This window comes from Coffea eugenioides, chromosome 1 (assembly GCF_003713205.1).
Source record: "Coffea eugenioides isolate CCC68of chromosome 1, Ceug_1.0, whole genome shotgun sequence".
Lineage (NCBI taxonomy): Eukaryota > Viridiplantae > Streptophyta > Magnoliopsida > Gentianales > Rubiaceae > Coffea > Coffea eugenioides.
Window position 1 is genome coordinate 26,020,603 of NC_040035.1, and position 72,089 is coordinate 26,092,691.

General features: G+C 37.6%; 5 protein-coding genes across 5 annotated transcripts; 2 read left to right on the top strand and 3 right to left on the bottom strand.

The window, feature by feature from the left end:
* The first annotated feature begins 19,845 nt into the window (after positions 1 to 19,845).
* Positions 19,846 to 20,589, top strand: LOC113769388. Its single transcript, XM_027313842.1, has one exon. It carries the CDS (start codon positions 19,846 to 19,848, stop codon positions 20,587 to 20,589), a length of 744 nt encoding a protein of 247 aa, XP_027169643.1.
* Positions 20,590 to 37,906: 17,317 nt separating this feature from the next.
* LOC113769395 lies at positions 37,907 to 38,987 on the top strand. Its single transcript, XM_027313850.1, has 2 exons — positions 37,907 to 38,392; positions 38,505 to 38,987. The coding sequence occupies exons 1-2, from the start codon at positions 37,907 to 37,909 to the stop codon at positions 38,985 to 38,987; spliced, it is 969 nt and encodes a 322-aa protein (XP_027169651.1).
* Positions 38,988 to 48,650: 9,663 nt separating this feature from the next.
* LOC113769404 lies at positions 48,651 to 50,941 on the bottom strand. Its single transcript, XM_027313855.1, has 8 exons — positions 50,839 to 50,941; positions 50,456 to 50,715; positions 50,164 to 50,367; positions 49,995 to 50,087; positions 49,812 to 49,913; positions 49,285 to 49,662; positions 48,774 to 49,010; positions 48,651 to 48,671 (listed from the first exon to the last, which is right to left on the bottom strand). Exons 1-8 carry the CDS (start codon positions 50,939 to 50,941, stop codon positions 48,651 to 48,653), a joined length of 1,398 nt encoding a protein of 465 aa, XP_027169656.1.
* Positions 50,942 to 51,243: 302 nt separating this feature from the next.
* LOC113769413 lies at positions 51,244 to 54,779 on the bottom strand. Its single transcript, XM_027313864.1, has 7 exons — positions 54,026 to 54,779; positions 53,742 to 53,935; positions 52,743 to 53,503; positions 52,539 to 52,592; positions 52,368 to 52,433; positions 51,959 to 52,058; positions 51,244 to 51,870 (listed from the first exon to the last, which is right to left on the bottom strand). Exons 1-7 carry the CDS (start codon positions 54,777 to 54,779, stop codon positions 51,244 to 51,246), a joined length of 2,556 nt encoding a protein of 851 aa, XP_027169665.1.
* An 8,409-nt stretch (positions 54,780 to 63,188) lies between these two features.
* On the bottom strand, positions 63,189 to 64,160 carry LOC113769431. Its single transcript, XM_027313880.1, has 2 exons — positions 63,839 to 64,160; positions 63,189 to 63,736 (listed from the first exon to the last, which is right to left on the bottom strand). The coding sequence occupies exons 1-2, from the start codon at positions 64,158 to 64,160 to the stop codon at positions 63,189 to 63,191; spliced, it is 870 nt and encodes a 289-aa protein (XP_027169681.1).
* Positions 64,161 to 72,089: the final 7,929 nt, after the last annotated feature.

A 72,089-nucleotide genomic window follows, 5' to 3' on the forward strand; every position in this document is an offset into this window, starting at 1 on the left:
TACTAAAAGTTCCTAGAAGACACTTTTCCAAGATTCTAAACGGAAAGCATTCATTTTTCAACTCAAAGTTTCAGTTCCAATAGGACAGGTTTAAACCAGTCTTGGTTTTGCAGTCATCTTTGGAAATTCGGTGTAATTCACAGAAAATGAATCAGCCCTTGAAATTCTTAACACAATAAGATCTCTAACCAAGGTTTCAACACAACAAACGGAACTAAATTTGAAGTTTTGAGCATCGAGATATAATAGTATAAAATCAGCTGAATTTGTTCACTGTACATAAATTTTCCAGATTTGAAGAGCCAACTTTGGGGCGTTATTTGGGTATCAAAATGGTATTGAATTTCCACCAAATATGGTACACTTAAACCTCTAAACATGGACTACCCTTGTATCAAATTTTATACAAAAACTTACGTGGGAAGGCAGTTAACAAAATGACTAAATTTGGTAAAATGTTTCAAGGCTAATCTGCCTTCTTGCTTTTATTTCTTTTCCAATCATTTTGCACAATGAAATCAGTCCAAATTCGATCCATTTTTGAAACCAAGGTCCTAGAAACCTTTAATAAACATTATGGTTGATTGACATCAAAATTTTCAAATTAAAACATCCCAACTAGACCAGTCGGCCAGCAAGAAGGAAAAGCTTTCCAATTTTCCAGATTTATTGCACTTTCGAAATCAGACCACATTTCACTCAATACAAATTAAAATTAAGAATTATTGGTGGAATTGGAAACTAGGTTCAAAATGCTTCAATTCATCAGAAGAAAACATTTCCAAAATCAGTTCACAAGTAGTTCAAATTCAAGCCACAAGTTGCAGCTTCTCATTTCCTCTCGGACAGATATGCATAACAGGGCAGCAAACTTTGCCGACTCACTACGGATGACTCAAAATGGACTAGTGGGTGATTTTTATACTGTTAGAAATCTACGGATGTCTATTTTCATATGCCACAAACGGCATTCGATTCCGACTTTTGAACAAAGAGTTATGTTCGATCAAAGGAGCACTGTTCGGCTGCCCTGAACCCATTTCCAGATTTCTTTTAATTTCAAAAACTCAAGTTTTGCTTGACCAAATCAAATGATTTTTGGACGACACTTTGTACACTCAACATACAACATATAACCATCAATTTCACAACAAAATAAGTACCAAAAATTTGAAATAATCACTGATCAACAAGGACAGATTTTCTGCCAGCTCTAGTGCACCACTTTCCTTCGATTTTTCCTTCACTTTCTAACCGTATTCATCCCATATAACACATAAACAACATTAATAAAGCATTTAATCCTCAAGGCTGTTACCTACAATCCACCTCCAGGCCACTATCTTAGAGATTAAATTAAGAAAAATAGATTTCCTGAAGTCCTCTACCTATTTCTTGCTTAGGTTTGTAAACCCATGCAATCTAACTACTAAACTTTGATTAAATGGGATGATCTAAGGAGGATGACGGTTACCTCTTTAACCCTTGAAGAAATCAGAAATTTCTCACCACAAAACCTCCAAGAACTCCACTAGATGATGTCTTCCTCCAAGCTAAAGTTAATCTCCAAGTAGTTTTGAAGTTGGGTGCAAGCTTGGAAGTGAAATGGAAGCAAGAATGGTGCAAGATGAAGAGAACTTTCTTCTCTTCTTTTCCCTTTGCTGTTCGGCCGACTCCAAGAGAGAGAAGAGAGAGTGTTTTGTGTGTTGATGGTTGGTGGATGAAGTGTGTTAAGGAAGCTAGGTTAATGGTGCAAAAGTCAACTCGCAATAGTGCGCGAATAGTGAGGTGCAATACCACTTTTCTCTCTTATTTGTTGCACTAGTGCACTAAACCTCAAAGGTAATTCCTTTAACACTATAATTATTCACTCTTAGTAGTCTAATATGAATTTTTTAAATCTCCACTTAGTCAATTCGACGTGAAATACGCGAACTTCCGATTCGCGCGCAATAAAAAAAAATTTAAAAGAAATTCATGTAACGATAGTATAATTAACTAATACTAGGGTAAATAATTATAAAAATAATTATTTTAAGAATAAAAATATGAGCCCTCACAGATTTGACCGGTTGAACCAAAAATAGAATATGTGTCTGGTCCGAGTGGATGTAAAAAATTGGGTGGATGTCCAAACAGAATAGGTTGCTTTAACATTGATTAAGCCTAGATTCCAATTAAAAATGATTTTAGGTTCCTTCACTTTTGGAACATCCTGCAAATCTTTAAAAAAGTAGTATAAAGATTTTCATCTAGAATAGACATGAGTGAATTGATAGTATTTTTTCACAATTTAGACAATTCTTAACTCTCTATGCAAACTTTTTATCAATGTCATAAAAGTACAAGTGAATAACAATACTAACCACCTTACTACCTTATTTCAGGTATAAATCACAGAAAACCACATCTATTTTACAGTTTACGACAATCATGTTCGAGTCGAGTCGCATCCCTCGGGGAGGAAGCTCTCCCAATACTTTTTTTTCCATTCCCATGAGTTTCAAACACAAGATCTCAAGGTTAAGGGATACAAGCCCTTTCCACTTGCACCAAACCTTACTACCTTTTTATGTTAAAAAAAGTGCTATTGATACGTCTTCCCCCAATTACTACCAATAGTCACATGATTTGCAATACAATATGAACCCGTTCTTCCAGTACCTCCATACATTGTTGTAGAGTCAGAAGAAAAAGGAGATTGGTTTTCTTTTTTCTTGATATTGTTGCACTAAAGAAGGAAAGCAAGATAGTACTTGTTGTCATATTATGAATATGAAATATGCAATAACGTAATAGTGCTATGTATAGGTAATATATAGGATTTGAGTAATGGTTTAATCATAGTTATTAAACTTGGGCCCGACTTGGCAGTTGAACCAGTCGGCTCGGTGACCCGAGCATCAAATTAAGTCGGGTCTCTAGTTTGATCGGAAAAAGAATTGACTTGATCAAATCCAAACAAACCCGTTTGACCCAGTGGTTCAACTAGAAACTCATCCAATTTTTTAATTGACCCGATTTACTTTTTTTAACAATTATGGGTCTTTATTTTTGAAACAAGCAGCTCAGATAGTTACATTAACTATAGATTGGCCCAACCACTCAATATACTGTATTATAATATCACTTTTTTTTTAGTATTAATGGCCGATGGTAGTAAGATGACAAGTCATCTGTCCGAGAGTAAAATAGAGAGTCTAGCAACACCTATTCTGCTATGATCTCAAAATTATGGACATCGGCATATAGGATGTTATATTGGGTGTCAATTGAATGACTTGTTACAATCCTATTACATTTAATTGATGATCTTGATCCCTGTCTTTTGATGTTTACAAAACAATTGGATAATACTAATATCTTTTCAATAAGAAAGCTTTTGAGCTCTGAAGCAATTTGATTCAAAGAACAATTAAAAGAAAATAAAGGAAGATGAAAGCTATCGGACACTCACAAAGACAATACCGAACGTCTGATAGACAGTGCAGATCATATCGGATGCAAAACATCTTCACCGGACGTCCGATAGAATTGATATGATCCTTCAAACTCTCTGTCTGCTATCGGACGCAAGCAACGGTAGTACCGGACGTCCGATACTTCCAACGGCTAGTTGACGCTTCATCTACCTTCTATCCGTTGGAAGCATTAATGAAGCACTTTCTTGGTCTCATATAAATAAAACATGGTCAGAAACTTCAAATAACTTTTGCACACTGAGAATACAAGAAATCAAGAGTAGTTTTAGTGAGAAAATACTCTCCGAGGAACATTTGTACTCTTTGTGGTGTAAATTTGTGTAAACTTTTCATTTGTGAGGAAATACTTCAATAGTGTAGGTTTGTGAGGGTTATCATGAGTGATTGTAAAACTTCCTAACTTGACCGAGTGAAACTTGGGGCAAGGAGGAAGTGAGCCTTCCTTTGTACACAAGATTGGTTGTATTTCAATAACTTGAAGAAGCTTGTTTTTGTGAATTGATCTTCGAGCTCAAGAGGAGCTTGGTAGACAATTGGTTTGCATTTCTTATTTTTTTATTTATCTATTATCTTGTGATCCTTAAATTGCATATTTCTTCTATTTCTTTCAAGTGATATTTCTTTTTTATTGATTGATTCATTGTGTGATCAATTAAAAAAGAAGGTAAATTTCGTATTGAGCAAAAAGTGCCCATAATCTGATTAATTTTTTAATCAACCTAACTCACCCCCCTCTTAGGTTGTTTTCGAGCCTAACAATTGGTAACAGAGCATGGTCTCCTAGAGATTAAACTCAAGTGGCTTAGGAGTAAAGATAACAACCAACAATGCCATGTTTTTTGAGGGACAATCTGTAACTAGACTTTCAATGTTTAATGGGTCAAATTCTGTGAGTTGGAAGGAAAGAATGATTATCTTCTTGCAATCGATTGATATTGAATGGTGGTTCATTGTTAATGAAGGTCCATATGATGCCTCTATAGTAGATGAAAATACTCATAGATTTAGACCAAAAACAAGAAATGAATTGACTGCAGATGATAGAGCTCACCTCACCTTAAATGCAAAAGTTATAAATGTGTTATATAGTGCTTTAGATTCAAATGAATCTGTTAGGGTCAAAAGCTGTAAGTCGACTAAAGAAATTTGGGACAAATTCAGAAAAATTCATGAAGGTAGTGAAAATGTAAGAGAACAAAAGAAATCTATCTTGGTTACTAAATATGAGTCGTTTAAGATGGAACCTCATGAAGATATTGATAAAATGTATTGTAGATTCAATGATCTTATTAAGGATTTAGAGGTTCTAGAAAAGAAATACTCCTTAGGAGAGAAAAACAAAAAAATCTTGAATGTTTTATCTAAAGATTGTGAGAGTAAGGTGACTGCTATTGAAGAGGCAAAAGATTTGAATTTAATGCCTATTGAATCTCTTATAAACTCTCTAACATCTTATGAGTTGAAACTTAAGACCAAGGTACAAGAAGAAGAAGATGCAAAAGTAAAAAGAAGCATTGCTCTAAAAGCATCTCAAGATGAAGATGACTCAGTTTCATTGGATGGTGAAGATATTGATGTTGATGACAATGATCTAACTCTCATCACAAAAGTTTCAAGAGAATCCTCAATACAAGGAGATTCAGAAAAAAAAAGGACCTAGCAATTCAAATTCCAATCAATTTTACAATGCAAGAAACAAAGGAAGCAAAAGGCCAACAAAAACAAGGCGACAAATGCTATGAATGCGGCCAACTTGGACACTGTATGAGTAAGTGTCCAATGAAGAAGAAGAAAGAATGAATAAAACTAAGATTCAACAACTTTCAATTCACATGGAATGAGTGTAACTCCGATGGTGAAATAGAAGAGGAAGAAGAATCTACTCAAATGGCTTTTATGGCCATTGAAAATAATGAGGTAACAACTTGTAAACCTCAACTTGAAAGTGATGATGAAACTAATGATGATCTTGAATCTTTCATTGAAAAATTGTGTGATACCCCGACTTTTAGGATATTACGGTTTCTATATTTTATTTTTTGTTTTAAGACATTGTTTTGTTTTAAAGATTAGAAACCCTACTTATAATAAAAAACCCTAGTTTACTTGTGACTAACCAGTTTTCTTAAATCTCTCATATTTTAATCGAAACCTTAATTGTAATCAATGGAATTGTAAAATCCCTCATATTTTTCTTAAAATTCCTTTTATTTGGCATTTATTCCTTTCTAATAGCTTTACTACTCATTCACACCCTCAGTAATTGCAATCAGCCATAGAATCAAGGGTTTTCCCTGTAGGTTCTTTGAGACGGCCCCACCTATCCCTAGGGCGTACCCCAGGGTTCGGCGGGTCACCTGCTCAACTCTCGCCGGGACTCAATCAAACACCTCAAGGAATTGAAGATAAAATTTACAAAAGAAACGAATACCGATCCCAAACTGAAAATATAAACTTATATACATTCCTATCTCTAAAGGAATTACAAAATTCAAATATACAAAGGTTTCCAATTCCTCATACATCCAACCCTTGCCCAGTGCTAGGGCGAGAACCCTTACAAAAGAATCAAAAGAACTAGACTAAGCTAGTCTATACAGAGCGCTCGTCCTTGCTCGCGTCCCCTGTTAAGGAAAACAAAACTAACGAAATGAGTTAAAAGCTCAGTGAGGTTCCAAACACATAAACAAACAATAAGGCAATGCATTAACCATAGATAACCAATAATTCAAGAAACATTTACAATGCGATAATAACACCTTCATTAAAAGGATACGTGCTCACAAGGAGCCATTCATTCATTCGTTCATTCATTCTCCTTTCATTCCCTTATTCCTCCAATCGTTTGAAAATGCATTTTTGTAAGTAAAATCCCTCATTTGCATTGACATTCGTTCATTCATTTCATTCACCCCCTCCTGGACGTTGGCCAGGCTCCACCAGACTACAAGGTAATACTCGAGTATACCAAACGTTCACCCAGGGTCACTAAATCGCCCGACCGAGTCCGCTTCTGGCTCGAGTCGATTAGTAACGAAGGGCAGGGCCCAGTTCAGCCAAGAGGCTTACATTCATGCATATATAATCATTCAATCATTGAAAATTTCATATTCATTTAGGTCGAGTGTGATAAAGTACACACTCACCTAGAAAGCCCATTTTAAACAATCAGTGAAAGCATTTAACATGTTATCATCATTCATACCAAGTCATATAATCAAGAACAAGCTACATAGTCAATGAAAATACAGCCAACAAGGAACACTCACCTATTTACGCAAAATAACGTCCAAAGTGCTCTTCCGGTTATTACCCTTAATCACCAAGGAATCCTAATATAATCAAAAGAACACATTATGTTTCAACCATCAAAGATGTAAGTGATTCAAAGAAAATTCGAATGCGTACTAGTACAAAGTATAAATATGATTTTGGTAGTGAAAAAAGAACATTTAAACCAAAGGACATAAGTAAAATATTTGTAAAACTTATGCTCACTTGTAAAACTTTAAAATCGCTATTTGAGTCGAAGTGGCAAAGAAAACGTATTTCTATTAGTCGTAAATTTCATTTTTCCAAGGGTACAAGTTTCGGCCGAATTCTAACTTATATACTTCGATAAAAGAAGATGTAAATACCCTAGATGGTTCACGTGGTATTCGCTCTCAAGCCTTACTCAAGTCGCAAGTATATCGACCTAGTTTTCGAGCGTAAATTTGGGCAACACGCCCTTTGTATTTACCTATTTTCCAGCCATTTATGGCTTCATTCTTTTCCTCAATCAATCCCAAAGTCATACACAAAACCATCTCATTTCAATAGCCATTCCATAGGCTCTGAGTCATACAAGTACAAAATCAAGCTAGGAGCATGTGCGGAAATGAAGGTTGAGTCAAGAAACAAAAGACAGATTTGACGTTGTTTTGCGTAACGGACACAACCAAAGCTACACTTATCGGATTGGAGTGAAATTTATACCTTTTCGAAGCTAAGACAAAGGCTTAAAACTTTGATGAAGACCACTCAATCCAGTTTGTAGTGTATCTAAGTCAAAATGGCCACTTACAGAACCAGAATCTCACATTCGGGCTAGTTAACCGCACTATGCATAAACAACCATAACTCAGGCTACCGAAGTCCAAACGAGGTGATTTCAGGGGTGTTAGAAATCTAAGAAATATCACTAAAACTTTTGTGTTTTGGCTAAATGCTAGTTCAGTATGTATCAAGGTGAAAAGACACGATCAGATTGATGAAATGTCAAAACTGTCCATTGGACTAAACCTATGGTAGTCAGGGGTATTTTTGTCTTTGCATACGTTACGTTACTCAGATTGAGTTGAAAAGTCACAGGTACCTATAAAACATCATTCCCTACAACTTTCATGTTTTATGCTAAGCCTAATTCAGCCTCTAACATGATGAACTAGAACCAGGCAGAACAGGGTGCATACTAACTTTAATTCTGGAAATTTGCTACAATCAAGATATAAATCTCATTTTTAGCTTGAAACCATCACTACCACCTCTTATACCAACATATATACATCATACACCATCCATACAATAAGTATGAGGAGGGTATCATTCAAACCCTAACTCAATTGCATCATTCCAATCATCCAAAATCACTTGATATAAGCATTATTATAACCACAAATACAAGCTACTAAACAACTCCAACATGATTAAAGGACAAAGAAAAGTGTGGGCAGCCATATTACGTCAAAACAAAGTTTGCTAGAGTTATCCTCCACTTCCCCTTGAAATTTTTGGTTCCTTAAGCTTCCCAAACTCCCAAACTAGTGATTAATCGGTTTAGTTTTTCTTGTTTTCACTCAAATGGTTCAAACTCAAGATGGATTGAAGTTGTTTCTCTTGCTCTCTCTCTCTCTCCCTTAAGCTCGGCCAAACCAGGGAAAAAATGGTGAAGAAATGGAGCCAATGTGAAGATAAGAAGCAAAGAAAATTGGCTTGGTCAAAGGTCTTGGATTGGTGCCACTTGTCACCACTAATTTCCATCTCAAATTTTTTTTCTTTTCTCTTGTTTTCTTGGTCAATAAATTCGGCCAACAAGCTCAGATTTTGGCTGATATTTAGGCTCTAATAATAAGGAGATTAACTTGATAAAATGGTGGTCAAATGGTGTGTTCAATTGGTAGCCAATCGGTAGCGAACATTACCCGTCGGTTCTAGCCGTTTTTCCTTAAATCGAGTATACTGGGATTTTAACTTACAATTCACTAACTTATTATTATCACCTCTAATCCCACACTTAATATCATCTAAAACTCACTTTTAATCACCACATTTATCGCACTAGCGGGTCCCACATCGATAATGCGTTTCAAATTTAACGTACACTAACCCATACTAGGAAAATGAATTTAAAACTGTACTTGCTTGTAAAAATGCATAGAAATTTTAATATTTCCAAGAAAAGCATAAAATGTAGGCAAAGAAATAAAATAATGCTGAGAAAATGTGAAAATTTTTAGGTTCTCACATTCTTAGTTCGGGTAAATTAGGGCTTTCTGCGTATTTTGACCGTGTGATCACTTGGTGAGATGTGTGCACTAAATTCGGTGATTAAGGATGAGTTTAGATGATATTAAGTATGCGAATAGAAGTAAGAATTATAAGTTAAAACCCTAGTATACGCGATTTAAGAAAAAACGGGTTGAACAGACGGGTACCGTTTGTTACCGACTGAGTGCATCACTTGAACACTACTTTATTACCTTAATCTCCTTGCTATTAATTGATTAAAATCAGCCCCAAAATATCCTCAAGGAAGCCGAAATATTGGACCAAAAATAAGAGAGAAAAGAACAAAATTTGACTTCCAATCAAAGTGTGACACTTGTCACCTTTGACCCAAATTCATTTCTATCATTTTAACCTTGTTGAAGCTTCATTTGAGCCTTCATTTTCAGCCTTCTAGCTGTGAGAGTGAGAGGAGAAAAGGGAGAAGAGAACTTCAATTCCATCTTGGGTTTTGCTTGATTTAGTGAGAAAACAAGAAAACTAAACCGATTAACTTGCAAATTGAGAGTTTGGGAAGCTTAGAGAGCTAAATTTCACAATGAGAGGTGAAGGATAACTCTTGCAAGCCCTTTTATTGAGGTATTATGGCTGACCATCCTTTCCTTTTTCCTTACTCTTGTTTGAGTTATGTAGTAACTTGAATTCATGCTTGGTGATACCTAATCTAAGTGATTTTGATGATTGTAGTGATGAATTTTGAGTTAGAGTTTTGAATGGTTCACTTGTAATTTTTGTTGTTTGGATCATATATGGTGTATGTAGGCTTGTATAAGAGGTAGTAGTAGTGGTTTTAAGCTAGAAATGTGAAGTTACACCTTGAATACCTTAAATTTCAGAATTGAGATTCTTCATTGCTCTGTTCTGACTGGTTTTGTTTGACCATGATGGGGGCCGAATTAGGCTTAGCACAAAACATAAAAGTTATAGGGAATGATTTTTTATAGTTTCCTGTAAAATTTCAGCTCAATCTGAGCACTGTAGCACATGAAAAGATAAAAATACTCCTGACTACCATAGGTAGAGCTCTGTGGACAGTTTTGACATTTCACCCTGATCCATACTGAATTAGCATTTGACCAAAACATGGAAGTTGTAGTACTATATTTTAGCTTTCTAATGCCTCTGAAAATATCACAATCGGACTTTGGTAGCCTGAGTTATTGTCATTTGAATATAGTACAGTTAACTAGCCTGTTGGTGAGATTCTGGTTCTGTAATTTGAAAATTTGACCTAGATATACTACGAACTGGACTGAGTGGTCTTCATTAAAGTTATAGCCCTTTATCTTAGCTTTGAAATGGTATAAATTTCATCCAAATCTGATAAGCGTAACTTTGGTTGTGTCCGATACGCTAAGCGACGTCAAATCTGTCTTTTGTTTTATGACTTAAACTTCATTTCCGGACATTTTCCTAGCCGATTTTGTACTTGTACAACATTGAGACTATTGAACGGCTATTGAAATGAGATTATTTTGTGTGACTTTGGGACTGATTGAGGAAAAGAATGAAGTCATAAATGGCTGGAAAATAGGCAAACACAAGGGGCATGCCGCCCAAATTTTCACTAGAGATATAAACCGGTCTTTGGAGTTCTGGTTCGGTAATCTGCAAATTTGACTTGGATACACTGAAAACTGGGTTGAGGTGTCTTCATGAAAGTTGGAACCCTTTGTCTAAGTTTCGAGACACTACCTAGTACATTTTGATCCGATAACTACAACTCCAGTTATGGTCAAAATCGTGTAACCCGTTTTGTACCATTTTCATTTCCGCACACGCGCGCATGCATTCCTTTGCCGTTTTGCCGCTTTGATCGTTTTAGTCCTTATTTTCATTTGTGATGGCCGATTCACTGATAGTTGAGTATAATCTTCTGTCACAGGCAGTGACGAACTGGATGGAGTCAGTGGACCCGTATAAAGTGCCTTGATTTACAAACTAACTCTTTTGAGTGAGTAATTGGGTTGTTTATTGATGTGAAATTGTCAAAGTGCTTTGTATATGTTAAATGGGTACTTAGGCGAGGGTGTACTTTATCTCACTCGACCTAAGCCCATCCTTTGTTTTGATTTCATATGTGAGAATACATGCCTTATGTTGAGTATCACCCTTTTGCTGTGTGCTGATAGGATTGATTACATGACTTGAGTTGAACCCTTTTTTGCTGTGTGTTGTTGGGGTAAGTACTTTGTTGTGTACTTTGTTGGGAGATATCATCTATTGAGAGATTGGATATCTCAGAGCTTGGTTCCAACCCGGTTCCAAAGGTAGACGAACTATTCGAGCCAGTCGGGACTTGGTCGAAGTTAGTTCCATGCTAACCTTGGGATTTCGTTCTTTGTTAAAGCTTTGTTTAAAGCTAAGTGATTTATTTTGCTCGAGCTGCTGTGTGCTGTTGACTGGCCAGTGGGGGTTGATAAGGTGAACGGGGAAAGTAAGTGTAGTCTACGGACCATGAGTATTTTGGTTGACGGAGTGTCAACAGGCGTTCAAGCTCGGGGAATTGAACTGGCTTTGAAGCCACCCGTATCCTACCATTGTAATGTTACATTTCTATCTATTGATGTGAAATATCTTGGTTTACATGTTTATTTGGATGTGATTTTACGTTTTTACCCCCGATTATTCACTAAACATATACCTTACCCCATTCCATTTATTTTCCTTAGCAGGGGGTATGAGCTGTGACGCCCCCACTTCTCCCTAAGGCGAACCAAAGGGTATCCGCGGGACGCCTACCCAGCTCTCGCTAGGACTCAAGCAATTCCATTCAAGCTTATTACCAGACTACACGTCACAAGTAAAACTTAAATACAGTAAATGCGGAAGCGTTCAAGCATAACAATCATTATCCATTATCCAACCCGCATATCGGGTGTTCAAAGTACATCTTAAATCCCAACTATACATCACGCCCCAAAAGTTACATTTCAATTCCAAAAGTACAATCCAAAACCAAGGCATAGCCAAAACATAATAGAAACCCTAAACAAAAGTACATCAGGAGGGTTTCTCCAATACATTTCCGAGTTCAATCCTGTTAAGGAAAACAAATCTAATGGGGTGAGCAAAAACGCTCGTGAGGCCAAGAACACACATGCAGGCACGTTATTCAAGTAACACTCCCAATTTAACAAGTCGAGCAATAATATTTCAATAACAATAATAATTCACGTTAGAAAAGTAAACAGAAACAATTCAAGGATATAGGAGCTCTCAGGAGCTATTTTCCACTTGCACGATCACGAACCTCCACGCGTTGACACTCCGTCAACCGAGTAGGTTTAATCCGTAGAAACATCACTTACACTTCCCCTTCTCAACCTTACATACCACACCGGGCCCGCAATACATTTATGTGGCGATACTTTAGCGAGTATGCCGAGCAAGACCTCTCACTAGGTCCAACTCATGAAATCTCATGGTTCACTGAGAAGCTCGACCAAGCCCATACTGGCTCGAGTCCAAAGCTAGCCAATAAGAAAGTTTGGGCGTCCCCCACTATTACACTTTTGTATCGAGGAGATTCACTCCATCGACTTATGCATTCACAGCATAAATAATCACTTAAACATTCACATATATTCACTTAACAAGTTACTCAAGCAAGTAAACACTTCACTTCACGAACTCAAGTTCACTTTGTTGAAATGAGGATGAGTGCGATAAAGGCCTTCATTTTGAACATCAAATCCGGCTCTTACAAGACACTCATTGTCAGCTTTTAGTTGTTTATTTTGTTGAAAAAGACTTGCATTTTCTTGAATGAGAAAGACAATTTTCTGTTTTAGCTGCTTGTTTTTATCACAAGATTCCTTCAAGGCATTATGCAATTTTTCAACAAAGGATTCAAGATCATCATCATTTTCATCATCACTATCAGATTGAGAGTGTATGGAAGTTACCTCATTATCTCCAATAGCCATGAAGGCCATTTGAGCTGATTCTTCTTCTTCTTCAACTTCGCCTTCGGAGTTACATTCATTCCATGTAATCTGGAAGTTGTTGAACCTTGGCTTTCGATCAGCTTTTCCATCTTTCTTTTTCTTCAGGGAGCATTCGTTTGCGTAGTGTCCAGGCTGTCCACTTTCGTAGCATTTGTCCAATTGTTTCTTGTTGAATTCTTATTTTCCTTTGTTCCTTGTGTTTGAAGGCTGATTCTGGAATTGATTGCTAGGTCCTCCCCTTCTAAACTTCCTTTTATTCAAGATTCTCTTGAAGCTTTTTGTGATGAGAGCAAGACCGTTGTCATCACCATCCGAGTCTTCATCATCCAACTGAGTTGGATCATCTTCACCTTGAGCTACTTTTAGAGCTATGTTTCTCTTTGCTCTCGCGTCCTCTTCCTCCTGCACTTTAGTTTTCAACTTCAACTCATAGGAGGTTAGTGAGTTAATGAGAGATTCAATAGGCACAGAATTCAAATCCTTAGCCTCCTCTATTGCAGTCACTTTACTTTCCCATTCTTTGCCCAACGCATTGAGAATTTTCCTGTTTTTCTCTCCCAAGGTGTACTCTTTGCCCAACACCTCGAGATTTTTGATCAAGTCATTGAACCTGCAATACATTTTGTCAATATCCTCAAGGGGTTCTATTTTAAATGATTCATACTTTGTGACCAAGATAGACTTTTTCTGTTCTCTCACGTTGTCACTACCCTCATGAATTTCTCTTAGCTTATCCCACATTTCTTTAGCAGATTTATGTCCTTTTACTCTAATTGATTCATTTGAGTCTAAGGCATTATAAAAAATATTCATGACTTTGGCATTCAAAGTGAGATTTGTTCTATCTTGAGCATTCAACTCAGCTCTTGTTTTAGGCCGAAACAAACCTGTATCTGCATCAAGAATGTTAGCATCATGCGGTCCTTCATTCAAAATAAACCATAACTCAATATCAATGGATTGTAAAAAGATAATCATTCTTTCTTTCCAACTAACATAATTAGAACCATTAAACATGGAAGGCCTAGTGACAGATTGCCCCTCAACAAACATGGCATGATTAGTTGTCATCTTTACTCCAAGCCGCTTGAGCTTAATCTCTAGGAGACCAAACTCTGATACCAATTGTAAGGCCCAAAGACAACCTAAGAGGGGGGGTGAATTAGGTTGATTAAAAACTTAATTGAGTTTATGCACTTTTTACTTAATAAAAATTTACCTTCTTTTCTAGTAGAGATCAATCAAGTAAATTTAAAGAATAGAACAATGTTGATCAGAAATAAGGATATATATAAGCAATGAGAATTTTATTAAACAAAAAGAATAAGATAGAGTATCAAACCGATTGTCTACCAAGCTTTCCTCAAACTTGAAGACCAATCACAAAGATGAGCACCTTCTCTTTGATGAACAATAATCAACTCAATGTACTATGGAGGGATCACTTCCTCCTTGCCCCAAGCCTCTCTTAGTCAAGCTAGAAAGTTTTACTATCACTCAGATAACCCTCAACAAAGCTACACTTTTGAAAATCCCAAACACAAGAGAAGTGCTTACAAGAACTTCACACAACTAGGAGAACAAATCTTGATTGGGAGATTATTTTCTAGCTAAAATATCTCATTAGATCTTGTAAACAAAGTGTGCAAAAGTTACTTTCTCGTTCAGAATCGTTTGTATTTGAAGGGGACCAAAAATGGGCTTCATTAATGTTTCCAACGGATAGAAGGCAGATGAAGAGTCAACTAGCCGTTGGGGCTGTCGGACATCCGACAAATTAATCATCGTCCGATCCCATCGTCCGAAACTCACCAAGTTGTCGTTTGGACGTCCGATGGGATTTTATCGTCCGAAAGCATCTGCGTCCGAATGTCGTCCAGAGAGTCATCAAAACTTTGCGAAATTTTTCGGACGTCCAACGCGATCGATATGCGTCCGAAGAGTGCGTCCGATCCTCCCGGACGTCCGATGCTTCCTCACGAGCGTCCGAAGGAGTTTCCTTCTTGATGTTCTTCATCCTTTCGGACGTCCGACAGCTTCCTTTCGGACGTCCGACATGAGTGCCCTGTTTTTGCTTCTTCTTTTGGTTGATTTTCTTTCCTTGACACTTTTGTACCTGATTCTCTAAAGAGCAAAACACTTATATTTGAAGAGAATTAGATAAACATTTCAAAGTGCTTTTGTGATCATCAAAATCAAGAATAACAATATCCCTCAATCAAAGCTAATTAGAAGCTTAAGAGCCACCATTAGAAAAACCCCCAATTAAACCCTAGAAACCGGAATTCATTCCCTCAAGCGTAAATTTCGCAACGATCGTAATTAACGTATAAAAGTTCCGTTTAACACCTTTCGATACAATATCCATAACTGAAGCTACCCTTATCGGATTGAAACGAATCTTAAGGGTTTCGAAACCAAGACATAAACCTACATTTCTTATGAAGACCTCCAAAGCCAAATCATGCAATTTCATGCTCAAAAATGGGAAACTCCACGAAAACAGAAATCTGGGCCGAAACAGGGTTCATGGACAGTCAAGGGTATATCGGTCATTTCACATGCTACAATGCTTGGATTGAGCTGAAACTTTGTAGGTAGCTAGTTAACACCATTTGCTACAACTTTTATGTTTTAACCTAAGCCTGATTCGGCTTCTAACATGCTCAAATAAATCCGGCCAGAACAGGGCAAATGTAAACCCTAAACCTGAAATTTCCGCACAAAACTGAAATTTTCCGCAAATAACCGCAATTAACGCACAAGAGAGCTATTTAACACCATTTAGAACCATCAATTCAAGGCTAACCATATCCATCATAGGAAAACATAAAAATCCCAAAAAAAAATAGAAATTTGACTAACTTCACTTTAATCCATGAAATCTTCCATAAAATCACCTCTTAAGCCAACACAAGTCACTAATAAACCATTGTTAAGAACAAAGAATGGATTGCTAGACATGATACCTTGAAATCTCAAGAAAGGTGATTGCTTAGAGTTCTTCTTCTCAAATTAGCTCCACAAACACCTTGGAATCTCCTTAGTAAACAACTTTTATGGAGTAATTTACAATTCTATCGGTTAGAACTCAAGATTGGAGTAAGAAATTGGAGTGAAAGATGAAGATTTTTCTCTCTCTATTGCTCTCAAAATTTCTGCCATAAGAAGGAGAAATTGGCTTGATTTTTTGTCAAATTTTGGTTTTAGTAAAGTTGAGGTAAGATGGTCAAAAGTCCAACTTGAATCACAAAGTGACACTTGTCACCTTTTAGGTTAAAGCTTATCTCTTTGTCTCTCTAATACTAATCCATGTAGGTAATTTCTAATTATCTCCTAGCACCTTGTAAAACACTATCACTTAATACAAAACTCCAACAAGTTGTCAAAAATATATTGCATTTACCGCACTAGCGGTTCCCACGTCCATAATGCACTTCAAACTCAACGTGGACTAACTTGAATCAAGGAAATGATTTGAAAACTATATTCCCTTATAAAAATGTATAGGAAATTAATATCTTGAAGAAAGGTACAAAATTATAAATAAGGAAACAAAATAATGTCTAGAAAATATATAAAAATTTTCAGGTTTCTCACACTCATTCTTTCGGGGCGTCACAAACTCCCCTCCTTAAAAGAATGTCGTCCTCGACATTCCATCTTGTACCAATCAAGTCAAGACATCCCGCAAGAATCACTCAAGCATTCCAAGCAAACACTTAGAGTCAAATAACACCTACTTGTCCGCCTTTCAGTCCTACAAGAATCACTGATATTTCAAATCAAACCCACAGTCCGGTATCCTAAACTTCAAACCTAGGATACACTACAGGGATCTGAAGCCTAAGCTCTGATACCAACTGTGACAGCCCCACCTCACCCTAAGGCGAACCAAAGGGCTCGGCGGGCCGCCTGCCCAACTCTCACCGGGACTCAGTCGTTCACTACAGTCCTCAATTAAATTACAAGATATATCTCAAATTTACATCACATTCTCCAAGAATTACATATCACAAACGCAGCGGAAACTAATTCCCAAGCGTGGAATGTACACGTACATCCATTCAAGTCCAAACATTCATACAAACCCAACTATTACACAAGAGAAAACTAAAACTCAAACTATACAGGAGATAATCCATCCAACCACATGAATAAGTACTACAAGCCTTCCTTCGCCACGAGCCCTGTGGAGGGGAATAAAATATTTTTGGGGTGAGCTAGAAGCTCAGTGAGTAACCAATAAAATCAGTAATCAAATATATTTCACAATAATGCATTTCGATGATGTCATGATTCCAAGATCAAATATACGTATTGTTACTCTCGTGAGCCAGTGAAATCATTGCACTTAAACAACCAAGGCTCAAATAGATCACTTAGCATTAAACAATAAGGGGGAGCAACGTTGGTGCTCCAGATCATGTCATGAACAATAAACAAGGTGGAGACGTTGGTGTTCAGCACAAGACTCCCCAAGAACTCATTAAAGCCAAATCATGTCATGAACTCACATGCAAGCACGCATGATATGCAGTCGAGTAAATAATACAAGAAACATTTCAAAAGTACTTGGGAAATAGTTGAGGGTCACTCACCTCCACGGCTCAGAAACCATCCATCATATATCATTACCTTGCCCGAGTCCAAGCCCAAAATCACAAACTCAAAGCAATCATACATTCTCAAAGTTCGGACCGCATTTCCCCATAAATGCTTTATTTCCAACCTACAATATATCACCAACCACACATAGGGTTAATAAGCAATAAAATGCATCCAATTAGGCCACAATATCCCTCAATCAAAGCTAATTAGAAGCTTAAGAACCACCATTAGCAAAACCCCCAATTAAACCCTAGAAACCGGAATTCATTCCCTCAAGCGTAAATTTCGCAACGATCGCAATTAACGTATAAAAGTTCCGTTTAACACCTTTCGGTACAATATCCATAACTGAAGCTACCCTTATCGGATTGAAACGAATCTTATGGGGTTTCGAATCCAAGACATAAACCTACATTTCTTATGAAGACCTCCAAAGCCAAATCATGCAATTTCATGCTCAGAAATGGGAAACTCCACGAAAACAGAAATCTGGGCGCGAAACAGGGTTCATGGACAGTCAAGGTTATATCGGTCATTTCACATGATACAGTGCTTGGATTGAGCTGAAACTTTGTAGGCAGCTATTTAACACCATTTGCTACAACTTTTATGTTTTAACCTAGCCTGATTCGGCTTCTAACATGCTCAAATAAATCCGACCAGAACAGGGCAAATGTAAACCCTAAACCTGGAATTTCCGCACAAAACTGAAATTTTCCGCAAATAACCGCAATTAACGCACAAGAGAGCTATTTAACACCATTTAGAACCATCAATTCAAGGCTAACCATATCCATCATAGGAAAACAGAAAAATCCCAAAAAAAAAATAGAAATTTGACTAACTTCACTTTAATCCAAGAAATCTTCCATAAAATCACCTCTTAAGCCAACACAAGTCACTAATAAACCATTGTTAAGAACAAAGAATGGATTGCTAGACATGATACCTTGAAATCTCAAGAAAGGTGATGGCTTAGAGTTCTTCTTCCCAAATTAGCTCCACAAACACCTTGGAATCTCCTTAGTAAACAACTTTTATGGAGTAATTTACAATTCTATCGGTTAGAACTCAAGATTGGAGTAAGAAATTGGAGTGAAAGATGAAGATTTTTCTCTCTCTATTGCTCTCAAAGTTTCTGCCATAAGAAGGAGAAAATGGCTTGATTTTTGGTCAAATTTTGGTTTTAGTAAAGTTGAGGTAAGATGGTCAAAAGTCCAACTTGAATCACAAAGTGACACTTGTCACCTTTTAGCTTAAAGCTTATCTCTTTGTCTCTCTAATACTAATCCATGTAGGTAACTTCTAATTATCTCTTAGCACCTTGTAAAATAATATCACTTAATACAAAACTCCAACAAGTTGTCAAAAATATATTGCATTTACCGCACTAGCGGGTCCCACGTCCATAATACACTTCAAACTCAACGTGGACTAACTTGAATCAAGGAAATGATTTGAAAATTATATTCCCTTATAAAAATGTATAGGAAATTAATATCTTGAAGAAAGGTACAAAGTTATAAACTAGGAAACAAAATAATGTCTAGAAAATATATAAAAATTTTTGGGTTCTCACACTCATTCTTTCGGGACATCACAGACGCACCTAGCTCTAGCCATGGGGGAGAGTCTGTTAGCTCGATTAAGAACTAGGTTACTGCTCCTTTGAGCCATGTTTTGAACCCGTGCGAGGGATAGTTAGGGAAAGTCCTGAGTTAGCTGATTTTGTACTTTTTGCCTAGTTGTACATAGTACTTTTGACGATCCCGCTACTTTAATGGACTTACCTTTGTTTGTATTTGACTGCTACTATGTATGTGATATATATATGCTAAAGTTGTATTATATAGTTAACCTTTGACTTGTTTACATTTCCTGTGGATTGTCTATGCCTCTATATATATCACTTTAATACTATATTCGCAATTCGACCTTAGATTGAGAAAAAAAATGAATGGAGGGTAGACATAGTGGACGAGGTCGTGGGCGGACGTAGGCAACCCTCGAATGAAATGAGTAATCAAGAACCAAAACCTGAACCGAATCCTGAACCTAGAATGGATCCTAATGCCCAAGTAACCACTGCTATCTAGCGCATGATCGATTTGTTGGCCCATGTAGTGGAACGCCAGGGCCAAAATCTTATTTCTCAACCTGGAAACCCTGGTAACCATGTAGAGGGTAAGGATAGAGCCCTTGAATGATTTCAGAAGTTCTCCCCACCAAAATTTATTGAAGGACCAGACCCAAACATGGCTGAGAGGTGGTTGGAGAAGATGATCGATATTTTTGCTGCTCTGCATTATACGAAGGAGAGACAGGTGACATTTGCTGTCTTCCAACTAGAGGGAGTAGCTCGATCTTGGTGGAACGTGGTAAGACTAAAATGGGAAAGAGAACAAACACCGAGGATGTGGGTAAACTTCATGAGGGAGTTCAACGCAAAGTATTTCCTACCACTAATTCAGGAGAAGAAGGAGGATGAGTTCATAAGGTTTCGCCAGGGAACCCAGACTATAGCCGAATATGAGAGCCAGTTCACCCGATTACCAAAGTTTGCTCCTGAACTAATCATGACCGAGCAAAGGCAGATAAGGCGTTTTGTTCGGGGATTGAATATTGAGATCCAGAAGGACCTAGCCGTGGCTCAACTCAGTGCCTTTAGCAATGCAGTGGAGAAAGCCCAACGAGTTGAAAGTACGAGGCTACAAGTCAGAAACTTCCAAGCGAAGAAAAGGGCTATTCCTGAAAGTAGAGTAGAGCAAGAGGATAAGAGTATACCTCCCAAGTTTGGAAGGGGAACTGGAGGAGTACGAATTCCGGGGATATCAAGAGTTACCTCACAGGGAGGCTCGGCCTCTGCTTCCGGTGGTCCCTGCGGGTACTGTGGGAAGGCGAATCACACGGAGGACGTTTGCTGGAAGAAAGCGAGGAAATGCCTACATTGTGGGAGTGCAGATCATCAGATCGCTAATTTCCCAATCCTACTTCGATAAGGGAGTGGGAACCGACAGTTAACTAAGACCAACCCTGAACAGTCGAAGGGCGAAGGGACTGGACCAAAGGTACCGCCTCGGGTGTATTCCGTAGAGCAACATCAAGTCCCTGACTCGTCTGAGGACATAGAAGGTACAATTCCCGTAATTCACTGTTTAACTAAGATTTCATAGATCACGGTGGTAAGAAAATTTCGAGGACGAAATTCTTTTAAAGGGGAGAGAGTGTGAGGGCCCGCAAAATTTCCTTTATTTTATTTTATTTTCCTCGTGCATCTTCCTTACTTTATTTTATTATATTAATTTTTTAGAGATTTTTATAAGTGAGTATCATTTTTTAAATCATTTTCCTAGTATAAGTTAGTTCATGCGAAGTTGGTAGTGTATAATGGACGTGGGACCCGCTAGTGCGGTAAATACGATAAAATTTTGTTGACTAGGTGAAGTTTTGTATACCGGGATATTATTTTATACGGTGTTAAGGGATAATTAGAGGTTAGACAGATAGATTGACCAATAGTAAACAAAAGGATGAGGTTAAACCCTAGGACAACATTTGTCGCAACGCCATTGGATGTTGGACTTTGACTAAGGTTATTTCACTTTCCGAAAATCAGATTTTGACTCAAATTTCCTAACTTTATTACCCTTCATGGCCGAACCCTTTGAGAGGAACAAAGAGAGAAAACTTATCTTGCATCTTCAATTTTCTTCCTCAAATCTTGAGTTCCAACCATTAGAATCTAAACTTACTCCATAAAAGTTACTTGCTAAGGAGGATTAAATGTGTTGGTGGAGTGATTTTGGAGGAAGAAGTGCTAAGCTACCATCTTTCTTGAGGTTACTAGGTAACTTTGCTAAACAAATCCCTATTTACTTCTACTACTAGCATACTTGTGGTTGGAGTTGCAAAATATGTAGTTTTATGAGATATATGATGACTTGAGGTGGTGATGTGGGAAATTTCAGTTTTATGGTGAATTTTCTGCTTTTATTTGATGCTTGAGCATTAGCCTTGGATTGATGGCTTTGTTATGTGTAATATTGACCTTTTATATGCTAGTTTTACTTGCCTACGAAAAATTTCAGTTTGTGTGTATCAATTTCAGATTAGGGGTTTCCATTTAGGAATGATTCTGCCCTGTTTTTGGACCCAATCTGACCTGCATATTCGCCTATGATAAAGCCCGAATCAACTCTTGGTCAAAACATGAAAGTTGTAGAAAATTGAGTGACCTATCTACCTGTAAAATTTTAACTCAATCGGGGCACTGTAGCTTCTGTAATGACTAAAATACCCTTGACTGCCCAACGCCCTATTTCACGGACAGTTTTCTGTCTTCTCTGAGATTTCAATTTTTGATCTTGAAAATGCAAGAATTGGGTGTCGATGTCTTCATAGGAAATGTAGTCTATGTCTTAGCTTCGAAACGCCATAAAATTTGCCTCAATCCGATAAGTGTAGCTTTAGTTGTGATTAAAGTACCAAAAGGTGAGTGCAACTTGATGATTTTAGAATTTCCTTTGTTTGACATGATATTCGTGATCTAAAGCTTGGACTTGAGCAAGGAAACTATCTATGATGTATGAGGAGCTTGATTGTGGTTGGTTTTTCAAGCTTTTATTTGGTGATATATGAAGGGCTTTGGGGTTGTTCGTGTTTTAGAACCAACCGTTACTTTTTCACCCCGAAGCCACACTTTTGTATCCTTGTACTCGTAGTTCATTCGGATAGACTTACGACTCGTAGTCGAGCCTCAATTATGTATTCTGTTTACTGGGTTTGTAAATATGGGTATCATAATTTTTTTACCTTGATTATTCTTAGGACGAGTCGGTGATCAAAGGCATACTTGGGAAGGAAACTTTTGAAGTCCTTTTGCTTGACTGGTGAGTGTACCACTTGCATGACTTGTTGCTTACTTGATTACATGTACCTGTAATTCGTGACTTGAATGACTGTAATATCTGTTTATTCTAGACGAGACGAGGGTGTACTTTATCACACTCGTCTCTCTCTTGCTTATTTGACTGTTTACTGTATAAAATTGAGTCTGTTACTGTGCCTACCCTGATGTCGTTTAGAGGTGTATCCGACGACCTTCCTGTCAAACCTGAGCTCAACCTCATGGGGAGTCAATTGAATCGAGCCATCAAGGGTTTGGTCGAGGAAAATTGACAAAACCATGAGAACTGCTCCTGGAGAATTTTTTAGTATTGGAGACTCTGGATTCCCGGTATACTCGAGTATTACCACCACTATTCCTATTGAGGCGTTCGGGTCCGGTAAGGGGTATGTTTGGTGGACGGAGTTTGGTGTGAAGCGGTGCTCTACTGGACTGGTTACTTTACTTGAAAGTTGACGGAGTGTCAACTACTACCTGATCAAGTTCTGGTGAAGCAATGGGAATTTGGCTCTTGAGAGCCACCTGTATCCTTTCTGTGAGGCCCCAGTCAGTTCGTAAGTTGATATTAGGGTTATTTATTATTCGGTATGGTGAAAGTAGGGTTTTAGGGCTAAGGAGAAAACCCTAATCTTGGTTAAGATTGAAAACCCTAGTTTATGTATTATTGTAAGGCCCAAAGACAACCTAAGAGGGGGGGTGAATTAGGTTGATTAAAATCTTAATCAAATTTATGCAATTTTTTGCTTAATAAAAATTTACCTTCTTTTCTAGTAATGATCAATCAAGTAGATTAGAAGAAGAGAGCAATATTGATTCGAAAAACAAGTATAGATAAGCAATGAGAATTTTATTAAACAAAAAAGAATAAGATAGAATATCAAACCGATTGTCTACCAAGCTTTCCTCAAACTTGAAGACCAATCACTAGGTTGAGCAACTTCTCTTTGATGAAAGATGATCAACTAGATGTACAATGGAGGGAGCACTTCCTCCTTGCCCTAAGCCTCACTTAGTCAAGCTAAGAAGTTTTACAATCACTCAGATAACCCTCAACAAAGCTACACTAAAGAAACTTTCAATCACAAAAGAAATGCTCACAAGAAATTCACACCACTTGGAGAACAAATCTAGCTATGGAGACTATTTTCAAGCTAAAATATCTCTTGAGATCTTGTAAACAAAGTGTGCAAAAGTACTTGTCTTGTTCAGAATCGTTTGTATTTGAAGGGGACCTAAAATGGGCTTCATTAATGCTTCCAACGGATAGAAGGCAGATGAAGAGTCAGCTAGCCGTTGGGGATGTCGGACGTCCTACAGCTTAGTCATCGTCCGATCCCATCGTCCTTAAATCAGTCAAGTTGTTGTTCGGACGTCCGATGGGATTTTATCGTCCGAGCTTCTGTGTCCGAACGTCGTCCAGAGAGTTATCAAATCTTCGTGGAATTTTTAGGACGTCCGATGAGATTGATGTGCATCCGAAGCATGCGTCCGATCCTTCAGGACGTCCGATGCTTCCTTAAGAGCGTCCGACAGAGTCTTGGCAGAGAGTCATCAACACTTTACGGAATTTTTAGGACGTCCGACACGATCGATGTGCGTCTGAAGAGTACGTCCGATCCATCCGGACGTCCGTTGCTTCCTCACGAGCGTCCGACAGAATTTCCTTCTTGATGTTCTTCATCCTTTCGGACGTCCGACAGATTCCTTCGGACGTCCGACATGAGTGTCCTGTTTTTGCTTCTTCTTTTGGTTGATTTTCATTTCATATTCGTACCTGATTCTTTGATAGGCAAAAAACACTTATATTTGAAGAGAGTTAGATAAACATTTCAAAGTCCTTTGTGATCATCAAAACCAAGAATAACATTCTCCCCCTTTTTGATGATGACAAAACAATTGTTTGAAATGAGATTTGATGATTGCAATATAAGCTCCCCCTTTCTCAATTGACAAAAACTCCCCCTTACTTAGTGGATCATAGAGCAAAAATTTGAAAAACTCCCCCTTACTTAGCTACCCTACCGAATTAATCAATCAACCAGAAAACATAACAATTAAGCAGCCAACATCCAACATTTTACCAATTCAATCCATCAAGCCAATTAAATCATCAATCAATCCAATCCAGTTCTCTCCCCCTTTTTGTCATCACAAAAGGCCAATCAATCACATATATCACGGAGAACCAAAAACATTCATCACATCCACACATTCATCATTCAAAATACTGAAACATTCATCCAGATATCCATAACCATTACAGCCATAATCATCCATTAAAAAGTACTAAATGAACACAACATAAACATAAACATTACTTCTACATATGAAATAGTCAAACAAGATGCAAATGACCCTATGTGATCCTAAATGGTGAACTAGGGGGATCCAGGTGTCCTTCGAGAAAGCAGATATTGGGAGAGGTCCTCCTCTTCAGTTTCTTCATCAGGTTCAGCAGCTTCTTCAACAGGTGCCTTGCCTTTATCTGATGTGGAAGGGCCATGAGGAGTCACTGGAGTTGATGAGCTTGGGTCTGGAATTGATGAACTTGGATCAGTGGGGCGTGGCTCTTTGCCATGTGAAACTTCCTCAACCACAGGTGGGGGAAAAAGAAGGTTCTTTTTGTCTAGGTAGGCTGTTTGATGTTCAGAGGACATGGTGAGCATTAGACCATGTTCTAGAAGAAGAACATGCTGTTTGAGTTCACGAAGGAGCTCAATCACTTCATCATTGGAGGAGGAAGATGCCTTAGTGGCAGACTTCCTGGGATGAATGGGAGTGAGTGCAATAGATGAAGGATCATGTGCAGCCTTAGACCTATGTTCACTAGATGATGCCCCCTTATAAGCCCACAGATTATCCTTAAAGACAAGATTTTTCCTTTCAAAATATCCTTTGGTAAAGGCATAAGAAGATGCTTCTTTGGGACAAACGCCTAGAATTGGTACTTTGTAAAACTCAAAAATCTTTTGAAGAAATTTTCCATAAGATAATTTTCTGCGAGAATCAATGGCATAACGAAGTAAAAACTTGCACATGACAAAACCAAAATCAATGCGAATCTTTTCTCAAAAACAGTAAAAGAGATACAACTCCATTTTGTTTGCATCTGTTCTATGGCCATCAGTAGGCACAAGCAGGTTTGAAATGATTGAAAAGGCAATTAGATTCACAGGGGCAAGATCATTCAGTTTAGCATCAGCAGAGGAAGAAAAACTTCTTTTAAAATAAGTCAGCATCTTAGCCCCATCAAAATGATTATCAGCAGTAGGGTGCTCTTCATAGGAAAAGAAATTTGTAATTTTACTCTTGCATCCACGTTCAATAGTGGTGTTTAAGATGGCATTCACAGTTTCAGGATCAAGAACTAAGTCTACCCCATTTACCCTGGACATGATTTCAGTGTGATCAGTGCCTTTCCTAAGATTTGCAAAGAATTGATACAGCAATTCAGGGTAATAAACATTGGGCATAGAAATGAGATGTGACCATTTCTGGAAAGAAAACAGACTCAGAATGGATTCTAAACCCATTTGGCGAAATTCAGAAGAATTGACAGTGCGTTGAGGGATGACACCTTTCTGGGATATCCAGGAGTGTTTGTCTTTTGCAGCATCATCAAAGAATGTAAGGACTGTGGTTGATTTTGGAGGCGGTTGAGATGAGGTTCCCTGTCCAGATTCAGGCTGAGGAGTGGGTTGTGGTGTAGGCTGTGACATTTGACCCTTTACAGCTCCCCTCTTGAAGCGTTTGGATGATCGTTTGACCGTAGGAAGATCATCATCCTCATCCCTGAGTGGATGCTTGCGTCCGGCAGTGACCTTTCCTCCTCTTAGATTCACCATTGTGCGAAATGTGTGGAATGAAGGATGAGAATGATGCACTCAGTAGTACGGAAGTGAATCACACAGAATTTTTGGGACAAAAAGGCTTTGAAGAAGATTTGACAGAGCGGTTATGAGAAAGTAGGGTTTTGAGGGAAATTTGAGAATTTGCGAAATATTATGCGATTCGGTGAAATGATCAGGAGAAACGAGTCGCAATCGATCAGGAAAAGTTTTGGTTGAGTCAATTTGGGAATGAGAGCTTCAGAATGGTATGAATTTGAGAGTGAGAGACGAGAGAGTTTTCGTCCGAGAGGAAATAGAAGAAGAAGAGTTTGAAGCAAATAAGGAAGAAAGTTACTTTAAAAAGTGTACCGTTGCACTGTCGGACGGCCGAACGAAGTCGTGCGTCCGACATCTTCGTCCGAACAGGTGTTTTCTGGAAAAAATAGCTGAAGAACATTATCGGACGTCCGTTCATATTCTTTCGGACGTCCGAAGGCTTTGAAAAATTTTAAGATGATTTTTTGATTATCCCTAATTTTGATCTTAGATGAATGAACTGATCTAATGGCAAAGCTTTTGTAAAAATATCAGCAAATTGATCTTTAGAACAAACATAATTTACACATACTTCACCTTTTTGAACACGATCGCGAATAAAGTGATGCTTTATATCTATATGCTTTGTCCTAGAATGTTGAATTGGATTTTTGGTCAAATTGATAGCACTAGTATTATCACAGAATATAGGCATGCAGTCATATGATAATCCAAAATCATTCAAGGTATGCTTCATCCATAAAAGTTGAGCACAACATGCACTAGCGGCAATATATTCCGCTTCGGTTGCAGACAAAGAGATTGCATTTTGTTTCTTGCTAAACCAAGAGACTAAGCAATTACCAAGAAAATGACAAGTTCCACTAGTACTCTTTCTATTCACACGACAACCTCCAAAATCAGCATCCGAATATCCATATAGTGCAAACTCACTAGATCTAGCATACCAAAGACCATAGTCTAATGTACCTTTCAAATACCTAAAAATCCTTTTAACAGCATTCAAATGTGATTCTTTTGGACAAGATTGAAATCTAGCACACAAGCAAACAGCAAACATAATATCAGGTCTACTTGCGGTTAAATAAAGTAAGCTTCCAATCATACCTCTATAGTGCTTTTCATCCACATGTTTACCTTCTTCATCTTTGTCAAGTTTTGTTGAAGTGCACATTGGAGTTCCAACTTGCTTTGAGTCCTCCATGCCAAACTTTTTCAGCAATTCCTTGGTATATTTTGCTTGATTTATAAAAATTCCCTCAAGGGCTTGATGTATTTGAAGTCCAAGGAAGAAATTTAATTCTCCCATCATACTCATTTCAAATTCACTTTGCATAGTGGTGGAAAAATCCTTGCATAGATACTCATTAGTAGCACCAAAAATAATATCATCAACATATATTTGCACAATAAGAAGGTCATTTAACACTTGCTTAGTAAAAAGTGTGGTGTCCACAATACCTCTTTTGAAACCATTTTCAATCAAGAAACCACTTAATCTTTCATACCAAGCTCTTGGAGCCTGTTTTAAACCATATAATGCTTTAGATAGTTTAAACACATGACTTGGAAATTTTGTATTTTCAAAACCGGGGGGTTGATCCACATATACTTCTTGATCAATAAAACCATTTAAAAAGGCACTTTTAACATCCATTTGAAATAATTTGAAACCTTTGAAACAAGCAAAAGCAAGAAGCATTCTAATAGATTCTAATCTCGCTACGGGAGCAAATGTTTCATCAAAATCAATTCCTTCTTCTTGTGCATATCCTTTAGCAACTAATCTGGCTTTATTTCTTACAACAACACCTTTATCATCCAATTTATTTCTAAAAATCCACTTTGTGCCAATGATAGGTTGATTTTGAGGTCTATCAACAAGTGTCCAAACCTTATTTCTCTCAAATTGATTAAGTTCCTCTTGCATAGCCAAAATCCAGTTATCATCCTTTAAAGCATCATTGATATTTTTGGGTTCAAAAAGAGAAACTAAAGCAAAATTGTCTATCAATTTCTTAGATGAGGAACGAGTGTTTACCTTCTCGGATGGATCACCAATTATAAGTTCTTTTGGATGATTTTGGCTAAATATCCAAGCCTTGGGAAGATCTTTGAATGAATCATCATTTTTGTCCTCATCTTCCCTTTCTTGATCTTCATGAGCTTCATTCTCCATTTCCTTTGCTTCCGGTTCAGAATTTCCTCCATCTCCAATTTTTAGCTTTTCCATTCCTTCACGAACACATACATCATCATCCTCACACGAACTTTTGGAATTATCATCATTAGTTTCATCAAATATTATGTGTATGGCTTCTTCTATCACAAGAGTCCTTCTATTAAAGACTCTATATCCTCTTTTGTTCTCACAATATCCCAAAAATATTCCTTCATCAGATTTTTTGTCAAACTTACCAAGATGTTCCTTTAAATTTAAAATAAAACATTTACAACCAAAGACTTTGAAATATCCAACCGTAGGTTTCTTATCAAAAATCAGTTCATAAGATGTTTTATTCAAAATGGGTCTCAAAAGGATTCTGTTCATCACATAACATGCAGTGTTTACCGCTTCAGCCCAAAGGTATTTTGGCAAACTACATTCACTTAACATAGTTCTAGCAGCCTCTTGTAGTGTCCTATTTTTCCTTTCTACAACACCATTTTGTTGTGGAGTTCTTGCAATTGAAAACTCATGTGTTATGCCATTATGATCACAGAAATCTGAAAAACCACAATACTTGAATTCCGTTCCATTATCACTTCTAATCCTAACAATTTTTAAGCCAAGCAGATTTTGCACTTTAGCAAACAATGAAGTGAAATTCTTGAAAGCATCATCCTTATGAGCAAGAAATATCACCCAAGTATATCTAGAATAATCATCCACAATCACAAAGCAGTATTTCTTACCTCCCAAGCTAGTGATTTGAGTAGGACCAAATAAGTCAAGATGCAAGAGTTCTAAAGGTTTAGAAGTTGAAACACACTTCTTTGGTTTAAAAGAAACTTTTGTTTGCTTTCCAAATTGACATGCATCACAAATTTTATCCTTTTCAAAACAGATTTTTGGCAAGCCTCTAACCAGCTCCTTTTTCGAAATTTCCTTTAGTAAATCCATGTTAAAATGACAAAGTCTCCTATGCCACAACCAAGGATCTTCATTTGAAGCTTTAAGACATTTTAAGCTAGAAGAATCAATTTTATCAAGAACCACAATATATATGTCGTTAAACCTCTTACCTTTGAACACAACATTATATTTGGAATCAAGCACAATGCATTCATGCTTTTTAAACAACACATTCAAGTCTTTATCACACAATTGACTAACACTAAGCAAGTTATAACCTAAATTATCAACTAAGAGCACATTATGAACAAAAGTTTCACCATCCTTACCAACATCACCTATTCCAATTGTCTTAGCTTTCACATCATCACCAAATGTCACCTTTCCACTTGATTTTGATTTTAGCTTTATGAACAAAGAGGGATCACCGGTCATATGCCTTGAGCAGCCGCTATCAATAAACCATTTGGACTTGTTTGAGCCTTTTTCCTGAAAAGAGAAAATGTTTGGTACCCTTTTCAATTTTTGGGTCCACAATAGTTAGCATTGTATCTCACTAACCACATGCATTTCATCCCTTTGTTCAGATTTCTTTTCACATAGCAATCTCCTTTCAAATGCCCTTTTTGACAACAAAAATCACACATAATGGAAGAGTCCTTAACATGTACTGGTTTGACATATCTCAATCCACTTCTTCTATATGTTGTGAAACCATGTGCATTTTTGTTGCGTGCTAATGTTCTTTGATGAGCAGTAAGAAAGGTAGATGACATGTTCTTTTTGAGAAAATCTTGTTTTCTTGCTTTCAAAGTCTCATCCAAGTTGTCCATTCTTTTCTTCAAATCACCATGTCTTTCCTTCAGCATTTTACAAATATTTGTCTTTATATCAAGCTCATTTTGAACATTAAATCCGGCTCTTACAAGACAATCATTGTCAGTCTTTAGTTGTTTATTTTGTTGAAGAAGACTTGTATTTTCATGAATGAGAAAAGCAATTTTCTGTTTTAGCTGCTTGTTTTTATCATAAGATTCCTTCAAGGCATTATGCAGTTTTTCAACAAAGGATTCAAGATCATCATCTTCTTCATCATCACTTTCAGATTGAGAGTGTATGGAAGTTACCTCATTATCTCCAATAGCCATGAAGGCCATTTGAGCTGATTCTTCCTCTTCTTCAACTTCCCCTTCATCATCACTTTCAGATTGAGAGTGTATGGAAGTTACCTCATTATCTCCAATAGCCATGAAGGCCATTTGAGCTGATTCTTCCTCTTCTTCAACTTCCCCTTCGGAGTTGCATTCATTCCAAGTAATCTGGAAGTTGTTGAATCTTGGCTTTCGATCAGCTTTCCCATCTTTCATTTTCTTCATGGGGCATTCGTTTGCATAGTGTCCAGGCTGTCCACATTCATAGCATTTGTCCACTAGCTTCTTGTTGAATTCTTGCTTTCCTTTGTTCCTTGCATTTGATGAATAATTTTGAAATTGATTGCTAGGTCCTCCCTTTCTAAACTTTCTTTTATTCAAGATTCTCTTGAAGCCTCTTGTGATGAGAGCAAGATCATTATCATCACCATCCGAGTCTTCATCATCCAAGTGAGCTGGATCATCTTCACTTTGAGTAGTCTTTAGAGCAATATTTCTCTTTGCTCTAGCATCCTCTTCCTCCTGCACTTTAGATTTTAGTTTCAACTCATAAGAGGTTAGTGAGTTAATGAGAGATTCAATAGGCACAGAATTTAAATCCTTAGCCTCCTCTATTGCAGTCACTTTATTTTCCCATTCTTTGCCCAATGCATTGAGAATTTCCTGTTCTTCTCTCCCAAGGTGTACTCTTTGCCCAACACTTCGAGATCTTTGATCAAGTCATTGAACCTGCAATACATTTTGTCAATATCCTCAAGAGGTTCAATTTTAAATGATTCATATTTTGTGACCAAGATAGCCTTTTTCTGTTCTCTCACGTTGTCTCCACCCTCATGGATTTCTCTTAGCTTATCCCACATTTCTTTGGCCGATTTACAGCCTTTTACTCTAATTGATTCATTTGAATCTAAGGCACTATAAAGAACATTCATGGCCTTGGCATTCAATGTGAGGTTAGTCCTATCTTGAGCATTCATTTCAGCTCTCATTTTTGGCCGAAGCAACCCTGTATCTGCATCAAGAAAGTTAGCTTCATGCGGTCCTTCACTCACAATAAACCATAGCTCAATATCAATAGATTGCAAAAAGATAATCATCCTTTCTTTCCAGCTCACATAATTGGAGCCACTGAACATGGGAGGCCTAGTAACAGATTGCCCCTCAACAAACATAGCATGACAGGTTGTCATCTTTACTCCAAGCCGTTTGAGCTTAATCTCTAGGAGACCAAGCTTTGATACCAATTGTAAGGCCCAAAGACAACCTAAGAGGGGGGTGAATTAGGTTGATTAAAATCTTAATCAAATTTATGTAATTTTTTGCTTAATAAACATTTACCTTCTTTTCTAGTAATGATCAATCAAGTAGATTAGAAGAAGAGAGCAATATTGATTCGAAAAACAAGTATAGATAAGCAATGAGAATTTTATTAAACAAAAAAGAATAAGATAGAATATCAAACCGATTGTCTACCAAGCTTTCCTCAAACTTGAAGACCAATCACTAGGTTGAGCAACTTCTCTTTGATGAAAGATGATCAACTAGATGTACAATGGAGGGAGCACTTCCTCCTTGCCCTAAGCCTCACTTAGTCAAGCTAAAAAGTTTTACAATCACTCAGATAACCCTCAACAAAGCTACACTAAAGAAACTTTCAATCACAAAAGAAATGCTCACAAGAAATTCACACCACTTGGAGAACAAATCTAGCTTTGGAGACTATTTTCAAGCTAAAATATCTCTTGAGATCTTGTAAACAAAGTGTGCAAAAGTACTTGTCTTGTTCAGAATCGTTTGTATTTGAAGGGGACCTAAAATGGGCTTCATTAATGCTTCCAACGGATAGAAGGCAGATGAAGAGTCAGCTAGCCGTTGGGGATGTCGGACGTCCTACAGCTTAGTCATCGTCCGATCCCATCGTCCTTAAATCAGTCAAGTTGTTGTTCGGACGTCCGATGGGATTTTATCGTCCGAGCTTCTGTGTCCGAACGTCGTCCAGAGAGTTATCAAATCTTCGTGGAATTTTTAGGACGTCCGATGAGATTGATGTGCATCCGAAGCATGCGTCCGATCCTTCAGGACGTCCGATGCTTCCTTAAGAGCGTCCGACAGAGTCTTGGCAGAGAGTCATCAACACTTTACGGAATTTTTAGGACGTCCGACACGATCGATGTGCGTCCGAAGAGTACGTCCGATCCATCCGGACGTCCGATGCTTCCTCACGAGCGTCCGACAGAATTTCCTTCTTGATGTTCTTCATCCTTTCGGACGTCCGACATGAGTGTCCTGTTTTTGCTTCTTCTTTTGGTTGATTTTCATTTCATATTCGTACCTGATTCTTTGATAGGCAAAAAACACTTATATTTGAAGAGAGTTAGATAAACATTTCAAAGTCCTTTGTGATCATCAAAACCAAGAATAACAATTATTATTCGTAGGTTCGAGCTATCATTTATATTCGGTGTTCTAGTGTGTGTTTTGGTATACGTAAGTTTAGGATTCGGTTTAGTTTACAAAGGTTTAGCAAGTTTGAAATGGTTAGCAAATTCTAGATTAGCAAACCTCTAGTGTTACAATTTATTAGAAAGCTTAAGTGGGGTTTAAAAACCCCAATTTTGCCAAAGATATAAAAGTTGTTGTTTGATTGTTTTTATTATGGAAAAAGTATGTTTGAGTATAGGTGATTAAGATAGGAAAGTGATTAGTGAAGTAATTAAGCATGATTACATGTTTTAGATTAGATTAAGTTATGACCTATGGAGTTAATTGAAAGATTATCAAAAGTTTGAGGGCAAGAGTAGGATAAAAGCTAGGTTGAGGTGCAAGGGTTTAAAAGGCAAATAAAGCATTTTTATGTGATTGGTTAGCCTAAAAATATCTCCTATGGTCTTTGACTATTTATTACCTTAAGAATTGTAGGCTAATCACAAGACAAAACAAAACAAAACTTGGAGAGAAAGAGAGAGAGAGAGTGCCGACCAAGGAGGAAAGAAAAGAAAGGAACTTGCCTTCAAAATTCTGCAATTTATAGCTTCCATCTTGCCTTTGGAGCTTGAGGGAACAACTTAGGAACTTGATTGTTGAAGTTTGATCATCCACCAAACCTATTTGAAGGTAAATCATCTTCTTTGAAAGTTAAATTTTGGGGTTTTTAATCTTTGAGCTATGGAAGTGATGTATTTTGTTGTGATTATGGATTTGTATGGTGGATGTGATGTGTATATTGAAGTTTCATGGTTTAATTATGTTGATGATGTTGCTGAAATTTTGATTAAGGCTAGGAATGCTTTCCTTAGTTGTTGTGATTGAGAAATTGGCTTGTAAATGGAATTTGTGATGTATTAATTGTTCTTGTATGGCTAGATTTTGGTAAAATCAGATTTTGATTATGAAACCCTAGGCTTTCTTAGGTTAGTTTAGCTTGGCTAATGTTTAGTTGGTTAGGGTTTGGTTAGTTGGATGTTAGACCAAGTTCTTTAGTGCAAATGAAGTTAGGATAGGGATTATGGTTAGTGTTTGGTAATTTTGTGGTAAAATAAGGAGAGAATTTCGGACCATTAATAGACCTTTTAGAAGCTGGTATATGTGTGTTTCATTGGTAGGATTTTGGGTTGGAAAACTGGTATAAGAACCATAGAAACGGACCGTGCGGTTGCGGCGCGCAAAACCGGCAAAACTGGAAAATCAGGGCAGTTCAGCATCTGAACTTTGGCTTCATTTTTCTTGATGTTACGTATGGATTCAGAAGTTCCTCAAAACATGACAGTTGTAGCCTCTTATGTCCTGAATATTCCTCCAAAATGTCAGATCAAACAGATTAGTGTATCCTGAGTTATAGACAAAACACTCATGCCTGTTTTGAACATTGGGTTATGCTGCGTTTTGCATTTAGCCTCTGACCGTGTTTTTTCTGTTTTGATACCGTACGACCTGGGTGTCGACTCCTTCATAAAAAATGTAGATCTTTGTTTTAGCTTCGAAACGGTATAAAGTACGTCGAAATCCGAGTTCCGTATCTCCCGTTATGACCAAAACAAGGTCGATCGTCAGAACTGCCTTTGAATCTGGACAGTTCTGATGGGTACTTTGGCACTCAATTTTCGTTCTGTTCTGAGTGGATTCACGTTTTGGTCCAAACATCAAAGTTTTAGCCTTATGTCCCAACTTTCTAATGCCTTTGGAATTTCTGGATTTGGATTTGTCAGCTGGGAGTTATGGTCCAGCAAACATACCCTGTCCGTCACTCTACAGTGCGAATTTCTGGAACAATTTTCCATACTTTCGACCTATTTCTGTTCAGATACGGACTTAGGTGTCTTCATGAAAATTGTAGCTCTTCCTCGTAGCTTCGAAACGGTGTCTCGCCCACCTTCATCCGATATTCCTAGCCTAACTTTTGATCAAAACGGATTGAGATGGCAGATTTAGCCGTTTCCGTTTGTCGTTTCCGCACTTGCGTGTGTCCAACTCGCCGTTTCCGCACTTCCATGTGCCAATTTTGCCGTTTTACTTGTTTTAAGTATGTTAGTAGCCATTTGTGATATATTGTGACACAATCTTCAATTTCAGACGTTGGTGAGCTAGGTGGAGCCGGTGGGGCCTACTAGCTACTCCTCGCGGCACGAATTTCGTACTTTTGCTCTTTTGTTCGTTGGGTAAGTATTCAGGCCGCTCTTGTGTGTTAGTTGCTTATGTGTTTCGATATGTATGAAGAGGGTACCTAGGCGAGGGTGTACTTTATCGCACTCGACCTAAACCCTAACTTGCGCACATATTTGTACATGGCTTGTGTATATGAGCAATTTTGGAACTAAAACCCTTGAGCTTGTGGCTCGGGGTGACTTTTGAATAATTTTGTGAAGTTTGTGAGTTTGGGGCCCGATCTCAATACCTAGATGGACTATTCGAGCCGGTTAGGGCTTGGTCGAAGTCAGTCCAACCTAGATTGAGGTCACCAAGTTTGTGAATCCGGTTCACCGAGTATGTGGACCAAGTTTGTGACCCGAGCTTGTGAACCAAGCTCAATTTCGTTCGCTCGAGCAAGTTTGTGCGGTGTCTGACCAGAGAGGGTGATAAGGTGTACGGTGGGAGAACAAGTGGAGTTCTACGGACCATTATTTGTGGTCAACGGAGTGTCGGCAGGAGATCATACATGGCACATGGATTGGCTTTGGAGCCACCCGTATCCTTATTATGTGATGTTATTTTTCTGCTTTTGCTTTACTCTTACTGTGTAATTGTTAATATGTGAGATTTACGCTTTTGCCCCTGTTTACTTGCTAAGCATATAGCTTACCCATTTTCTTTTGTTTTCCTTAGCAGGGGCCGACGCGGGGACTTTTGACACACACACTAGTATAGTTAGATTTGCATGTAATAGTTGGACAATTAGGATGTTTGTTTTAGTTTTGGTGATTTGTATAAGGACCCTCCTTAGGGTCTACTCTTTGGTTTTGGTTATATTCATAAGTATGTAATGGGATAATTAGAACACTTTTGGGATTGTATATATTGTGTATATAGTGCTCTTTCGGTTTATCTCGTGTTATTGCTTTAAGTTTCGAGTCCTGGCGCGAGCTAGGCAGGCGGCCCGCCGATACCCTCGGGTTCGCCCTTGGGAGAAGTGGGATCGTCACACTTTCTATTTGAGATGTTTACTCAATTCCTTATTTGGTGTGTATATTTGACTGATTAAAAGTAAAGCTCCATGATTCTTGACTGCTTGTACTTTTGGTACCTCATTGGGTGAAAACTCAACCTCGTTACTTTTGTTTTTCCTTATAGGGAACAATACTTTGGCATTATGATTTTTGAAGAAAAGGGTAGAGCTAGAGAGAGATATTCTTTTGTTAAGCTCCTCTGTATGAGAAAACCCTAATTGTATTTTGATCAAGTATCACACTTTGACTTGTAAAGTTCCAACGTATGCACATAAGCGTTTATTCATGTCTCCTTCGTGTATTTGTTGGTGAATATACGTTCTATGGGTTTATATGAACTTTACTTGTATCCATTGGGGATTCGATCAAGTGTGGGATTTGAACGAGAAAAGAAAATTTCTGGCAGGAAATCTGTGCGTATATCCGGCCAAATCTTGGCCGGGTACTTGGCCGGAGTGATAGGGGTTTTGGAAAAAATATTGGAAAGGCTACTACCTTGAATCTGGCCGGATTGTGACGTGGCAGCTGGCCTTGTGGTTTTCTGTTGAAGTGTTTAATCAAAGTTCCATTATTTCGTTTCACTTGATGATTATGTTTTCAACTTAATACATTCAAACTCCGATCGTCCGTTTCCTCGCGGTTTTGTTGCATTTTGTAAGGTTCATTTTGTAGGGTTAATGTATGTTTTGGCTCCGTAGTTCTGGCGAAAGTTGGGCAGGCAGCTCGCTAACCCTTGGGGTATGCCCTAGGGGAAGGCGGGGCTGTCACAGGTGTATCAGAGTTGCTTCGCGTGGTCTCTGCGCGGAGTGAGATTGGGCCATGTGGTGTTATGGTCCTGATTTCGCGAATGAGTGTAAAGGACTAAGTGCTCTTTTGCGCCTAAGTTATGAATTATGAAATGTTATAGGTTTCAAACCTTTATCATGGTACTTGGGGACAATAGATATGTATGTCTGGTAGGAATTTCAAATATAGGTGATTTACTCTTGGGACTGGCCAGCTCGAGTTGTAAATTATCTTATTTTGGATTCTTGTACCCGAATACTAAATAAATAAGAACCTAGGTTAGATGGCTTGGGCGAACTAGAAATTTGATTCTACGGGACTTCGTGTGATGTGTTAGGGTGTCATTAAGTATGATTACCCTGTCTAAGATATAAACGGTATTCTTCTTATAGGTTATGGACGGAGCTCCTAGAAAGGGAGATGCACCTAGCTCTAACCCTGGGGGAGAGTTTGTTAGCTCAATTGAGAACTAGGTTACCGCTCCTTTGAGCCATGTTTTGAACCCGTGTGAGGGATAGTTAGGGAAAGCCCTCAATTAGTTGATTTTGTACTTTTGGCCTAGTTGTACATAGTACTTTTGACTATCCCGCTACTTTCATGGGCTTACCTTTGTTTGTATTTGACTGCTACTATGTATGTGATATATATATGCTAAAGTTGTATTATATAGTTAACATTTGACTTGTTTACATTTTCTGTGGATTGTCTATGCCTCTATATATCACTTTAATACTGTATTCGCAATTCAACCTTAGATTGAGAAAAAAAATGAATGAAGGGTAGACATAGTGGACGAGGTCGTGGGCGCGGACGTAGGCAACCCTTGAATGAAGGGGGTAATCGAAAACCAATGCCTGAACCGAATCCTAAACCTGGAATGGATCCTAATGCCCAGGTAGCCACTACTATCCAGCGCATGACCGATTTGTTGGCCCATGTAGTGGAACGCCAGGGCCAAAATCCTATTTCTCAACCTAGAAACCCTGGTAACCATGTAGAGAGTAAGGATAGAGCCCTCAAACGATTTCAGAAGTTCTCCCTACCAAAATTTATTGGAGGACCTGACCCAAACGTGGCTGAGAGGTGGTTGGAGAAGATTATCGATATTTTTGCTGCTCTACATTATACGAAGGAGAGACAGGTGACATTTGCTGTCTTCCAACTAGAGGGAGTAGCCCGTTCTTGGTGGAACGTGGTAAGACTAAAATGGGAAAGAGAACAAACACCGAGGACGTGGGTAAACTTCAGGAAGGAGTTCAACGCAAAGTATTTTCCACCACTAATTCAGGAGAAGAAGGAGGATGAGTTCATAACGCTTCGCCAGGGAACCCAGACTGTAGCCGAATATGAGAGCAAGTTCACCCGATTATCGAAGTTCGCTCCTGAACTAATCGTGACCGAGCAAAGGCGGATAAGGCATTTTGTTCGGATTGAATGTTGAGATCCAGAAGGACCTAGTCGTGGCTCAACTTAGTGCCTTTAGCAATGCAGTGAAGAAAGCCCAACGAGTTGAAAGTGCGAGGCTACAAGTTAGAAACTTCCAAGCGAAGAAAAGGGCTATTCCTGAAAGTAGCATAGACCAAGAGGGTAAGAGTACACCTCCCAATTTTGGAAGAGGAACTGGAGGAGTAAGAATTCCGGAGATATCTAGAGCTGCCTCACGGGGAGGCTCGACCTCTGCTTCCCGTGGCCCCTGCGGGTACTGTGGGAAGGCGAATCATACGGAGGATGTTTGCTGGAAGAAAGCGAGGAAATGCCTACGTTGTAGGAGTGCAGATCATCAGATCGCTAATTGCCCAGTCCTACCTCGAGAAGGGAGTGGGAACCGACAGTTAACCAAGACCAACCCTGAACAGTCGAAGGGGGAAGGGACTAGACCAAAGGTTCCGGCTCGGATGTATTCCGTAGAGCAACATCAGGTCCCTGACTAGTCTGAGGACATAGAAGGTACAATTCCTGTATTCCACAGTTTAACTAAGATTTTGATAGATCCCGGTGGTAAAAAAATTTCAAGGATGAAATTCTTTTAAGGGGAAGAGAGTGTGAGGACCCGCAAAATTTTCTTTATTTTTTTTTATTTTCCGTGTGCATCTTCCATACTTTATTTTATTATATTAATTTTCCTGAGATTTTTATAAGTGAGTATCATTTTTTAAATCATTTTCCTAGTATAAGTTAGTTCATGTGAAGTTGGTGGTGTATAATGGACGTGGGACCCGCTAGTGCGGTAAATGCGATAAAATTTTGTTGACTAGGTGAAATTTTGGTATATCGGGATATTATTTTATACGGTGTTAAGGGATAGTTAGAGGTTAGTTTGATAGATTAACCATTGGTAGACAAAAGGATGAGGTTAAACCCTAGGACAACATTTTTTGCTACGCCATTGGATGTCGGACTTTGACTAAGGTTATTTCATTTTCCTAAAATCAGATTTTGACTCAAATTTCCTCACTTTCTTACCCTTCATGGCCGAACCCTTTCAGAGGAACAAAGAGCGAAAACTTCATCTTGCATCTTCAATTTCTTCCTCAAATCTTGAGTTCCAACCATTAGAATCTCAACTTACTCCATAAAAGTTACTTGCTAAGGAGGATTAAAGGTGTTGGTGGAGTGATTGTGGAGGAAGAAGTGCTAAGCTACCATCTTTCTTGAGGTTACTAGGTAACTTTGTTAAACAAATCCCTTTTTACTTCTAATACTAGCATACTTGTGGTTGGAGCAAAATATGTAGTTTTATGAGATATATGATGACTTGAGGTGGTGATGTGGGAAATTTCAGTTTTATGGTGAATGTTCTGCTCTTATTTGATGCTTGAGCATTAGCCTTGGATTGATGGCTTTTTTATGTGTAATATTGAGTTTTTATATGCTAATTTTACTTGCCTATGAAAAATTTCAGCTTGTGTGTATCAATTTCAGATTAGGGGTTTCCATTTAGGAATGATTCTGCCCTGTTTTTGGACCCAACCTGACCTGCATATTCATCTATGATAAAGGCCGAATCAGCTCTTGCTTAAAACATGAAAGTTATAGGAAATTGAGTTACTATCTACCTGCAAAATTTCAACTCAATCGGGGCACTGTAGCTCATGCAATGACTAAAATACCCTTGACTGCCCAAATGCCCTATTTCACAGACAGTTTTCTGTTTTCTCTGAGATTTCAATTTTTTATCTTGAAAATACTAGAACTGGGTATCGATGTCTTCATAGGAAATGTAGGTCTATGTCTTAGCTTCGAAACGCCATAAAATTTACCTCAATCTGATAAGTGTAGCTTTAGTTGTGATTAAAATACCAAAAGGTGAGTGGAACTTGATGATTTTAGAATTTCATTTGTTTGACATGATATTCGTGACCTAGGGCTTGGACTTGTGCAAGGAAACTATCTATGATGGATGTGGAGCTTGATTGTGGTTGGTTTTTGAAGCTTTTATTTGGTGATATATGAAGGGCTTTGGGGTTGTTCGTGTTTTAGAACCAACCGTTACTTTTTCACCCCGAAGCCACACTTTTATATCCTTGTATTTGTAGTTCTTTTGGATAGGCTTACGATTCGTAGTCGAACCTCAATTATGCATTCCGTTTACTGGATTTGTGGATATGGGAACCATAATTTTTTTACCTTGGTTATTCGTAGGACGAGTCGGTGATAAAAGGCATACTTGGGAAGGAAACTTTTGAAGTCCTTTTACTTGACTGGTGAGTGTACCACTTCCATGACTTGTTGCTTACTTGATTACTTGTACCTGTAATTCGTGACTTGAATGACTGTAATATCTGTTTATTCTGGACGAGACGAGGATGTACGTTATCACACTCATCTCTCTCTTGCTTGTTTGACTGTTTACTGTATAAACTTGAATCTGTTACTGTGCCTGCCCTGATGTCGTTTGGAGGTGTATCCTACGACCTTCCTATTAAACCTGAGCTCAACCTCATGGGGAGTCAATTGAATCGAGCCAACAAGTGCTTGGTCAAGAAAAATTGACAAAACCATGAGGACTGTTCCTGGAGAATTTTTGGGTATTGGAGACTCTGGATTCCCGGTATACTCGAGTATTACCACCACTATTCCTATTGAGGCGTTCGGGTCCGGTAAGGGGTATGTTTGGTGGACGGAGTTTGGTGTGAAGCGGTGCTCTACTGGACTGATTACTTTACTTGAAAGTTGACGGAGTGTCAACTACTACCTGATCAAGTTCTGGTGAAGCAATGGGAATTTGGCTCTTGAGAGCCACCTGTATCCTTTCTATTTGAGATGTTTACTCAATTCCTTATTTGGTGTGTATATTTGACTGATTACAAGTAAAGCTCCCTGATTCTTGACTGCTTGTACTTTTGGTATCTCATTGGGCGAAAGTTCAACCTCGTTACCTTTGTTTTTCCTTACAGGGAACAATACTTTGGCATCATGATTTTTAAAGAAAAAGGTAGAGCTAGAGAGAGATATTCTTTTGTTAAGCTCCTCTGTATGAGAAAACCCTAATTGTATTTTGATCAAGTATCACACTTTGACTTGTAAAGTTCCAACGTATGTATATAAGTATTTATTCTTGTCTCCTTCGTGTATTTGTTGGTGAATGTACGTTCTATGGGTTTATATGAACTTTACTTGTATATGTTAGGGATTCGAGCAAGTGTGGGATTTGAACGAGGAAAGAAAATTTCTGGCAGGAAAAGTTAGCAAGAAATCCGGCCGTATATCCGGCCAAGATTTGGCCGGATACTTGGCTGGATTGACAGGGGTTTTGGAAAAAATATTGGAAAAGCTACTGCCTTGATTCCGGCCGAAAATTCGACCGGATATCCAGTCAACTTCTGGCTAGATTGTGACGTGGCAGCCGGCCTTGTGGTTTTCTATTGAAGTGTTTAATCAAAGTTCCATTATTTCGTTTGACTTGGTGATTATGTTTTCAACTTAGTACATTCAAACTCCGATCGTCCATTTCCTCGCGGTTCTATTGCGTTTTGTAGGGTTTATGTATGTTTTGGCTCCGTAGTCCTGGCGAGAGCTGGGCAGGCAGCTCGCTAACCCCTGGGGTACGCCCTAGGGGAAGATGAGGCTGTCACAGAATGAATGAATGAATGGCTCCAAGTGAGCACGTATCCTTTTACTGAGTGTCCTATTGTTACTTAAATGCTCCAAATGTTTTCCTCTGATGGTTGTTATTAAATGTAATATGTCCATGATTTGACTGCTTGAATGCTTGTTTGGGAACCTCACTGGTCTTCTAGCTCATCCCATTAGTTTGTTTTCCTTACAGGAGTTGAGATCTGGAGTAGACAAACTTGAACTAGCATATAATGATCCTCTTGCGCATGTATTTTTGACAGACAGATTGTATATTGATATTTGGTGGTGTATTTTACGTTTCACTTTTGAGTTGTAATTAAGTTTGAATTTTGATTGAATTGTAGAACTCAAATGTTATTTTAGAGAATTGAACGGATATCTCAAGAATTTATTAGAGTGAATATAGTGAGTCCTGGCAAGAACTGGGTAGGCGATCCGCCAAACCCTTGGGTACGTCCTAAGGAGAGGTGGAGTCGTCACATGCACGGTTGCATATCCCTTCTCCGTTCAATACAAATGCTAAGAGCATGTCTATGATGGCTAATCACAAACATGTAATTAAATCAAGATAAATAAATCAAGGTAAAAGTTAAGTATTTAACTAAGATAAATAATCAAAACTCCTTCACAAAACCCTAACCCTATAAATAATTTAGTTCAACAAATTCATAATTAAAACCAAGAATTCAAAGAAAGGATACAAATAAGAAGATAAAAGTAAAGAAAACTTCTCAATTTCCCTTGCTTTGATCTCTATCTTGTTCTTCCTCTTTGATTCTTCCATCATTCTTCTTGATCTCTCAAGGAAAGAAGATGTAAAAAGAATGAACTAATGCTAACCTATTGTTTCTCCCCTAAATATAACCTAAAATCCCCTATTTATAGTTTCTTGAAGATATATCCTAAACAAGGTAGGAATAGGCTTTATTGGATTTGAAAAGTCACATTTTTGCCCATTTCTCTAATGATGGCTGGCCTAATATCCAACGCCAGTCATTGGGTTAAGCTCAAAACACAAAAGATTCTGAAGATGTCCGGCGCGAAGTTCCTTGCAATGTCCTGCGCCAATCATGGATCCGTCCAGGGATTGGTATGGATATGCATGCGGATCACTTTTGAAACCCAAAAACACCATCAAATGGGCCAAATCAGTTCATGCTTAAAACATGAAATCTACAGTTCTTTGAATTAGCTTTCGAATTCCACAAGAGTCAAGTGATTTGGAGGTGTAGACTGTGAGATATGTCTAAAATACTGAGACTTGGTCGTAAGAGTATTGCAACACAACTATATTTCAGTAATTTGGATTTTTTACTATGAAAACGGTAGAACCAAACTTTGATGTCTCATAAGATTTGTAGAGCATTCTCTTAACTTCAGACTGAATTATGAATCATCTCAATCCAATTTGTGTAGTTCAAGTTATCACTAAAATACTAAAATATGTCGTTCCTATGAAACCTCTTTCTATTGACTTCTTTCTCTTCCTTTGCTTCTTCACGCCACAATTTTAGTCCGTTTTCTCCCTAATTGAGCTTTTCACCTATTAGAGCAATGTAAGAGCAAAATTAAGTAGTTTCTATCCAATATAAAGCTCAAATAACATAATTAACTAGCAACTTATACCTATAAATGCACTACAATTTACATCCTATCACTAGCCAAAACCACCATCCACAAAAACTTCAACTAGCAACTCATTTTGAAAATCAATCTTTGAGTGTATGGTGATTGTTAAATGTAATATGTACCATGCTTGTACAACAATAGTCTAGATTCTAAAAGTTTGCAATCATTGAAATATGAATTTGTAAACGTGCTTAAACAAAGTAAAAATACTTTGAACACAATCAAACAATAATCCTATATCATACATTGTGACAGTCACATTTATGCACACTGCAATTGTAAGTGCATCATGTTTTAATCAAAAAGATCAAGTCATGCACAAATTAGCAACAAGGGATTTATTTTTTCTTGCATTATCCCTAAATTAAGTAATATCTAGGTACTCCCATAGGACTGGTTTGTAAATCATTCTACGACAGTTCCATATAAAAATCAACATGTCCTTGATACTGGACAAGTAATACATAACAAGGTGATTCTGAGGAAAGAAGAGAAAAATAAAAAAAAAATTGTAAGTTCAAGTTTTGGAAATTTATAAATTTTGTTTAGTCATATATACGCTAGTTTGTGTCAGTTGCTTATGTAGCAGTTACATGAACTTGGTTGAATTGAATAATCATTTCTCTTATATAACATGAATCAATACTAATCTTTTAAAGTGAAAAAAATGATAAAATACTCAAATTACACGTCAAACATGCAAACAAATTTCAATGGTTCTCACTGGAATAAATTACAAGCCACTTTTGAACTTTAGTAATGACACCATGTAGTTCTTATTGGAAAAAGTTAAGAGCCAGCTTTTAAACTTAGTAATGGCATCATATGATAGGCTTCTAGCTACATAACTTAGACATTGACATCTGTTGCAATGGAGACTTAATTGGTTGTAAGATAAACAAAATTTGCATAGGTCAAACTTGTTTATTCCAATCTTGTGCATATCATTGGTGATGTTGCAATATCTTGTATTGAAATAATAATGGTAACTGTGACTTATTAGTTTTCTATTTAAGGAATTCAGATTTTGAAAAAATTCTATCTCATTATGATTGTTGACAAAAAAGACTCGCTACAAGTAGACATTGTGCATGTTTTATTCTCTCTCTTTTCTATGCTATATCAAAACTTTTTTCATACCCTGTGAAGTATTTTCTTGGCCATAACTATATGAAGAGTAATAGTGTAACAATTGTTTATAATGGGACCAAGACATTGTTTGACATCTATTGCTGCGTAGCAGTTAGAAAACAAACACTTGCCTGATCTGGCACAAAATTCAATCACATGTACTACATGGTACAAATGGATATTGAAGTTAGTCTCATCCACTGTACTAATTGTCTTTATTGATTAACAAGGTACTTAATAATTCATAGAATTTAAACTATTCACCTTCTTATTGGCTTTGAACTTAAGGCAAGTTTTAGGTGTTCTCTTGGCGGCAATCTCACTTGTATGCATGAAGTCATGATACTTAAGTTTGGAAGCTACCAAATGAACTTCCACTTATGCCGTGTAGTACAAGTGAGATTGTCGCCAACTATATCTTATCATGTTAAACTAAATTTAATAACCTATACTCTATAGCCATGAATTTCTTGGTCAAATTATTCCAAAATTTAGTGGATCAGCTAGATAGGACCATTTGACAAGCTTGCATTGATTTTGACAACAAAACATTAAAATAGTGCCATGTCTGGATAGCAAATTTTACTTTTAGGATAAAAATTTCTACATGTATCGTAACATTGTAATACATACTTTGCTTTATTTTACTCCAATTCTCCCTATCAATACCAATTGTCATGAGGTATTATAATGCAGACTGACAATGAAACTTGCTCTAAATATGAAGCATTTTAGGGACATAATAGGTGGCACAAATGCTATTAATGCTTACATTGGAAAGTTTTGCACTACTTTAATCCTCTTCTTGAAGAGAACCACAATTTCTTAGTACGAATTCTTAAAGACTATTTTTATCTATTCCTTCCCATTACGCTTTGATAGTTAAGCAACTATCTTGAACATAGTTATTGAAATATATAACACGGATCAATGATAGGAAAAAACTAAAAGTATCATCTATTGCATGTCAGTATAATAGATATTAAAACATCTTAAAACACTCGGATGAAGTCATGTTAGATGGTTTACATTTATTCCTCTATATTGGTATTGTTCAATATAGAGTTTACGCCTATTAAATCATTCAATTCTGATCATTATAATGGTTAAAGCTTTGTATAAGAAAACTGCTGCTTAAAATTTTTCTACTACTTAAATGCTAGAATAATGCCATTCTTGGTACAAGCCAAAGAAAGTGTACTTATAGGCATTAAAAATAAATGATATTCTGTAATTTGTTTCATTTCACTATTATTATTTGAGTTTTCAAATTTTCTAATCCAGTATTTGTTTGACTCATTCATTGTAAGTTAAATTCTATAGTATCCTCTTTATTTTATCCATTTTACTCTAAATTTTAGTATATATTTAGATTCCCTTGATGAATTCAGTTTTAAGGACATGAGAGCAATGCCATATATTGATATATGCACAATTTGAGTTCAGACATTGTGTTTTATATGAGGAAACACAACATTTGGGGCTATAGAGTATAGTAAAATTGGTTCTCAATCTTTGCTTGGCTGATCCTTAGATATGTTCTACACACTCTACTTTGTTAAACTAGTGCAGCATGACAAAAAGATGATGAAACACTCTCGTTGAATTTGTTGCTGCAACTATATTAGAAGATGTTCATTGAAATATAGCACGCATACAAGTAGAGATATTCTCATTGCCGTGAAATATTTGAGATATTCTTTGAGTCTATCTCCTATTCTTTTCTGGCGATAACCCATCTTAGGGTTTAATTTAATGTTGATCTAATTTCTACTGCCAATCGCTTGAGAATTTTATCACATTTGCTTCATGTCCAATTGGCTATTTAATAGTTCACTTAACCAGACTTGAAGATATGATAAACATTGTAGTTTGACCTTTAAACAGGTGTATGAGAGGATGGAAAATCCTGTGTTTTTTTTAAGGGATAATTTCAGAAACCTCCTTGAGGTGTTTAATAATTACACATAAATACCCTCTAATATGAAAAATTACACTACTCTCCCCTTGATTGACATATGTGATAACAAATTAAGCCCTTGTGAGAAAAAGTAATCTTAAAAGTGATAAATCAGTCTTGCCAAACAATTATATTCCAAGTTTGCCCTTATTGACCCTGTGATGGCCCCACTTCTCCCTAGGGTGAACCAGAGGGTTGGCGGGTCGCCTGCCTAGCTCTCGCCAGGACTCACGCAAGGAAACTGGCTAAACCCTTTCGACGTATAACTTAAACCATTACAAAATTCGTCACCTGAACAAGCCAATCCTTAAAACGACCAAAACACTAAGAACACATTAACTTCAGAGATAACATTACCATTGGACAAATGAACATCCACTCTTACGTACATCTCCAATCAGATTAAAACATAACTACATTTATACATTACAAACCACAAAGTGAAGTCATAAAATTTAAATACATTCATACAAGTCAAACAAAACTCAGGTTTTGCACTTTTCCAGCTTCAAGTGGCAACCCAAGCCGAAAGATACATAGTCTGATTCAAAACAACATTCATAAAAGGTAAAGGCAGACTTCAGGTCTCTCAAATGCCAGAACCTGTTAAGGAAAACAAGTAACGTGGGGTGAGCTAAAGCTCAGTGGTGCCCCGAACATGCAATCATATAAGCAAATAGCGAATAATAACTCCAAACTAAAATTCAACAAGTAGGAAAGCGTATAACAGCACAGGGTAGGGTACAGGGCTCTCAGGAGCCATTTTCCACGAACTTGATCAAAATTAATCGCAGTTGACCCTCCGTCAACTCTCACTATCTAAAGTCCACGTAGAACTTTTTTTTTATCTTAACACGCTCCAACCAACTTACTCCCACCGGGCCCGTTCTTCTCACTAAAGAGTTTGGTATTACTCGACACTACAAGAAAAATTATATTTGGAGGCGCAACAAAATGATGCAATAGGAAACTTATAGAGGCACTTAGACTATTGAGGTGCACACATCAAATGTCTACTAAACTACCCGTTTGGAAAAGGTTGGAGGCATTTCTTAACGTCATGTTTAATGAATTTGATGCATTCACAATTGCCATGATAGAAATTGCAAATATGCACACACCAATGCCTCTAAAGATGCCCTATAAAGGCACTTTACTTGGTATCATTTTTGCTCTTTTTAGGACACTTTTACGTGTTGCCAAAAAGTAATTGTCTAGGCACAATGAAGTGCATTATATACATTAATGGAGGCAGTTTATAGTGTAGTGTTTACCTGTCTTTCAAGGCATTTTCTACCATTGTAAAAAGGAATCTCCAAACACTCAAAAAGTGTCACGATATGTGGTTTTACTAGGTGCATTAGTTTCAATGTAGGCATTGGCAAGTGCCTCAATAGATGTCTTTTTTTTGTGCAATTTTCATCTAAATTTTATACTCTAATCTTCTAATACAATACGCCAAACACATAATATGCAATTGTAAGACAGCCACTATGCCAAAGAATATAAATCTGCTTGAAAGTAAAAAACTGGTGACATCCTAAATAAAGCAAAAAGTTCCACAAATCTGAAGTTAATTCAAAAACTAGCATTAATACTTCTTTAAACAAAAGGCTGTCATCCAACTCTTGCAATAGAATCCAGCAACATTCTCAAGAACACAAAATATTCCACAAATTTGAAGTTAACTCAAAAACTAGTATTGTTTCTCTAAACAAAAGGCTGCTGTCCAACTCTTGCTTCTCTAACAAAAGGCTGCTGTCCAACTCTTGCTTCTCCAAACAAAAGGCTACTGTCAATCCTCATGAATCTTCACCTATAAAATTAGTAGATTAAGTAAGAACACCACTTCATTATCCATCCAACTTACAAATATTTGTAAAGAAAAAAACTTGAACAATCTTGTGTCAAATTATACCAATTTCAGTGGCCAAGCAATCGGTGCACCAAGTGCATCTTCAATTGTTTGCAATAGCCCATAAGGCCTAATCAATTGTTCATTGCGTTCCATCACGATTTGTACTAGTATTTCACACCAACATGGTCCTAATGGTTGTCCACCAACAACTTTAGAAGGATCAATTCCTTGGAGGCGACCAATAGCTAGACATTTTGTTGGATCAAACAAGCTGAAAATATCCACCCAATCACCTTCCTACAAGATAATTTGAAGTCATAGAATTGAATTAGGTAGATTTATTTTTTTTTAAAATTTGGTAGAGTTTCCCCTGCATTTTGAGCATTTCTCCAATTTTCAGCAATAAAACTTAATAACCATGACTTTACTAAGTTGAAATTACCATGTTTTACTATTCAATATAACCAAACAAAATAGCAGTTTAATGAATCAACAAGTTTCAAACAACAAAAGTGAGTATCCTCATATGGTATAATCACAATAAATTCTTGAAAAATAATCATGAATATACCTGAAGAGAACGAGCACCCATAGGAGATTTTGAAACATGATTAGAGGACGTTGAATTTATCGAGCCACCAGTTTTTGAGCCACTATTTTGCTGCTGACACACCATTGCTTTGAGCTCTGCAAGTTCTTTGGCTTGGTCTTTCAGCTGCTGATCTTGCTCAGCAAATTTATCTTCCATCTCAGAAATTGCTGCCTTTTGCTCCATAACGATACGCTGACAAGTGCTGCGACTAGGTACGTTACCCCATTTGTCTGATGGTGTCACACCTAGACCATACATGCGCACACGCCCATTGTTATCTTCCCCAAATACTTGGGCAAATGCATCATTACGACCAACATCATCATTAGAACCAGGGGGAAGTTGGCTAACTTTTTCCTTCAAAGCTTGTTGTATTTAAAATCCAGAAAAAATTCAATATTACTAAAGTCGATTATCTTACATTAATGAAGATAAAATCAGTCCTAAGTTAGTAGACAATTTAAGTCATTTAGAGTACTAATTTCATCAACCAATTAATAACTTACTAATGTAGCTGCAACGTCATCATTTCCCGGGTTTCCGTTTGAGTCAGTATAACAGTGTTCGAACATATCAACTCGTGATGGGAGATGACCTAATTTTTTCATCTATAGAAAATGAAGTCTTTATAAGACCACTAGGTGATACAAGAAAAAACTAAATGAAACTAAAAGGTTTAAAAGATTTACCAATTTCTTTCGAATTTGAGCATACGATTTCTTCCCTGTCTTATGATTCATTGTTTTCTTAGCCCGACTCATCTTATTCTTCTCGCTGGTATTCTGAAATTATAGAAAAATAGTGAAAACTTATAATCTCAACATAATGCTTGATATTTAATAGTGAAAACAGTTATACCTTTGTTTCCTCTAAGCTCCAGTAAGCCAGAAGATTTCTCCACTGATCTTTCAAGATCCGCTGATCCCTATTGTTAATTTGACTCTCAATGGATTCATTTGGATTGTAATATTTTGCCTTTAAAGCTGATTTCCAATTTCTCCATTTTTTGCCGATTGATTTCAAAGTCCAAAAATCTACACCTGGAGAAAGACGAAATTTTTCCTACAATAACACCTCAAATAGTTAGATCCATATTTTTGTCATATAAAGGGTACAGCTGTATATTTGCATCAAGCAAAATGTGCATTACCTTCACCAATACAAGCATGTCTTGCTTCTTATCATTTGTCATTTCACGCCAATCTGTCACGTCTAGAGGAGCATACTTTCCATTTCTTGCTATTGTTCCTAAGAACTCAGTAAATTTGGACTTGTTCTTGCCAACAGGCTCACCATCCTTATCAAATCTAACTTTGTACCGATGACAACTACTAGGTTTACCCCATATTTCTGTCATATATGTTGGCCCTCTAGTTTTTCTTTGTGAATTTTCATCTGCATTTTCTTCATCTATAACCATGAAATATGACACCGGTGAATTTCATTACCAAAAGAAACTAGTAGAACTAAAAGTTTTGAAACTGAATCTCAAGAATGAAAATCAGAACTGGGCATGACTTATTAGAGATGTACCTATAGAGTTAGGCTCCTCAATATGAATCTGATTTTCAGCTATATCCTCGTGTTGATCAACAAGTGTATTTCCAGTAATCTTCTGTCTTTTAGTCCTTGCCATTCCTACAAATAAAACATTTAACAAATAAAAGAACACAAATACAAAAAGGATAGCAAAATCTCAAACGGGTATGATAATAGAAAGGCTACAACTAGACTGAAAATTTTCATCTACTAACAAATCAATTTTAAAGTGCAAGTAAGTAAGTTAAAACAGAAATTTTAAAATAGACAAATGCAAAGACACAACAAGGTTAATCTGAATTTGCATCTACAAAAAAATGCATGTGAAATTGCAACCACGTTTATAGTTACAACTTTTACAGTTTTAATAGCAAAAACCAAACATTTCAACAATTCAGGCTAGTGGAGTATTTCATCTCCATCATCTTCTCGAACCCATCGAATGTCTTCATTCTCATTGTCCATTTGAGTTGTTGAGGTAATTGTTCTCTGCAAATACATCTCAATATCACATACGGGGTCCATCATAAACTCATTCCTAGGAGATGTAGCAACAACAACACTCCAGCCTTCAGCTAAAGGGTCTTCAACATAAAAAACTTGTGAAACTTGGGTTGCTATCACATATGGCTCAGGGTGAGGCTTTACATTCTTGAAGTTGGCCAATGTGAATCCATCCTCATCTTGCTTTAATCTTTTGCCTTTTGATATCCAATCACATTCAAATAAGGTGACAGTTCGGCCTTCAGTGTAATTTAACTCAAGGATATTCGTCAAAATACCATAGTAAGCCAAGTCACTTAAAATTGGATTATTATCTTTAGTACTCGAAAAGCTTGATGTTGTTGCATTGACAAGAACCCCACTATTCTGAGTTTTCCTCTGAGATTCTAATTGTCTTGTATGGAAGCGAAAGCCATTGACAAGAATCTTTTGATATGTTCTCCCCACATTATTTGGACCCCTAGCCAGAAGTTTCAAATCTTTGGAGATGTCAACACCATCAGCCACTTGAATCTGCTTAACCTATTATATACAAAATGTAACAATGACAAATTTCTTCTTTTATGCATAAAAAAAAAGATAATAGAACCTGTAAGATTGTTGAGCTTACATGGTCCGAAAACCAATCTGCAAAGTTCTCACAATGAATACGCTCAATGACATGTTTTCCAGCACATGGATTTTGCTCCTTCACCATTTTATGGTGTTGGCTGCATATAGAAACTCACTAAGTATTTAACATATATAATTTTTTGAATTGAAAGGAATTTACTTACTCAACATATGGCTTGATGTGGTCGCAATTAAATAGCACATATTGATGTGCTTTTCTCAAAATTTCATTGCTGAAATTTGTTGGAGTTCCTTTTCCTAATGGACGACATGAACTGGAAAATACATCGAAGCCTTCACTTGAGGTGTTGCCCACATCATCATTTCTACTTGTCCGATTAAACTTCGTTTCAACATAATCAGCTAGGTATAAGGAACAAAAATTCAAACATTCCTCAGCTAAATACCCTTCAGCAATACAGCCTTCTGGTCGACTTCTATTTCGGACGTAGGATTTCAAAGTTCCTAAATACCTTGACAAGGCAAGTTTTAATTCAGGTTTAGAATATTGAGATGAAGTTAATGATAAAAAATGTCTAAAATTTTCAAAATACTTCACTTAAATATTTCATGAGTACCTTTCTATAGGATACATCCACCGATAATGGACAGGCCCTCCTATTTTTGCTTCGCTAACCAAATGAACAGCTAGATGTACCATCACATTAAAAAAGGATGGTGGAAAAATCCTTTCTAATTGACAAAGTATGATACCAATCTCTTTTTCCAAATGAAATAAATCTGCTGGATCCAAAACTTTGGAGCACAACTTGCGAAAATACCTGCTCAATTTAACTAAAGGAGAGCGAACTGCTTTTGATAAAGTCCTGCGTAGAGCTATTGGGAGAAGTTGTTGCATCAAAATATGGTAATCATGACTTTTTAATCCAGAAATTTTTGGTGGCTTTACTTTAACACATCTAGAAATATTTGCTGCGTAGCCATCTGGAACTTTTATCCCTTTCAAAACTTTGCAAAATATCTCATTTTCCTTCTTTTTCATTGTAAAGCAAGCTGGAGGCAGAACACTCCTACCATTTCCCTTCTCAATGGGATGCAATTCTGATCTTATACCCATATCACGAAGGTCATGACGTGACTTTTTATTATCTTTGGTTTTTTCCAGATTCAACAATGTAGCCACAATGATCTCACAGATGTTCTTCTCAATGTGCATAACGTCAAGATTATGACGTATCATATTGTCTTTCCAATAGGGCAAATCAAAGAAAATACTTAATTTTTTCCAATTAAATGGCAATTCTGGATTGTCACTAACTGTCTTCCCAAGTTTAATACTATAACCAGCTAACTCATCTAAAATTGTAGACCCCATTAACCTTCCTGGTGGTTTTCCATACTCTGCAGCTCCATTGAAAGATTTAGCATCTTTGCGAAATGGATGGTTCATTTCCAAAGTACCTTCGATGCCCCATATAGCAATATTTTCCCCAATGACGCAGATGCTGTGAAGATGTGTATTTATGGCATACAGGACATGCAAGTTTTCCTTTAGTGCTCCATCCGGAGAGGATTGCATAACCTGGAAAGTCACTGATGGTCCATAAAAGTGCTGCACGAAGTTGAAAGTTTTCTTTTCTTGATGCATCATATGTATTCACTCCAACATCCCACAATTCCTTTAATTCTGCTATGAGAGGTTTTAAATATATATCAATATTATTTCCTGGTGCAAATGGACCGGGTATCAACAATGACAACATAAAGTTCGGTTGTTTCATACACATCCATGGCGGCAAATTATATGGCATCAATATTACCGGCCAAGTGCTATGAGTTGAACTCATATTTTTGAATGGGTTAAATCCATCTGATGCTAGGCCCAACCTCACATTACGAGAATCTTGAGAAAATTCTGGATGATGAAAGTCAAATGTTTGCCAAGATGGAGAATCAGCAGGGTGCCTCATGTTACCATCCTTAGTATGACCTTCTGCATGCCATCTCATATGGCCTGCAATTTTGGAGGACATAAATAGGCGTTGTAACCTATGTTTTAGGGGAAAATGCCATAAAACCTTATGCGGTATTTTTCTTCCCTCACCAGTCGAATCATTTTCAGATTTAACCCATCTAGATTCTTTACATGTTTCACAATGCTTTCTTCTTGCATCTACCCCCCAATACAAAGTACAGTCATTCGGACATGCATCATATTTATCATACCCAAGTCCTAATTCCTTCATTAACTTTTCAGCTTCATAATAAGACTTAGGCAAACCATCCATCGCATCTGGAAAGGCTTCTTTCAACAAATCAAGTAACATATCAAAAATTTTGTTGCTGAGTTTACCAAGGCATTTGAGGTGAAGCAGCCGAATCATAAAGGAAAGTTTTGAGAATCTTTTACATCCTGAGTAAAGCTCTTTGTTAGAATTATCAATTAGATTGTAAAACTTTTCAGCTTCTACATTGGGCAATTGGCTTTTGTATTCAGTTCCATCTATCCTTGTATAATCTTGTTCAGGAATTCCCATTGCATCATGAACCAAACCATGCATGTCATCAAGTTCATCCCGTACCCCATGTGAGATATCATAGGAAGTAGGTTTTGGTGCACTAGAGTAAACAAATTCTCCATGAGCTGCCCAATGGGTGTATCCTTTAACAAAACCATAAACTTTCAAATGAAGTTCTGCATTCTCCCTGGTAATACATACACCACACTTACATTCTTTACATGGACATAATATCATCCCATTTATACTTGAATTCTGGAATGCATAATCTAAGAATTTTTGCAAACCATCCCAATATTCTTTGCTTCGTCTATTCTTTTGCATCCAAGTTTTATCCATATTCTGTAACCATGACAAATTTAACCTTAAAATAAACACATACATACATATACATATACATATATAAGCAAAAGAAAGCAATTAAGAATAATATTAACAAAGTGCATCACTCATACAACAAAAAAATTATTAGGATACCAAGAAGCTATTTGGAAGTCAACGAGAAGGTCACTGTTTGAGATAAAAACACAAGACATGAGAACCCCAAAGGTTTTCCGCTACTAGCCATTTATCACGTGTCACCAAGTAAATAGTTTTTTACACAAATCAATGTTAAGAATAAAATTTGCAGGTCATATAATATATCTACTGCAATGACACTCCAGTTTAAAAAAAAATTAAGAATCCAAATGACCAAAAGATGAAAATGAACGTACATTACAGGTTCAAACAAATGAACAAATTTAATATCATATATGTAACTTAATCTAATTCCTAATAAAAAAGAACACAAGAATATAAGTTGGCTTGTACCTCTAGCGAAATCAATGTGCAACGTCTTCAAAATGATTTCTTTTCACAGATAGCTATCTTCAATTCAAACCTGTGGTGAAACATTAATGAACTTTAGTAAAATTTTAATATTTTGAATAGGTGCTATACGTACTTCTCTAATTATTCAAGAAGAAAAATAACATCAGCTTGCAAATTTCTTGAAGAATATTTTAAAAAAATGAGAAAGAACCAAAAGTGCTGAATGACTTTTTCTAATTATTCTGAAACAAACAGAACAGGGCATGAAAATATAAATGCACCAACATATATAAATGCATCAGCTTACTATGCAAACAGAACAAGGCATGCACGTTATTATGAAGCAAACAGAACAAGGCATCAGCTTACTTTCTCTATGTACATATATAAATGTACCAACATATGCATGAAAATGATCCAAGGCATGCACATTTTCCCCATGTGAACAGAAAACCACAAATGCAAATTATTCTCATTGAATAACATTTTCATAAAAAGCATTGGGATAGCAGGAATTTTATTTAAACTCAAGAAATAAAAAGATTTTATGGTCATGTTTGAGGGACCAACTTCGCTTTACAAGTTAAAATTTAGAAACCTCTGTATTGGTGCCAATTATTTTTCTGGTAAACTTAATTGCCATATTACCATAATATGAATCAAGTTTGAAAACTCAACTACAACTCAAACAATTGCTAACAGTTAACTTTCTTCCCAATTCACTAGTTCTGACTTTGCCAAATTTTACATGTTTTTCCGAAACCAAATGACATGAACAGTACACCATCTTTGACATTCTTAGTAGTTACTAGTCAGTAGAAGTAAAGCACCTGGGATTCTATATCCTATATTTTGTGCCAGACCAGTTGCACTAACGTAGGAATAGAAACCAATTCCCAAGTTCCAACTCGGTTGAGAGAAGCATTAACTACATAATCATAATGTCCTGATTCAATTCTTAGACATCCATTTTTCCCCTTTTCCCTTCCACTTTTGTACTTGAATTTAAAAAAAAAACTCTACCACTATTTTTATACACTTTATTATACTTTGTATCAGCGTATTATTACCTGACTGCCAAAGTACTTTGTGGAATCAGTAGGCTAAAGTAAATGCAAAAGGTGCTTAGAAATTCAACAGGATTGCAAAAGGAAGCCTCAATTGATCGATCGGGCTTAGTTGCCAAATACCAGATCACACGGCAGGGTTTGATGGGTTTGTCTTGCTTAATATTAACAATCGGCCGCGGTGGGAGAATGGGACTGCCTCCTGAGTCCTGAATTGGTACTGTCGATGGCCCCAAGGCCGAAACAAGGAGGCGGACACATTCCATATGGCATTACATTAGATGCCAGCAAAAAAAAACCAGCAATCAATCAACCAGCCAACTGCTTTTAATATTGCCCCATGTTTTTCTCCATCACATTATTAATACTCAACATAGAAATCAGATTTTAAAAAAAGAAAAAAAAATCAAACTAGCAACAGGGGAGAAAATAATTCAGTGGGCAGGCAAAGCATATGATTTTCAAAAACCCATAATACACTTACCTTTTAACCGCTAAACCATCCTTCTCTTCTTCTGGTCAAATTGGAGTGCATCCAAAAACTCAAGATAGAAAGAGAGAGGGTAGGGATTAAAGAATGAAAAAAAGAGGCAGAAATGGAAGGTTGATTTTGACGATGATGGATTTTGTGAATAGGGTCCAAGGGTTTAGATTTGGAGAAGAAGCTGAGGGAACTTTTTGGTGTGAATTGTAAGAGGCGGAGACCTTTCAAAGAGAAATGTATTGGGCAAACTTTAGTGAAGCGGCAAAATTTTCCTTGCCGCGTTTTTTTTTTCTTTTCCCCGCGCTTTCTCTCCATTTCATTTATACCAGTGACGTAACTACGTCGTTTCTATCTCAATTTCCTATTACTTCTGCTGACATTCACAAGTAATGCCCTAATAGCTATTCTAATTTGACATATCAAATTTTTCAATTTAGAAAAATATAAAACAAAGTGCAATGGTATTTGGTTCATGTTATTTTATTATGGCACTCACTTTTTTATGTCTTCATAAAACATGTAAAATGACACTTACAAAAAAGTGTCCTTATAGGTATGTCATAATAGGACATTTTTCTTGTAGTGCGAGTATACCTTTTTATAGCCTAGTCGAGGGATTCACCCAACGACGTCACAACAAGTGGTTACCAAGTCAGGATAAGAGGCCCTCCCACCCTAAGGTGTGGTACATTCCCCTGCCTGGTGATTTAGTTGACGAGTCCACGCTCCAGTCAACAGTTACAAGGTTTTTGGTACTTGAGTTAGGATAAGAGGCCCTCCCACCCTCAGGTGTGGTACATTCCCCCACTCAGTACTTAACTAGTGCGAGCAAGATATTCGAGAAAACATTTCAAGCAAGTCACCACTCGAAAGGCTAGCGCGATAAAGTACACACTGCCCATTTCGATGGATCAGGAAAACCACTATCCGATTATCACATAACAAGTCAAGAAAGCGCCTTAACAAGATAAACATAAAACAAGCAAGGACACTCACCAAAAGTGAAGCTCAAAAGTCAAGCTGGGAATCGAAGTCCACGTCCTCGCTAAACCCTAAAAGACCAAGTTTTAAAACTATAAGTTTTAGTATACAAGTTCTTGGCTTATATAAGAAAGATTATCTGGTATTCAACTAGTTTATTTTCTCGGAATAAATCAACAATTTTCTTAGAATTAAAACTAGTAAAAGTGATAAAATATTTCGTATGGTTTCTTTAAAGATACTTTCTTTCTAGGGTGCAAACCAGAACCAACTTACTTCAAATAAGGTTTCTTGCCGAACAAGTTTTCTACACCTTTCATTTAAAGTTATTAAAATCTCGTATTTTTTGACAATTTTCCTTTAAAACAACTAGTCAGGGACAATTTTTACGAAAAATTTAGAGTTTGGAAGTTAGTGCACTTATTTCCTAAAAGTAATAGAGCTAGTTTAAGCAGAGAAAAGAATTAACTAGTTAGCAAGGTTTTAAAAGTCCCGACACTTGAATTTTAGCATTATCGTACTATACTCAATTTCTATAGTTTGATACTAGGACAAAATAATTCAACAAAGCTTGGTCAAAAAGTACTCGAATTCAAAGGACCAAAACGGTCTTTACGATTCCAATTCATTTGCACATTATAATCCAATTTGCCAATATAGCAAAATCACAAATCAAACATCAATTTCACTAGAGCTTCATCAATCATTAGCCCTAGATCTCAACAAGTTCAATTCCAATCAAAATTAAACAAAGGAAGTCCAAGGCATCCAAACAATTCCAAACCACAAGTCATTGACTTTCCAAGTGCTTTTCGGCCAAATCACTTAAACAATTCCACCGAAAATTTAACTCTTGTAAAAATTACTCAAATGGCCAAGAGCTCCCTCAATCATTAGCTCTTGGCATCAAACAATCACTCCTTACACAAAACAACCAGAAATTTAACCCAAAACATAAAAGAAAGTCACGGCCCGTTTAACTCACAAATAACTCTAGAAATTCGGATTTTTTTCTTTTTTTTTCCTTTTTTTTTCTTTCATCCACGGCAAAATCAGCAACATGCATGACCAATTAGTTAACTAACTACCAGATTTAATCCAAAGCCAGGTTCGGACATCATCAAAGTCATCAACCAACCAGAATTTCATCCAAGTCTTCTCGGTTAGCTTGCATGCGGGCAGATTTTGTGTCACTTTGATTTTCTTGCTTAATCAAGGCTGATTAACCTCATGCAAAGCTTAATCATCCAGTTTTCAGTTAGCTAAACACACATCTAGGCTCAGATCACCTCAAATTAACAAATTAAAACTGCATTTTCCAGCTCAAGCTCTCGGCAATCCAACTTCCTTCAAAATCAGATTTTCCTATGTCTTAATTCATCATCCATCTGCTCAACCATCACATGCATGCTCATAAACAACTTCATCTACCTATAATTAACTGATTTAAGTCCAGAATTTACCTCAACTTGAAGTTCAACTCATGCGACAAGCAGCTGCAATTTTTCCTCTCCTCTCGGCTTGCTAAGGAACTTGGTTATGGCTGGTCTGAGCTTGGCTAGTGCAGGCTGTGGTGTTGGTTGTTGGGTTTGATCGCAACTGGTTGAAGATGAGGAAGGAAATGGACAGCTCGGCAGTGATGAAGGAGATGAAAACAGGTAGCTCGCACAACTACCTCTTGCTCTTATTCTCTCTCGGACAGTTCTAGAATGTAGCTCACCGTCTCTATCTCTCTTGCTCAAGCTTACAAACGAAATGGTGGAAGTGGTGGCTCTTGGTCCTCTTCACCAGCTCACGGATGGAATGGAGGAAGAACAGCAAGTCTCTCTCTTTTCTCTCTAGCTTACGGATAGAAAGAAGAAAATATAAAGAGCTCGGCCCTCTCACTTCACTCTCGGACAATTCATGGCAGAATAAGCAAATGAAATGGAAGTGTTGTGGTGAGTTGGAGTTGATGTAGTGGAGCATGGAACCGGCAATATGGAAGGTTGAGTGTTGGTGTGGAGCATGGAACCGGCAATATGGAAATGCTTGGATTTGAAGCTTGCTCAAGGAGGTTCCATGGCTGCATGGTTAATTTGAGATGGAGGAAGGCTAATTTGGTCTTTTAACATCTTGTCCGACCTTCCACTTAAGTCCTCATTCGTAAACTAATTCCAAAATTTTTTTTTTTTTTACCCCAAATGAAATTTGATATTCTACCCGTATACTAATCTCGCTAAAATTCAATTATCGAAATTTTAGGTGTAATTATAAAGGGTTTTAACCTAAAATCGATTTCGTCTTAATTTCTAGGTTCCCGTTGACACCTAATATTATTAACACTTAAAAATTAGCTATCGAAACTCAAAGAATTAATATTAAAGCAATAAAATAATCTACATCAAGAAATATTAATTTAACTTGGCAAAAATCAAATAATTTAATATTTTGCACAATTAAGTTATTTGTAACATAAAAATTATTTTTACATACTTATTTAAAAAAAACAAGTAATAAAAAAGTTATTAAGAGTCTAAAATGCAAATGCAATATGTCTATATATATATAAATATATTTTTTTTTTCTTCAAGGTTCTCACATCCTCCCCCCCTTAAATGAATTTTGTCCTCAAAATTCTCACCTTCTAAAGAAATAATTCGGGGTATTTTCTCTGCATATCTGCTTCTAGTTCCCAAGTTGCCTCCTAGACTCCATGATTTCTCCATAAAATCTTCACCAAAGGAATTTTTTTCCAAAATCTTAACTGGTCCTTCCTCATAAGCTAGCAACTCATCCACCTCAATTTCTTCCAATTGTAGCACATGGTTTAGGTCGGGGTGATATTTCTTGAGCATAGAAACATGAAATACATTGTGAACCTTGGCCATGCTCGAAGGCAACCTCAAATGATACGCCACTTTACCGATTCGTTTCAAAATTTCAAAAGGTCCAATATACCTCGGCTTTAACTTCTTACCCTTTTTGGACACTACTCCGCCCTTCAAGGGTTTAACTCTTAGAAAAACTTTGTCTCCCACTTCGAATTCCAAATCTTTTCTCCTTGTGTCGGCGTAGCTCTTTTGTCGACTCTGGGCAGTTTGAAGTCTTTCCCTAATTAGTTTCACTTTCTCATGAGCTTCTTCCATCCAAGGTATAGCCGTTGGGTCTAAAATTTTCTTCTCTCCCACTTCATTCCAATGAATCGGAGATCGACACCTTCTTCCATACAATGCCTTATAAGGTGCCATTTGAATTGAAGCGTGATAGCTGTTATTATAGGCAAATTCTACTAAGGTCATATACTGACTCCATTTACCTCCAAAATCCAATATACACGACCTCAGCATATCCTCCAAAGTCTGAATTGTCCTTTCTGACTGCCCGTCTGTTTAGGGATGATAAGCAGTACTAAATCTTAGCTTGGTCCCCAATGTCTCTTGAAATTTCTGCCAGAACCGTGAAACAAATCTTGGATCTCGATCAGACACAATGCTTATAGGGATACCATGCAATCTCATGATCTCTTCTGTGTACAACTTGGCCAGTTTCTCCAAAGAAAAGCTCATACTCACAGGTAGAAAATGTGCGGACTTGGTAAGCCTGTCAACTATCACCCAAACCGCATCAAAACCTTTTTGACCTCGAGGCAATCCCGTTACAAAATCCATGGTTATGTTTTCCCATTTCCATTCGGGAATTTCTAGTGGCTGCAATAAACCAGAAGGTTTCTGATGTTCAGCTTTTACTTGTTGGCATATCAGACATTTATGCACAAATTCTGCCACATCCTTTTTCAAACCGTCCCACCAGTATAATTCTTTCACATCGTGATACATTTTGTTCACTCCTGGGTGTATAGTATACCTCGATCGATGTGATTCTTCTAAAATTTCTTTCCTTAATCCTTCATTAACTGGAACCACAATTCGATCACGAAACCTTAACACTCCTTCAGATCCCAATTTAAAGTCTGCGGTTTCTCCTTTATGCAACTTCTCCAATTTTTTCTGGATTATAGGGTCCGTTTTCTGTGCCTCCTTAATACGCTCCAATAATGGTGACTTCAACGACAAGTTTTCAAATAAAATCTTCATTTTCTCCAAGCGAGGGTTCCAAATACTAACCTCTTCTAACATGTCCCATTCTTTTACCATTAACCCCGCTATTTGGGCCTTTCTACTTAGAGCGTCTGCTACCACGTTGGCTTTTCCTGGGTGGTAGTTGATAGAACAATCATAATCTTCTAAAAATTCTACCCACCGCCTCTGTCTCAAATTCAATTCATTTTGAGAGAACAAGTACTTAAGACTCTTGTGATCCGTATAAACTTCAAAGGTCACACCATACAAGTAATGCCTCCATTTCTTTAAAGCAAAGACCACTGCGGCTAGGTTTAGGTCATGCGTTGGGTAATTTTGTTCGTAAGGATTCAATTTCCTGGAGGCATAGGCAACTACCTTACCCTTTTGCATTAGTACGCATCCTAGACCTTCCCTAGAGGCATCGAAGTATACGACATAACTTTCTACTCTGCCAGGCAATGCCGAAACAGGAGCTGATGTTAAGCGTTTCTTTAACTCCTGAAAGCTTGACTCGCACTTTGGAGTCCAAATGAACTTATTATTTTTCTTTGTCAGCTCTGTCATAGGTCCAGCAATCTTCGAAAAGTCCTTGATGAACCGCCTGTAATAACCTGCTAAGCCCAAGAAACTTCTAACCTCTGTTGGAGTTTCTGGCTGCTTCCACATTGTGACTGCCTCAACTTTTGCCGGATCCACGGCAATTCCATCTTTAGAAACTTTGTGCCCCAGAAAAGAAATTTCTTCCAACCAAAACTCGCACTTGCTAAATTTAGCATACAATTTATGCTCTCTTAAGATCTGCAGAACTATCTCCAAGTGTTAGCATGTTCTTCACGAGTCTTAGAATATACTAGGATATCATCAATAAAAACTACTACAAACTGATCCAAGTACTTTTTAAAGACTCTCTGCATTAAGTCCATGAAGGCAGCTGGTGCAATGGTTAATCCAAATGGCATGACTGCAAACTCAAAATGTCCATATCTTGTATTAAAAGCAGTCTTAGGTATGTCTTCCTTCTTAATTTTCAATTGATAATACCCTTGCCTCAAATCCAGCTTGGAGAAAACTACTGATCCTTGCAGCTGGTCGAATAGGCTGTCAATCAGTGGTAGAGGGTATTTATTTTTAATTGTACCTTCATTTAATCCTCGATAATCAATACATAACCTTAAACTTCCATCCTTTTTCTTAACAAATAGAACAGGTGCTCCCCATGGCGAATCACTTTCTCTAACAAAACCTCTCTCCAATAAATCCTGTAATTGAATTTTCAATTCTTTTAGTTCTACAGGAGCCATTCGATACGGAGTCTTAGAAATCGGAGCCGTTCCCGGCACTAGGTCAATCTTGAACTCCACTTCTCTCTCTGGAGGTAAGGTTTTAATTCTTCGGGAAACACGTCTGGAAATTCCCTTACCACTGGTACATCTTCCAACTTTACTTGGTCACTGGGAGCGTTAATCAAGAAGGCTAAGAAACCTTGCGCTCCTTTATACAACATTTTCCTTGCCCGAATTCCAGAAATCAAAGCAGACGATGCTAACCTGCCTTTCACATCCAATTTCAAGATTGCTTCCCCGGGAATCCAAAATTCTAACACTTTTGCTCTACAATCAAGCTTAGCATGGTAATGAGCTAGAAAATCCATTCCTATAATAACATCATAACCTTTTATGTCCAAACTAACTAGATCAACTAGCATCCTACGCTCTCCAATCCAGAATTCGCAGTTCTTATAGGCCAGGCTAGTGATTATGCTTTTATTACCCATGGGTGTCCTAACTTCAAGATCAAAAGGTAATCTATCAGGTTTTACATCAATTCCGGACATAAAAGTTGGATTCACAAATAAATGAGTTGTGCCAGGATCAATTAGTACTTTAGCTAATCGGTGAAAGATTGGAAGAGTACCTTCCACGACTTCCGAGGAATCAGGTACGGGTTGGTCGTCTATGGCGTACACCCTGGCAGGAACTTTCGGCCTACTTCCTCCAGAAGTGGCTTGTCTAGAAATCGGAGTACCACCTTCTAGGGTTTTTGGACAACCGGCAATCTGGTGCTCGCTGCTTCCGTACCTCAAGCACTTTCCTTCTTTCCTCCAGCATCCGTCCTCAGTATGGCCAGCCTTCCTGCAATACCCACAAGTTACCTGAGGGGTTGTCACACGACCTCCTTGCGAGGCGTTCCTAGGTTGACCCCTTCCACTTGGTCCTCCTCTAGCTCCGATATCTCTCCCCCCAACACCTCTTGTCCCAACTACTCTCGCTAGAGCGCCTCGTAGTGCTCCAGGACTATTTACTACCCCCATTCCTCAACCCACTTTGGCCGGTGGAGCATTTGCATAAGTCGGCTCCCGACTGCTGCTAGGGGCAAATCTTTTCTTGGCCTGGAAAGATTTTACTTGAGCTCTGACAACTTCAATCCTTTGAGCTCTCTCTACAGCATCAGCAAATGTGTCTATCCGAACAGCAGCTAATCCCTCCCGGATCTCCACGTTTAATCCCTGCACAAACCTCCTTATATGCCTTTGCTCCGTGGCTACCAATTCAGGAGCAAAACGGGACAATTTCGTGAATTAAATCTCATATTCGGCGACACTCACCGCCCCCTGCCTACACTTGATGAAGTCATCCTCTCTTTTCTCTTGAATGAGAGGGGGAAGAAACTTGGCGTTGAACTCCCTTGTGAAGTTCGCCCAGGTCCTAGGAATATGGTTCCTGTCCCAATTAACCCTAACTAGGTTCCACCAAGAACGAGCAGCTCCCTCAAGCTGAAATGCTGCGAAAGTTACTTGTCTCTCCTCCGCATAATTTAAAGCTGCAAAAATGTCAGAGATCCTCTCCCACCAGCCTTCCGCTACCTCAGGTTATGGTCCTCCATAAAACTTAGGAGGTCCAAACTTCAAGAATCTCTCTAATGCCCGATCCTCAGTATCGATTGGGCCTCCTTGGTGATGCACTGGTCCAAGGGCTTGGTGCTCAGTCATGCGCTCTAAGACATCAGTTATTCTATTGATCGCGGTGGCCACTGGGTCTCCGGCCACGCCCTCTTGACCATGGTCTTGATTGATCTCAGGTTCCCTATCACAACCAACCTCGGGGTGTTGTCTAGTTGATCTCCCACGTTCTCTACCTCTAACATGTCGATCCATATCCTAGTTTTGCCTATTGATAGAATAAAGCAATTAAACGAGGATATTTTAATTAATAAATTTTTTTTTTAATTAACATCAACATGAACATTTAAGGAAAAAAAAAATAGAACACTTAACACATATTCACATACCGAGGTTCATACAAATAGCAAGTTAGGGTGCTCTCCAAAAGTATGGCACATAAGTTTAACAGATATATACAAAAATCCCTTTAACCAAAAATAAGGATGTAGTGCGTCAAAAGTAGGCCATCAAGCTAGACAAAATGTTATGACCTAAACTAGTGTCACCCTATCTAACCCCGAATACTTAGTTACCAGCAAATCAAACCTAGTCTAACCCTCAGCAGGGCTGCCAGGAGCAACGTCCTCCTCAGGGTCCTCATCAGGGTCCTCCTCAACACCCGCCTGAGCAGTACCCTGAATGATACCCATGACCTCGTCTATCATCATAGTGGCGTCAGCCATGATATCAGCACTCCTGTCTCGTACCTCCTCAGCCACTCGAGTCAACCGAGACCTCTGTCTCTCTAACTCCTCACGAGCAGCCTCTGACCTAGCCCTCTCAGCTGCTAACCTCTGCTCTAGATCAGCTATGCGGTCAAGCAGAGTATCAACCATGATGCTCAACTCCTCGACGTCCTGGGTCAAAGTGTGATTAGCGTCCCTCAGCTGGCGACGCTCGTCGTCTAAAGACAGCACTAACTCGTTAGGGTAGGCATATGTGACCCTACACTGACATCGGGGGTACCTGTCAGCTGGTGTATAACGTATACGAGGTCCTCCACCTCGTGGCCTATAGGAGATGGACCTAAGAGGCTCTACATGTCCATTAGCCAATCCGTTACCATTAGCATGTCCGTTTCCGTTTTCCATACCTACAAAATAACCAAAATCCAAAAGTTAATGCTTAAATAGCTAACTTGCTCAGGTACTACTTAAAATATGTCTAATTATCTCACTTCTTAACTCTAAAAGGTTCGGGGTTTCTAACACATCTAATATATCTTTCAGATAATTTTTCTAACCTAGGCTCTAATACCAACTGTGACGGCCCCACTTCTTCCTAGGGCGAACCAGAGGGTTGGCGGGTCGCCTGCCTAACTCTCGCCAGGACTCACGCAAGGAAACTGGCTAAACCCTTCCGACGTATAACTTAAACCATTACAAAATTCGTCACCCGAACAAACCAATCCTTAAAACGACCAAAACACTAAGAACACATTAACTTCAAAGATAACATTATCATTGGACAAATGAACATCCACTCTTACGTACATCTCCAATCAGATTAAAACATAACTACATTTATACATTACAAACCACAAAGTGAAGACATAAAATTCAAATACATTCATACAAGTCAAACAAAACTCAGGTTTTGCACTTTTCCAACTTCAAGTGGCAACCCAAGCCGAAAGATACATAGTCTAATTCAAAACAACATTCATAAAAAGCAAAGGCAGACTTCAGGTCTCTCAAATGCCAGAACCTGTTAAGGAAAACAAGTAACGTGGGGTGAGCTAAAGCTCAGTGGTGCCCCGAACATGCAATCATATAAGCAAATAGCGAATAATAACTCCAAACTAAAATTCAACAAGTAGGAAAGCGTATAACAGCACAGGGTAGGATACAGGGCTCTCAGGAGCCATTTTCCACGAACTTGATCAAAATTAACCGCAGTTGACCCTCCGTCAACTCTCACTATCTAAATTCCACGTAGAACTTTTTTTTTATCATAATACGCTCCAACCAACTTACTCCCACCGGACCCGTTCTTCTCACTAAAGAGTTTGGTATTACTCGAGTATACCTTTTTATAGCCTAGTCGAGAGATTCACCCAACGACGTTACAACAAGTGGTTACCAAGTCAGGATAAGAGGCCCTCCCACCCTAAGGTGTGGTACATTCCCCTGCCTGGTGATTTAATTGACGAGTCCACGCTCCAGTCAACAGTTACAAGGTTTTTGGTACTTGAGTTAGGATAAGAGGCCCTCCCACCCTCAGGTGTGGTACATTCCCCTACTCAGTACTTAACTAGTGCGAGCAAGATATACGAGAAAACATTTCAAGCAAGTCACCACTCAAAAGGCTAGCGCGATAAAGTACACACTGCCCATTTCGATGGATCAGGAAAACCACTATCCGATTATCACATAACAAGTCAAGAAAGCGCCTTAACAAGATAAAAATAGAACAAGCAAGGACACTCACCAAAAGTGAAGCTCAAAAGTCAAGCTGGGAATCGAAGTCCACGTCCTCGCTAAACCCTAAAAGACCAAGTTTTAAAACTATAAGTTTTACTATACAAGTTCTTGGCTTATATAAGAAAGATTATCTGGTATTCAACTAGTTTATTTTCTCGGAATAAATCAACATTTTTCTTAGAATTAAAACTAGTAAAAGTGATAAAATATTTCGTATGGTTTCTTTAAAGATACTTTCTTTCTAGGGTGCAAACCAGAACCAACTTACTTCAAATAAGGTTTCTTGCCGAACAAGTTTTCTACGCCTTTCATTTAAAGTTATTAAAATCTCGTGTTTTTTGACAATTTTCCTCTAAAACAACTAGTCAGGGTCAATTTTTACGAAAAATTTAGAGTTTGGAAGTTAGTGCACTTATTTCCTAAAAGTAATAAAGCTAGTTTAAACAGAGGAAAGAATTAACTAGTTAGCAAGGTTTTAAAAGTCCCGACACTTGAATTTTAGCATTATCGTACTATACTCAATTTCTATAGCTTGATACTAGGACAAAATAATTCAACAAAGCTTGGTCAAAAAGTACTCGAATTCAAAGGACCAAAACGGTCTTTACGATTCCAATTCATTTGCACATTATAATCCAATTTGCCAATATAGCAAAATCACAAATCAAACATCAATTTCACTAGAGCTTCATCAATCATTAGCCCTAGATCTCAACAAGTTCAATTCCAATCAAAATTAAACAAAGGAAGTCCAAGGCATCCAAACAATTCCAAACAATTCCAAACCACAAGTCATTGACTTTCCAAGTGCTTTTCGGCCAAATCACTTAAACAATTCCACCGAAAATTTAACTCTTGTAAAAATTACTCAAATGGCCAAGAGCTCCCTCAATCATTAGCTCTTGGCATCAAACAATCACTCCTTACACAAAACAACTAGAAATTTAACCCAAAACATAAAAGAAAGTCACGGCCCGTTTAACTCACAAATAACACTAGAAATTCGGATTTTTTTCTTTTTTTTTCCTTTTTTTTTCTTTCATCCACGGCACAATCAGCAACATGCATGACCAATTAGTTAACTAACTACCAGATTTAATCCAAAGCCAGGTTCGGACATCATCAAAGTCATCAACCAACCAAAATTTCATCCAAGTCTTCTCGGTTAGCTTGCATGCGGGCAGATTTTGTGTCACTTTGATTTTCTTGCTTAATCAAGGCTGATTAACCTCATGCAAAGCTTAATCATCCAGTTTTCAGTTAGCTAAACACAAATCTAGGCTTAGATCACCTCAAATTAACAAATTAAAGCTGCATTTTCCAGCTCAAGCTCTCGGCAATCCAACTTCCTTCAAAATCAGATTTTCCTATGTCTTAATTCATCATCCATCTGCTCAACCATCACATGCATGCTCATAAACAACTTCATCTACCTATAATTAACTGATTTAAGTCCAGAATTTACCTCAACTTGAAGTTCAACTCATGCGACAAGCAGCTGCAATTTTTCCTCTCCTCTCGGCTTGCTAAGGAACTTGGTTATGGCTGGTCTGAGCTTGGCTAGTGCAGGATGTGGTGTTGGTTGTTGGGTTTGATCGCAACTGGTTGAAGATGAGGAAGGAAATGGACAGCTCGGCAGTGATGGAGGAGATGAAAACAGGTAGCTCACACAACTACCTCTTGCTCTCATTCTCTCTCGGACAGTTCAAGAATGTAGCTCACCGTCTCTCTCTCTCTCTTGCTCATGCTTACAAACGAAATGGTGGAAGTGGTGGCTCTTGGTCCTCTTCACCAGCTCACGGATGGAATGGAGGAAGAACAGCAAGTCTCTCTCTTTTCTCTCTAGCTTACGGACAGAAAGAAGAAAATATAAAGAGCTCGGCCCTCTCACTTCACTCTCAGACAGTTCATGGCAGAATAAGCAAATGAAATGGAAGTGTTGTGGTGAGTTGGAGTTGATGTTGTGGAGCATGGAACCGGCAATATGGAAGGTTGAGTGTTGGTGTGGAGAATGGAACCGGCAATATGGAAATGCTTGGATTTGAAGCTTGCTCAAGGAGGTTCCATGGCTGCATGGTTAATTTGAGATGGAGGAAGGCTAATTTGGTCTTTTAATATCTTGTCCGACCTTCCACTTAAGTCCTCATTCGTAAACTAATTCCAAAATTTTTTTTTTTTACCCCAAATGAAATTTGATAGCCTACCCGTATACTAATCTCGCTAAAATTCAATTATCGAAATTTTCACGTCCTAGGTGTAATTATAAAGGGTTTTAACCTAAAATCGATTTCGTCTTAATTTCTAGGTTCCCGTTGACACCTAATATTATTTACACTTAAAAATTAGCTATCGAAACTCAAAGAATTAATATTAAAGAAATAAAATAATCTACATCAAGAAATATTAATTTAACTTGGCAAAAATCAAATAATTTAATATTTTGCACAATTAAGTTATTTGTAACATAAAAATTATTTTTACATACTTATTTAAAAAAAAACAAGTAATAATAAAAGTTATTAAGAGTCTAAAATGCAAATGTAATATGTCTATATAAATATAAATATATATTTTTTTTCTTCAAGGTTCTCACAGACCCTACAAGAAAATGAGTTAAAATTTTGGGCAAGAAAATTTGGCACCAAATTGATCCCCTTGGGACATGAAAATAACATTAAACAAATCAGCATTCTAGATAGTAAAGTCCTACAAAAATGGTTAGAAGTGCAACGGTATCCAAATACCGATAATGATCAACTTGAGTTAACTAGCTATATTCATTTCATTCAGGTTGTAAAATCCATTTGAAATATGGATATAATTGTAAAAATGTACCCCCAAAAGTTGACCCTTGGTAGTTATCTAATGGTAGAACCACAAGGCCACGAAATGGTGGATTTGAATTCGATCTGCAATATATAGTAGGAATTTATCTACCATATTTCAAAATCAAAGATTCTAGGTGTACAAAGCACTATAAACTAAATAAACTAAAACAAGTTTTAAATATAATAAATAACGAGGTCATACACTTCAAGTGTACTAAATACCCACCAAAAGTTGTTATGTTGTTCAATTCAAGCATATTAGCAGGAATTACATCCATATGGTCCACAAACTAGTTGATTGCCAGCTTATTTTCATGCAACTTAAACCTTTCCAATGACAGCCTTGTCAGTGTTGGCATTCATTGTTGCAATACTTCTTGGAATCCCTGTGACGACCCCACCTCCCCCTAGGGCGTACCCCAGGGTTTAGCGGACCACCTGTCCCGCTCTCGCCGAGACTCAGTCATTCACCTCAAGGAATTGAAGATAAAATTTACAAAACAAGCGAATAACGATCCCAAACTTAAAACATAAACTTATATACATTCCTATCTCCAAAGGAATTACAAATTCAAATATACAAAGATTCCCAATTCCTCATATATCCAACCCTTGCCAAGTGCTAGGGCGAGAACCATTACAAAAGAAACTAAAGAACTAGACTAAGCTGGTCTATACAGAGCTCTCGTCCTTGCTCGCATCCCCTGTTAAGGAAAACAAAACTAATGGAATGAGCTAAAAGCTCAGTGAGGTTCCAAACACATAAACAAACAATGAGTTCAATATATTAACCATAGATAGCAAGTAATTCAAGAAACATGACAATATAAAGCAATAATAACATTCATTAAAAGGTTACGTGCTCACATGGAACCATTCATTCATTCATTCATTCATTCATTCTCCTTTCATTTCCTTATTCCTCCAATCGTTTGAAAATACATTTTGATAAGTAAAACCCTTCATTTACATTGACATTCGTTCATTCATTTCATTTCACCCCCTCCTGGACGTTGGCCAGGCTCCACCAGACTACAAGGTAATACTCGAATGTACCAAACGTTCACCCAGGGTCACAAAATCGCCTGACCGAGTCCGCTTCTGGCTCGAGTCGATCAGTAACGAAGGTGTAGACACCAAAATTTTAACTTTTTTTATTTTATTTTATGCATTTATTTATCTTATTAAGTTGATTTGGTTTTAATTTTTTGCTCATCTTATTTTTATTTCTATTAAGAAAATTGTTTTATTATTATTAATTAATTCAAAAAAAGAAAAAGAAAAAAGAAAATCATCCATCAAACACAAAAATTTTAGCTTTTATTCCTATTCGATCTTTCTTAAAATGTTATTTTTGTTTGTGTTATTTTCATTTTTATTAAAAAAAAAAGAAAAAAAAACGCGCAAGTCTGTACAGAAGCAAAAATTGCAGCTGGCTTTTTCTTCCCATTTTCATTCGTTCCTCCAAAGGATTCTCAGTACAAGTCCAACTCACTCCATTCATGAACGGGATCAAAGGGGCAAGAGCAGGCCACATAAACCCATTTTGGGGGTTTGAGATCTCAGCCTTCCATCGTAGGTTTAGGTTTGGGGTTCCTTTAAATGCTTGAAAACGCAGCTAGCAAAAGGGGGGATTCGGATGACGGCTGAAAGATAGAGAGTGATAGAGAGGTGACGACTGAAACAATCCAGAGGGATAGAACTGGAGTGACGGAAGGAAAAAGGAGGGGAACAACTAAGAGAGAGCGAGAAGGAGCTGAGGTTGAGAGGTATGAGAAGAATAAACTGAGGAAAAGAAAAGGGCAACGGATAGAGAGCTGGGAGTAGCGGCTGAGGGCTGAAGAGAAGCTACGGGCAAGAACCGAGGGTTTTAGAAACGGGAGGAAGAAGATGAGAGCTTCAAGAACGAAGGAGGAAGAAAACGTTTTTGGGTAAGAGCGAAGCAAGCCAGGGAAATCTCCGGCAGTGAGGAAAACAAGAGGAGAACAAGGGTTTCGTAAGGATCCGTTTTACAAGAATCTGGATTTGGGTTTAACTCCTAAAAGGCC

What these genes read in the sequence shown, in the direction of transcription:
- LOC113769388 (XM_027313842.1), top strand. Translation starts at nt 19,846, where the DNA reads ATGGCTGAGAGGTGGTTGGAGAAGATGATCGATATTTTTGCTGCTCTG.
- LOC113769395 (XM_027313850.1), top strand. Translation starts at nt 37,907, where the DNA reads ATGCCTGAACCGAATCCTAAACCTGGAATGGATCCTAATGCCCAGGTA. An exon ending in TTCGCCAGGGAACCCAGACT is followed by an intron (nt 38,393 to 38,504) that starts GTAGCCGAATAT and finishes GTTGAGATCCAG; the next exon opens with AAGGACCTAGTCGTGGCTCA.
- LOC113769404 (XM_027313855.1), bottom strand. Translation starts at nt 50,941, where the DNA reads ATGGCAAGGACTAAAAGACAGAAGATTACTGGAAATACACTTGTTGAT. An exon ending in TGAGGAGCCTAACTCTATAG is followed by an intron (nt 50,716 to 50,838) that starts GTACATCTCTAA and finishes TCATGGTTATAG; the next exon opens with ATGAAGAAAATGCAGATGAA. An exon ending in CTCAAATTCGAAAGAAATTG is followed by an intron (nt 49,914 to 49,994) that starts GTAAATCTTTTA and finishes CATTTTCTATAG; the next exon opens with ATGAAAAAATTAGGTCATCT.
- LOC113769413 (XM_027313864.1), bottom strand. Translation starts at nt 54,779, where the DNA reads ATGGATAAAACTTGGATGCAAAAGAATAGACGAAGCAAAGAATATTGG. An exon ending in ATCTGAAAATGATTCGACTG is followed by an intron (nt 53,936 to 54,025) that starts GTGAGGGAAGAA and finishes CCAAAATTGCAG; the next exon opens with GCCATATGAGATGGCATGCA. An exon ending in CAACTCATAGCACTTGGCCG is followed by an intron (nt 53,504 to 53,741) that starts GTAATATTGATG and finishes GTGACTTTCCAG; the next exon opens with GTTATGCAATCCTCTCCGGA.
- LOC113769431 (XM_027313880.1), bottom strand. Translation starts at nt 64,160, where the DNA reads ATGGGGGTAGTAAATAGTCCTGGAGCACTACGAGGCGCTCTAGCGAGA. An exon ending in ACAAGCCACTTCTGGAGGAA is followed by an intron (nt 63,737 to 63,838) that starts GTAGGCCGAAAG and finishes TTCACCGATTAG; the next exon opens with CTAAAGTACTAATTGATCCT.